This window comes from Sebastes fasciatus, chromosome 1 (genome assembly GCF_043250625.1).
Source record: "Sebastes fasciatus isolate fSebFas1 chromosome 1, fSebFas1.pri, whole genome shotgun sequence".
Taxonomy (NCBI): Eukaryota; Metazoa; Chordata; class Actinopteri; order Perciformes; family Sebastidae; genus Sebastes; species Sebastes fasciatus.
In genome coordinates, this window is record NC_133795.1 from 38,322,110 (window position 1) to 38,393,843 (window position 71,734).

At 39.1% G+C, this 71,734-nt stretch overlaps 5 protein-coding genes across 12 annotated transcripts in view; 3 read left to right on the forward strand and 2 right to left on the reverse strand.

Annotated features, from left to right (window-relative positions):
- The first annotated feature begins 4,729 nt into the window (after window positions 1–4,729).
- On the forward strand, window positions 4,730–21,993 carry ccndbp1 (cyclin D-type binding-protein 1). Its single transcript, XM_074647707.1, has 11 exons — window positions 4,730–4,899; window positions 7,367–7,426; window positions 8,681–8,760; window positions 9,812–9,893; window positions 10,333–10,429; window positions 11,239–11,312; window positions 13,419–13,495; window positions 13,766–14,016; window positions 16,007–16,067; window positions 19,670–19,716; window positions 21,715–21,993. The coding sequence occupies exons 1-11, from the start codon at window positions 4,812–4,814 to the stop codon at window positions 21,821–21,823; spliced, it is 1,026 nt and encodes a 341-aa protein (XP_074503808.1). The 5' UTR covers window positions 4,730–4,811; the 3' UTR covers window positions 21,824–21,993.
- LOC141774903 (general transcription factor II-I repeat domain-containing protein 2-like) lies at window positions 17,103–28,444 on the reverse strand. 4 transcript variants are annotated; one of them, XR_012595511.1, is made up of 3 exons: window positions 27,765–28,444; window positions 26,012–27,587; window positions 17,103–17,941 (listed from the first exon to the last, which is right to left on the reverse strand). XR_012595511.1 is itself a non-coding variant. In XM_074647735.1 (3 exons), the coding sequence occupies exons 1-2, from the start codon at window positions 28,414–28,416 to the stop codon at window positions 26,051–26,053; spliced, it is 660 nt and encodes a 219-aa protein (XP_074503836.1). In that variant the 5' UTR covers window positions 28,417–28,444; the 3' UTR covers window positions 17,103–17,941; window positions 26,012–26,050. The 4 variants fall into 4 exon arrangements, 3 of the variants coding, with proteins under 3 accessions (XP_074503836.1, XP_074503829.1, XP_074503817.1); XM_074647735.1 differs by having other exon boundaries at window positions 26,012–26,058; XM_074647728.1 differs by lacking the exon at window positions 17,103–17,941 and having other exon boundaries at window positions 21,991–26,058.
- Window positions 28,445–29,191: 747 nt separating this feature from the next.
- On the forward strand, window positions 29,192–52,127 carry tgm8 (transglutaminase 8). The gene is made up of 15 exons (XM_074647745.1): window positions 29,192–29,317; window positions 34,461–34,628; window positions 35,108–35,362; window positions 36,662–36,780; window positions 37,653–37,781; window positions 39,693–39,870; window positions 41,033–41,168; window positions 43,530–43,639; window positions 45,605–45,720; window positions 45,892–46,018; window positions 46,105–46,370; window positions 47,477–47,651; window positions 49,046–49,209; window positions 50,204–50,337; window positions 51,694–52,127. Exons 1-15 carry the CDS (start codon window positions 29,293–29,295, stop codon window positions 51,842–51,844), a joined length of 2,253 nt encoding a protein of 750 aa, XP_074503846.1. The 5' UTR covers window positions 29,192–29,292; the 3' UTR covers window positions 51,845–52,127.
- A 2,329-nt stretch (window positions 52,128–54,456) lies between these two features.
- tomm34 (translocase of outer mitochondrial membrane 34) overlaps window positions 54,457–71,734 on the forward strand; it is a 28,014-nt gene continuing 10,736 nt past the window's right edge. The window contains exons 1-10 of one of the 4 annotated variants that reach the window (XM_074647790.1): window positions 54,457–54,742; window positions 54,799–54,809; window positions 56,312–56,461; window positions 57,927–58,026; window positions 58,567–58,719; window positions 59,355–59,527; window positions 59,962–60,109; window positions 61,586–61,712; window positions 64,403–64,535; window positions 67,269–67,628. In XM_074647790.1, coding sequence (XP_074503891.1) covers window positions 56,332–56,461; window positions 57,927–58,026; window positions 58,567–58,719; window positions 59,355–59,527; window positions 59,962–60,109; window positions 61,586–61,712; window positions 64,403–64,504 — 933 coding nt within the window. In that variant the 5' untranslated portion in view covers window positions 54,457–54,742; window positions 54,799–54,809; window positions 56,312–56,331 and the 3' untranslated portion in view covers window positions 64,505–64,535; window positions 67,269–67,628. Of the gene's footprint in view, window positions 54,743–54,798; window positions 54,810–56,311; window positions 56,462–57,926; window positions 58,027–58,566; window positions 58,720–59,354; window positions 59,528–59,961; window positions 60,110–61,585; window positions 61,713–64,402; window positions 67,629–71,734 lie in introns of those variants that run through there. The other 3 variants (XM_074647800.1, XM_074647812.1, XM_074647783.1) reach the window with 3 other exon arrangements.
- mtss1 (MTSS I-BAR domain containing 1) overlaps window positions 71,502–71,734 on the reverse strand; it is a 71,708-nt gene continuing 71,475 nt past the window's right edge. For both annotated transcript variants that reach the window (XM_074647761.1, XM_074647770.1), the window contains one exon: window positions 71,502–71,734. This exon is cut by the window's right edge and continues 7,439 nt beyond it. The gene's annotated coding sequence lies outside the window, so the exon portion shown is untranslated.

Here is a 71,734-nt window from a genome sequence, read left to right on the forward strand (position 1 = left end):
GTCTGTCTGTCTGTCTCTCTGTCTGTCTGTCTCTCTGTCTGTCTGTTTGTCTGTCTGTCTGTCTGTCTCAGTCCGACCACATCAGAGGTGTTTATTGCTGTTTCCAGCCTGCTATGACCGAGAGGAGGGAGATGATTATAATGGTAAACATTTACAGTCAGTCCCTCCTGGAAGACATTCATAGAGCTGCACTCGTTTGTACACATTAAAAAAACGACAGAAATACTGCAGTTGTTGAAAAGAATGAAAACAGAGAGCTCGAGAGAGAAGTTTAACCCCCTGCGATCCTAACCGACTTTACTGTCTTTCAGAGGCTGTAGCAGGTTCAGAGTGATGACACTGATATCATATGAAACTACAATCCAATCACATTTATGATCATCACATGCAGTTTTTTTCATGCAGTATAAATGTGTTATTTTCTCCTAGAAGGAAGTTACCGCTCTTATCGTTGTAGTCTGAGTAACGTGACGTCATATCCGTTCCGTATCCGTCAACCAAAACAAACCGCAGCGAGCCGAAACGAGAAAGTATAAAACGTTGGAGGGTCTGCGTGGATACGACCTGCACCCTCACATGTTAAATCCAGCGTGGTTAACACTACACATCCAGTAAAGGATGGAAACACTTTGGCTTTCACACATTGCAGGAAAAGCAGAGCTAGACATCACGGCTAAAGCTGCATGCTAACTCTGTCACGGACAGGAAACGTTATCGTATTGCGGTAACGTGCGGTCGAAGGGGCCGTCGCTCTCATCTCCGTGGTCAAATGGGCCGACGCTGACCATGGATGTATAAAGAGAAAGGAGCTGACGGGAGAGCTGGAGACCACCTTGGAGAAGTTAGAGGAAGTAGACACGTGGGACTATGTCAGGTTTTCAAAATAAGGTGTTAACAAAGGGAACTGTATATACAAAACACATTTATGGAAATAAGATTGATTGGATTATATTCACCAGAAGTATAAAACATTACATGTCCCTTATAAATTAAAAAGAAAATACCACTAATTTGTGAGGGAAATGTATTAATAAATAATTCCTGACAATGACATGGGAAATGTTGCTATTCATGGAGCTTCAGTAGAAGCTGAAAAAGGAAGCGGAGGCGGAGGACGGACGGTCATGATGAACTATACTCAACTCAGAGTGTCCCAGAAGTTGGAGAGGTTGGACACTCCGTCTGACTCATTGGACTCTCCATCTGTGGTGGAAAAATGAGCCTTCAGTTATGCAAATCTTCCTTCTTCAAGGAAAAATACCAGACTCAAATTGAAAGTGAAAAACTGTAAGTAACCCTTGTTTATTTAATGACTGATTTTGTAATTAACTTTTAATGTCTAAAATGTATGAAAAATAAGAATAAAATTAACTTTTACAATTTTTAAGGCAACGTCTCAGAATTTCTATTTTTTATTTCATCAATAAAAAATGGCTTTTATCAATAAATTAGTTTGGGATTTTTGGCATGTTGGAAAAAAATAATATTATATTATTTAAAAATAATAAATAATGCCTGACAATGACTAATATATTTGACTTCAGGAAATCTCTGACTACAAACATGCTGAAAATCAAACATTATTACTATATTAATTTAGAGATTTTCCAAAGTAAAAGTCCCTAGAAGTGTATTATTCAACTTTTTCCCCATGGTCTAGTGTTAAAAAAGTTAACAAAAATCACAATAAATTGTAATATCGAATCGCAATACTTAAAAATCACTATACATATCGATCGGCAACCAAGTATCGTGATAGTAAGGAGATAGGTGTATCTTCCCAGCCCTAGTGTATAAGAAGGTTTCTTTAGAAGTCAATATTGTTTTAGCATATAGAGAATATTCTGTCATCGAAACAGCAAAGAATAAAAAGCCCCAGTTTAAAGGCTGAAACTGCAGCGCTGGATAAGCCTATTATAGTGTGTGTGTGTGTGTGTGTGTGTTTGTGTTTGTGTTTGTGTCTGGGAGGTTTCTGGGCTCGTTGATTACTCATCAACACACAGTAAGTAAAGCCTGTGTGACTGATAGGGTTTCTCTGTTCTGGCTCAGTGGTGTTTAGTGTGTGTGTGTGTGTGTGTGTATAGTGTATGTAGTATATAGTATATATAGTATTATCACATTTCTTCCTCTTATATTTGTTCAATCTCACTTTTTTCTGTCTGTCTTCCCTCATTTGTTCTTTCTCGTCCTTCTTCTCTCTCGTCCACAAGCATTTCTGTTGGAGGTTGATTTAATTTCTAGTTTAATTTACAGTGTTTTATTTTATTCATTTCATTTCCTTTTTGGCCCCAAAGTCTCCAATGTAAAAATCCTAAACAAAACACTATAACACCATGACACTATTTGTACAACAACAACTAACAGGAAACACATGCAGTCTTCATGATTAGACTCTTAATAATAAATCCTGACTAATAATCCTCAACTAGTGCAGTGATATGGAGGACGGAACCTGCCAAAAAACTAAATGACTAAATAATTAAATAAATAAGTCATAAATGTAGCAAAAATAATATTAGAAATAAATGTAGCCATTTATTCATTTATAAAATGTGACATAATTTTTTCTGTTAATTTTCTTCTTTATTTATTTGTCTTTGTATGAATTCCCTTACTTGTTTATTTACTGTTCTGTTTAATTTTCCCTCTTATTTATGAATTTAATTTTATTATTTTTTCAATTTGTTTAATTTTGCATTTCTGTTATATTTATTCATTTATTTTTGCATTTTGCACTTAGGTTTTATTTAATTTTTTATTTTTAAATGTATGTATTTATTTATGTGTTCATGCATTTATTTATTTATGCACAATTTTCCCTTTGTATTTCACCCATTATTTATTTCCCCAAACTTCATATTTCTGTATTCTTTTATTTTTACATTTCTCTAATGCAGTTCTGCCTCATTATGCAAATCTTGTCCTTATTTCCTTTCTTTCCATCACCTTCTTCTCTCATCTTATTTTTTCTCTTCTTCTCCTCCGTCATGTTTTCTTCCATCCTTTTCCTCCTGTTTTATCTTCCTCTCCTTCCTTCCTCCCATTTACACCCCTCTCTCTCTCTCTCTCTGTCTGACACTACACTTCTCTTTCCCTCACATCACATCCTCCTCCTCTCTCTCCTTTTTCATGCTCCGTCTATCCCCCTCCCTACCTCCCTCCCTCCCTTCCTCCATCCCTCCCTCATTATTTGGTATAATCGGTTGTCTAGACAGAAACTCCCCACACAGATCACACCTGAGAGGGAGAGAGAGAGAGAGAGATGGAGGGAGACAAAGAAGGAAATGAGACGGAAGAGAGGGAGGAAAGAGCTGATAAAATGATTTGCCTCCAAGTGTTTGAGAGGAGAAGATGTCTGAGACATAAAACAGAGAGAGAAGAAAGAGAGGAGGATAGAAAAGAGGAATAAGAACCACTAAAAGGGTTTGACAAACACATACAGATGCCCTCAGAGAAACTGCAGCTTGACAATATGAAATACATTCATTAGTTTTCAGTCTAGACGTGTGTTTGTGCTGTTGTACTTCTATCTTTGTGAGGACATTTTTGGAGAATAAGGACATTTTGACGACACTTGCAGCTGATATTACCGAAACACACTTTCTGTGTCTGGATATAGATAAAGAAAAATGCATGATAAAGGAATAGTTCGACATTTTAGAAAATATTCTTCGAGACTCTCAACGCACTACATCCTTCAGGTTTCCACAGCATGTACACTGTTGTGGTGGTCTTTGGTGGAGGTGTCAGAGTATGGAGAACGGAGCCTGCCAAAATAAAAAATAAATGAATAAATAAATGACTCGATAAATAAATACACATGTCATTAAATGTGGTAAAAAATATATAAAAAATTAATATAGCCATTAATTAATTGAATATACAGTATGACATAAATTGATATTTGTTTTAATTGATTTATCCCTGTATTACTGTAATTGCCTTATTTATTTATTTATTTACTTACTCTTGTTTAATTTTCCCTTTTATTTACTTATATATATATATTTTTATTAATTTTTAGATTTATTTATTTATGCACCTATTTTTTATTATTCATTTGTTTTTGCATTTATTTTTTATTTATTTATTGAGTGTTGAGTGGCAGCCCCTCATTTGCATAATGAGGCAGAACTGCATAAAGAAATGTAAAAAGAAAAGAATATAGAAATATAAAAGTTTGGGGAAATAAACAAGGGGTGAAATACAAAGGGAAAATCGTACAGAAATAAATAAATAAATGCATGAACACATAAATAAATAAATCCATACATTTATTAATAAATATAAAATAAATTAAAAAAATAAGTGCCAAAATAAATATATAACAAATGAATGCAAAAATAAATTAATACATTTAAAAAAATAATAAAGATAAATGCATAAATAAATAAAAGGGAAAAATAAACAGAAGTGTACATAAATAGATTAATAAATAAATAAGGGAATTAATACAAAGATAAATAAACAAAGAAGAATTTAAGGTGCTTTTTTTTTTACAGTATTATTACAAAATAAAATAAAATACAGGTCACCCAGTTTGTTCCAAATTTATTTTTAAGTTGTTATTAAGAAAAAAAAAATCAACAAAGATAAGCTCTCAGTGCTCATCTAGCCTCGTAAAAACAGATTGTTTTAAGTACCTGAGTTGGTCTCTGCTTGCAACACTCCGGTTTCACCACAAGGTGTCACTAACGCGTCACTACAGTGCCGGTGCTGCCTTTATAATCGTCCCCGGTTCAACTTCCTGCTCTTCTGTAGTTCCACAACACGCATGTTTTCAGCTGTTAAAGAAAACACACTTTGGTGACATGAGTGCTGATAATTGTGTTGGAAATGTGTCTGTGCCTTTACGAAATCTACTGAACTCCATCCAGTGTATCAGAGACCGAGTCAGAGGTAAATATGACACGTTAGATATGACGCAGTAGGAATAGTGAGTCTTTAACCGAGCTAATAGAGCTAGGTGTGCTAACGTGTGTCCAGATAAACCGTATAGTAGCTTTAACTATATATAAACGGGTCATTGTTTATGTAGGCTGGGCTCGGTTTCTCCTCTATGACTTGTTTGTTTCCCTCGTTATCGTTTCTATGCAGATAGTGTTAACGGTGACCTCCCTGCTTGTTTGCTAAACTGTTAGCAGCTTGACACAACACTCAAGTTGTCACTTTATTAAGTTAGCCTGGTAACCTGCTGAGGCAACAGTTAACTACCTTTTATGAAGGTTTTAATGTTCAGTTTTTGTAGATATTGTTTCACAAACGTGTTGATTTAAACTCATGATTATTGTATGTTTTATATGCAGTCATTTGTTTGTTTATTTGTTTATTTGTTTTGCACAATTTAAGACTATACAACATAACACAAAAGTAAATGAATAATATAAAGTGCAGGAAGAGACAAAAAACCCGCTGGGCTTATCTGACGCCTCCACCTAGAGACAAGATTAATATAAAGAAATAATATGACAGTGATAACAAACAATTAGGACAAGATATATATATATATATATATATAATAACAACAATAATAACAAAACAGTAAACATATCAAAAAAGACAAGTGTGTGTGTGTGTGTGTGTGTGTGTGGGGGGGGGGGGGGGGGGGGGGGGGGGGGAAGTGTATGGTTAGTGTTTGTGAGGAGGATATTGATTTAAATATCTATAAAGACTTCTGGGCAATAGTAACCAAACAACATTGTGAGTGGGAAAAAATAAAAAACATAAAAACAGATACATGGACAACATGGGGGAAATTAATTACAAGACAGCAATTAAATGACCCTTTAAGCGACTTTTGAAACAGTTTATTGATAGATGTGAAAAGCTACTCCATAATTTGGTTCCCCTAAATCTTATAGAAACTTGACCTCTACTAGTGAGGAATTTAGGAGGATGAAGATCTAGAGATTGACGGATTAAGTAAGAATGGACCTGAGAATTTGTTTTAAAATATGTCTTGAACTGCTCATGAATATTCCCTTCACCAGAAAGTATCTTATAAATAAAAATACATATTTGAGAAATATTGATATCATTGTCATCCCTCAGTAATTTAAATGGGTTGGATAAATCATCACCATCATACCTCCTTATAATGAACTCCAGTAGTAGTGTTAACCTCTCTGTGCATAGATATAAATATAACTCCACCTATAAATGTAATTTAATCTTTATAATACTCTTATACAACATTATTTATACAATATTTAGTCAGTATGCAACTTATACTTAACTCTTATTCATCAGAATATAACATATGTCTATCCTTTGCTCCTTAACTACAACCTGTATATGTATATATACACCACATACAGTATATCCTCATTGTATATATTGTCTTGATCAGCACTTTACTAGTTTGCACTCTGGTTAGATGCAAAACTGCATTTTGTTGTACTTGTACTTAAAGTTGAATCTAATCTAATCTAATCTAAACAACACAGATTGCAGTCTCCAAAAGGACCATAAAGTTGAATCAACACCTCTAAAACAGTTTTTGCATCAATTGTTTTTTAGACTGGCAGCTTGTTTTGTTGTTTGTTATTGTTTTTGTTTTATCTTGTTTTTGTATAACCTAACCTAAGTAGTGGATGAGTTGCCTATTAGAATATGCTAAGTAAAAAGGGTATGTTTAATAAGCCTAAACTTCAGCCTGCACCTTTTCGGTCAAACTTCGTTTTTTCCTATTTTTATTTAATGCCTTATTGTTACCTTTTCTTTATTATGTGCATTCCTTACAGCAAATTGTTAATAAGGACTGAAATAAATGACAAGTAGTAGTAGTACTACTACTACTACTAGTGTTAGGGCTGGGACGATTCAATGCTATCACGATACTTTGGTGCCGGTTCAATATGTATTGAGATTTTTAAGTATTGTGATTCTTCAATATTATGATTTATTGCATTTTTTATTAACTTTTTTAATACTAGACCATGGGAAAAAGTTGAATCATACACTTCTAGGGACTTTTCATTTTAAAAATATCTAAATGAATACATTAACATGTTTGATTTTCAGCATGTACGTATGTAGTCAGAGATGCCCTGGAGTCAAATATATCAGTCATTGTCAGGCATTATTTTTTTTTTTTTCCAGCAAGCCAAAAATCAAACACTAATTTATTGATAAAAGCCATTTTTTTAGTGATGAAATAAAATAAAAATTCTGAGACGTTGCCTTAAAAATTGTAGAAGTAAATTTGTTCTTATTTTTCATACATTTTAGACATTAAAAGTAAATTACAAAATCAGTCATTAAATAAACAAGGGGCTTGGTACAAGTAGTTTGTTTTTTTTCACTTTCAATTTGAGTCTGGTAGAAGGAAGATTTGCGTAACTGAAAGCTCCTTTTTCCACCACAGATGGAGAGTCCAATGAGTCAGACGGAGCGTTCAACCTCTCCAACTTCTGGGACACTCTGAGTTGAGTATAGTTCATCATGACCGTCCGTCCTCTGCCTCCGCTTCCTTTTTCAGCTTCTACTGAAGCCCCATGAATAGCAACATTTCCTATCTTGTTGTCCCGGATGTCTTCTTCTGCTACCGGCCGTTACATGTCGTCATAAATGTGTTTTCATTATTTTTGTATCAAACAACACGCTGATTTCTGTGTCTATTATTTATTAATTTAGAAAGGGTGCTGTTTCCAAAATCAGGCCTCCCTCATATTAAGAACCAGCTATGGAGGACGGATGTACCAAAATCCCAAATAAATGAATAAATAAATAAATTACTTGATAAACAAATAAATATGTCATTAAATGTAGCAAAAATAATATTAGAAATAAATGTAGCCATTAATTAATTGATAAAACGTGACATAAATTATTTCTTTTTTAATTTGCTTCTTTATGTATTTATCTTTGTCTCAATTCCCTTATTTATTTACAGTACTCTTCTGTTTAATTTTCCCTTTTATTTATTTATTTGTATTCATTTTTAAATGTATTTATTTTGCATTTATTTTTTATTTACTCATTTATCTTTGCATTTATTTTTTAATTATTTATTTGTTTTTCACTTATTTTTTATTTATTTTAAATTTACTTTTAAATTATGTATTTATTTATGTATTCATGCATTTATCTATTTATTTCTGCACAGTTTAAATCCCCTTTTATTTATTTATGAATTTATTTTTATGAATTTTTTGATTTTTGCATTTATTTTTTGATTTTTTAATACATTTATTTATTTATGCATGATTTTCCCTTTGCATTTCACCCCATATTTATTTCCCCAAAATTATTTATTTCTGTATTCTTTTCTTTATACATTTCATCACACATTTCTTTTTACATTTCTTAATGCATTTCTGCCTCATTATGCAATTGAGGGGGCTGTCACTCAACATTCAATAAATGAATGCAAAAATAAATAAATACATTTACAAATTAATGAAAATAAATACATTAATAAATAAAGGGGAAAATTAAACATAAGAGTAAATAAATAAGGGAATTAATTCAAAGATAAATAAATAAAGAAGTAAATCAAGACATTTTATCAATTAATTTTAATATTATTTTTGCTACATTTAATGACATTTATTTATTTATCAAGTCATTTTTTTTATTTATTCATTTATTTTTTATTTTGGCAGGTTGTGTCCTCCATCATCATCATCATCATCATCATCATCGTGTTGATGTATTTAACTGTCTCTTGTGTCCTCAGACCAGGCAGTGAAGTCCGTGTCCCAGGAAGCCACTAAACTCAGCCTGGCCTTCTCCAAATCCCCGCTGCCATCTCAACAGGTCAGATTAGTATATATTATAATAATGTTTGCCTTGCTGAGTTCATATTGTACCAGTTATGATCCACAACAAGACACCTTGATAAAATAAATAAATATCTTGCTCAAGTGCTCCACTTTTTGACAAGTAAACTGTGTAGGAAACGGATCAGTCTCAATATTCACAAATGCACACAGAAGGATTCACAAATGTATTTTGTGATTTACAGTATATATAAATGACTTTCCACAAAAAGGTTTTTCAATGCTCAAAAAAATAGTTATCGTTGTATATAAATGTAAAAAAAAAAATAAGGTTCACAAATATTTGCACACACAAATATGTCTTGTTTTAAATCAATGTAATAGAAATCCACAAATCTATGTATTTAAAAGTATTTGCAAATTTCATCAAAAACACATTTGGATGTTGTTACATTTATACACAAACTGTTGAACCTCCATTTACAAACTGCTGTCATGTGTGAACTTCACTGCATCTGTGTGTGGGTTTTTTGAGACTCCCCTGACGTGTACCGATCTGCAAATGCATTTTTTTTCCAAAGGGAATCATCTGATGTGTCCCTCCTTATCAGTCAATCGCATGAGCGTGTCTCTACAAGGGTGGCAGACAGAAATATAAATGTATGTCCCATTTTATCAATTAATTAATGGCTACATTTATTTTTGATATTATTTTTGCTATATTTAATGACATATTTATTTATTTATCGATTCATTAATTAATTTATTTATTCATTTATTTGGGATTTTGGCAGGTTCCGTCCTCCATAAATGTCTGGTTTGCCTATTCAAGATAATATAAGGTGATGCAGTAAAAATGGTCATTCGTTTATACACAAATTTGCTCTTTTCAGCATTCATAGATGAGGCCTATTGTGAGTTAGGTAGTGACGGTTTTGGAAACACTGATTTAGACGCACTGGTCACATTAGGGCTAGAAAGAAAAGATAGAACTTTATTCATCCCATCTCAGCAGTTGCATTACAAAGTGGGAAACATTACTGTTGTAATTTCCTACATATTATGTGTTTCCTCCTTCCTCTCTGCAGGACGGAGAGACGTTATCAGAGTCCACCCTGAAGAGTGTCCTCACTCTGTCCACAGTGTATTACTGGCTACCCAAGAGCCAAGGTAAAGCCCCCAGTCACCACCACAACAGGCTAGGGATGCTGTGCTTTAGTCAAGTAGTCAGTTCAGGAAAACAATGTGTTTTATCTCTTCTCATTTATTTGTTATTTTTTTAATTTTTTTTTTAGATTCTGCTGCAGTTACCTTTCTTATCTACCTCCAGTCTGATTTTATTCAATGAAATGTGGTTTGATAGATTGTTCAGTATTAATAACAATAATAAAAGATAATTAATACCGATAAAACTTTCCTGTAGCCCTTCAAAGTTTTATATATATATATATACACACACACACACACACACACACTATAACAGGAAATTGTTACTGTATAATCAAGAGCATGCTGCCCAAAAGCTTAATGTGTCTGCTCTTTGAGATTTAGTAAAATACATATCAAATGTATGTAAGTCTTTGTCCCCTCTGTCCTCTCTGTGTCTCAGGTGTCAGTCTGCGGCGACAGGTCAGAAACGCCACCGTCGAGGTTCTGGAGGGAGTCGCCCAGCTGGTGGAGGTCATACTGAGCTCACCGCTACAGAGGTACACGCAAACACAAAGTTAATGTGACATATCATAGTAACTTTTAATTGATAGCCACAGTAGAATAAAATGGAATAAAATATTCAAAACACTTAAACTGATATAGATTTTTGGGGATTTTAGCCACCTAAATTAATCAATATCAGAATATGTGAATACTTTCACCGCTTTACCTCGCCGTCAGACCGCCCTATACAACCGGGAACCGAAGCCGTTAAATCGCCGTCTTCAAAGCCAACAGACTCCATTCATAAAAACATTAATTTGACCTCTCAGAACACGGGAGTATACATACAACCCCACTTCAAAACATCCAAACTAACCCTTTCAGTTATTTCCAAACTCAGCACAGCTAACCTTGACTGACTTAACGCTAGCGTTCACATTACTCATAACCTTATTAATTAGCTTACTTTGGTAACCTACGTCACTGCTTTTCGCTAACAACTGAGTGGGCGTTTACATTTGATAAAGATGGACCAGCCCTTTAGCCAGTATTTTATAAACTTTAATTTTTTTGAACTGCTCTTGCACACTTTATACATTTTTAGATTTATAATTATAATATTGCCTTGTATTTTTTTAGGAATAGGTCATAATTCTTTAATTACTACATTATAAAAAATCCAATAGATTATCCGACTATCATCTTGTCTTAAAAACTATATTTTTTAAGACTGAGCACCTCTAGCTCCTCTAAACATGCTATACAAGTAAACTTAACTTTCTGTTTCTCTTCCGTCTTCCTCTCTCTTTTTCTTTCTTTTAATCTGACTTCCTCATCCTCCTCTTCCTCTGCTCACCTCTAGTCTGTCCCAGGAACAGTTGTTGTCAACAGGAGGTGTTTGGTCAGCCTGCGACCATTTTGCTCAGTTGCCACAAGGTCAGTAGACTTGACAGGATTTTTAAAAAAAAAGGAAAACCGTGTAAAGCTTCAGATTTGATGAGTGGATTTGCTACTGGAGTCAGATACAGTAAAGTGCTTTAAAACACTGCCCCTACATTGTATTTTAAAGTAAAGAAAGTGGTGTTACTGGCAGCCTGCAGGTGGTAATGTTGTACTAAAGCGTCCTCGATTTGATTTGATTTGATTTGATTTGATTTAAACCAGCAGAAGCCAGATTATCCACATTTAATAAGGAGTCTGGGTGTGGATGGGAAAGATTTACACTCTGTGCTCGTCTGTACATTTCTGTGTGTGTTTTGTGTCTGTAGCCAGTGTGTTTTTATTTGAAATTTAAATTTCATGATGACAATATCTTTAAGAAATTACATTTAAAACAACAACAATAAAATGGATACAAAAAAATATGATATAAAAAATAGCAAAGAATAAAGGCGGAGAAGGTAAGATGACCTGAAATTAACAGATCACAGAAACCAGTGTGACCAGAGATCTGTGTGTTTTTAGCTGGAACATGAAACAGAACTTAATCACTGATATAGGAAGGTGCTGAGTTATGTAAGGCTTTATAAACAAGTACAATGACTTTAAATCATTTGGGTTCATTTGGTCCGGACCAAGGAGGAAGAAAATGATGCATGGTTGATTTTAGTTCTGGTCCAGTTCCTGTTCACACTGAACCAGAGGAGTAAACATGAAGTTATACAGACTGACCGTAGACTGCAGATAAAGATGGATGTCATGACAGCTCCACAAAAGTAAAGCCAAGACATCTGGGTCGCCCCCTGGTGGCTGGCTGCAGTATAGCTCATAAAGCCCGCCTCCTCCATGTTATGAGGGGTGAAAGTAATAAAAAGTAATTGATAAAAATGGAGTGATAAATTATCAAGTGATTTGATTAATTTAAATTTGACTAAAACAGTCGTGATGTGATGAAAACAGAGTCGTGTTTCATCAGTTTCACCGTCTTATGTTCATCATTCACAACACAAAATCGCCATTTATCATTTAAGGAGTGATGAATTGTCGATTTGATTTGATAAACTAGATTGACATTTTATTTGAAACAGTGTTACTCTGATAATACTTTTTGTTACTTCCGCCCCAAAATGTCAAGTAATAAAGTATCCGCGAAGTAACAAAAATGACGTGCTGTAAACGATAAATGTCAGTTGGGTGTTATGAATGATGAATGGTCAGTTAATTTTTAGTTACTTCCGCCCGTCGTACCATGTTAGTGGATGGGACAAACTAAAAAGTCAAATGAACTTTTCCCAAAGATGGTTTCTGTCATTTAACGTAGTTCTTATCACGCTGATGTTTGTTCAAGTGTTAATTTTTATGATGGTCTCTCTTTGGTTGTTTGGTCCGCAGCAGGGTTTGGTTAACCGCTTCCACACCGGCCCAAACGAACCGCACTAATCTGACCTAAGATCTGAGTTTGTTTTAACCGAACCAAACCTGTTAGGTGTGAAAGCAGCCTAAAAGACGGAGGGAGAAAGAGCGTCAGTCGTTGGTAGAGCAGTAATTAAAGGTTGCCGCAGGACAAATGGAGACAAATTGTGCTGTTGCAGTTTGAGGACTGGTTATGCAGGTTAGAGAAGGTTTGAACTCAAACCTGAGGTAAACATGTTCCAACTAGTGCCACTTTAAAATTTGATTTAAAAAGTGAACCAATGCTTTTTCTTCACCACCAAACTTGAGCCGCCAGCTCAGCCGTCGCCATGTTGAGAGCCGTGCGGAGGCAATAGAAATACTCACATTTAGCTCCGTCAATGAAAATAAGTTTTAGTTGCTGCTATTCTGCAAAAAAAATCCTTTCTTTCCTTATTATAGTTAGTCACTACACACATGTATGAGGTTATACGAATATCAACACTGCAGCTGGATTTGATTTATCAATGTGTGATCAATATTCTGCTGATTTAGATTCTGTATGATCATTACATCAGAAGCTCTGTACTTAAAAAGTTTTATGTTTTGATGAAAAACATGTTTTTAAGTATATTTTGATGTTATTTCTTGGAGTTTTGCAAGATTTCAATTACAAGTTTATTAATGGCAAAACGTGTGTGTGTTCCACAGATAATAAGGCAGCCGTGTTGGTGGTTCTGTCCAATCAGATTGGAGTTGTGAAAGACGCCATAGAGGAAATTGAACAGGTACACACACACACTCACACACACACACACACACACACACACAGTTTTATTCCTCCATGTTGTCGTGATAGATAGTAACAGAAATACAGGTGAAAGGATAAAGCTGGTCATATTCAATATTTTTATTATTGCCAATAAATCCCATCTCCTACCCAGTCTGTGGCTCATTGTTTCTTATTGAAAATATAGGATATCACCAGTGTTAATCAATATTGGAATTGATTTTTAGCTATCATTAATTTTCTTACTTAAATTGACTCCCTCTCTCAGGCGTTATCAGAGGCCCAGGACCCGTTCAGTGACGTCCTCGACGATGACCTGGAGCCCCGAGGCAACCAGGACACTTACTGGTCAGAGAAGGACCGGCGCGTGATCGGTCCGTGCCAGGGGCTGATGAAAGCGTCAGCGGCGGGCCTGAGGAAGCTGATGTCGGCCGTCAAAGCCAACGGCGACGTCACCACGTCTCAGAACCTGGCTCAGCTCGACGACCTGGCTGACATCAGCAAGGAAATCAGTCCTGGGTAGGAACACACACACGGTCAGACAGTATTATTACGTGAAATTAGTCACGAAAGTCTCTGATGTTGAATTATATTTTTGTTTAGCCCTCTACTGCCCTCTACTCTCCTAATAGAAATTGGACTGAAAAGAAGTAAATTGCACTAAATCTCAATATTAAATTAACGTAATTAGAATAAAAGTGTTTGGTTTTATCGGCGTCTGCTCACCAAACAGAAGATGTAAACTTCAACTTGTAAATGTGTAACACCTCTTCCTAACGGGACGTGATGCGAACGAGCGAGCATCAGTTTCAGTTTTTCCCAATGAAGATAACCCGCTCCGTGTGTCAGCGAACAGGCGACGCAACGCTCGCCCTGACTCTATTTATGAAAAGTTTCACTCGCCTCCAACCGGTTTTCACTGGTCAAAACCGCTGCTGACAGTAACTGACAGCTAATCAATATCTCTATGTAATAGAGAATGACATCACTCGTAGTATATCTGGACAATTTTTTGCGCTCCATTCGCCAGAGTTTCCTCGCTCGCTGCATGTTAGGAAGAGGTGTTATAACGAAGTCATCGTGTTCTAAAACTCTACGCAGCTTTATTTTATGCACGGAAAAATTTGTCCTTCTTCTGAAAAAATTAATATTCGATTGTGAAAAAAAAGCAGCAATACTGCGTCTGTCTGTCTCGCGTGCACTGAATGCACCGCATGACGGGATTCACACAACATCACTTTCATTAACTGAAAATGAAATGTAACGTTGCGTCAAGCTGAACGAGGAATAATTCAACAACAACCGTAATGATGGAGAGAAGCGCTACGTTACTTTACATCATGTAAACAAACCCGGAACCATCAACAGTCAGCTGTGAGCTCCAGATCAGACTGGAGACGGAACCACTTAAAAGATGGCTGAGTAGTACGTGATGTCATCCAACTTAAAAACACACGTTTTATATTGTGATAACGACATGTTCTGCTTAGTATCAGGACAAGTTCAAACACCTTTCTTGAAGACTCGATCCACTCCGAGTCGGAGGTGTTTGAAGCCACCGAGGACTAATTGATCCTGACTCATCGTTGTTATTTTAACCACGAGGACGTTAAGAAACTCATCCTACATGACAATTATGCCATCAACAGTCTCATAAATCACAGGCTAAAACTGGCCCGACCCCATCGCCTACTGTTGTCTATATTTTAAGGAACCTCTTGCCTGCTTTCCTGCTTTATCACATATGACCGTACAGTTCAGAGGATGAGATCGGCGCATGCTGCTAATACGTTTATAACAGTCCACTTCCGTGTTTTGGTACAGTTGGCTTTCACACCTGATGCAAACCGTACCCGAGTACTCGTGAACCGTACTCCAGACCACCTTTTCAAGTGGACTCGAATACGGATCGACGAACCGAGGACGGTACGGAGCTTTCACACTAATCAAACGAAATGGACTTTGGGGACAAGTGTACTCGGATCCGGGCCCGGGGTCCCTGATGTGAAAGCACCCTGAATGACTTCACCGGCTGTGTGTCTCAAATACTCGCTACCTTGATAACTAGCTGCACACGGACCACAGAGAGATGTGCCGAGGCTTTTCAGGTCGGGTAGAAGCTAACATTAACGTTATCTCTGTTGGTCCAGTTCGTTAGCTTGCTTCCACCTCTGCAGAAGGCCGCATTGGCGTACCAATTGGTTTCATGTGTGACAAACGGGGTGTTGAAATGGGCAGTAGTCGGATCACAGCGACCAAAACAAAAACAGACGTTCTGGACCAGAATGGAAATGTCAAAGGAGAACATACTGGCTGTAGCATTGTTGTTGGAGAAGCCAGTATTTCAATTCAGCATGTTTCCTTAATTTCTGATGACATATTGTGGTCATTTTATGATTTATCACAGTAAATCTATTACATATCGGTCCTTTAATCTTCCTTTTTGCCCAACTTTTGCTCAATAAACCTGTTTGTTTTTTCTCTGTCTCTTGCCGTCGTTTATCCTCAGTGTTGATGACCTGGCTCTCTGCCTCTACCCGCCCATGGACTACAGCGGAGTGGAAAACAATGTAAGACACATACCTTAAACTGGCGGTTAGAAATGGTTCCTCATGAACCGCCCTTATTGGAGCGAGTCACTATAAATCACCCGAACATGTTGGCTGTAATCCGTAAAACGTTTTCTCATAGTTTTAGTTGTTTGATCTTGTTGCTGTTTATCCGTGATAGTGATCATTTAAATGTCATGCTGTACAGGCTTGAATCTGCCCTTGCAGTTATATAACAACGTGATGGCGTGTGGCCTACGGCGACAGGTCTGCAGAGGAGTTACACTTCCATGGAAACATTTCTAGCATGACGGAGATTTGTTGTTCCACATGAGGAAACAGTTTTAGTACTGTAAAACACTAAAGGACAATACAAAGTAGCCTTGTTGCTGTCGTAGGTTTTACCGGTGTTACACGGTGGTCAAGCACACAACGATAACATTACTGGTCCACCGCCCCCACCGTCGTTTTGCTTTAAATTTTTGTTAATTTTGGCGTATCGGCGCCATGTTATCAATACATAGTCAGACGACGGACGCTACAAACTGACAGTGAAAGTGTCCGTACAGAGCCTCAGCTCAGAGCAGCAGGAGCCAGATTTCACACACAGGACAGAGTCGACAGACCAGACGATGGCGGAGGATTTGGTGTCGAAGCGAAAAGCAAAAGCGCCTATTTGGCAATATTTCAGAATTAAACCCAATGCTATAAGGGAACCATGACGTTAACGAGGTAATCGGCGTGTGGACAACAGAGTTGTCACAGTCGGTGTGCGCGCCGGGTGGAAACCTGCGGCTCCGCACGGAAAGCTGGACCGGAGAGGCCAGACACACCGCCACCCGACGGTAAAGATCAAGACCAGCGCGCTACACATGTTGACCGTCATCTTTTCTTGTAAAATGGCCGGTGTAATCTGTAACACCGGTGTTGTCACGAGTTTATTAACCGGTTGGAAAATGTCCTCACCGTCACATCAATAATACAAAGTGTGAACGTTATACTCACAATACAAAATACAATGGAAAGTCCTTTTTATTAATCAAAAATAAACATCAGCTCACACTATACACCATGTGTCTTTACTAGCGAATTTAGAACCGTAAATAATCAATTTATTAATCATCAAAATACCTCTACTTTAGATGGAAGGACCAAGGAGGTGACACTGTGGTGACCGATATTTGGAGGAGACTTTTTCCTCCTCCAAGAGCTGCGGGGGAAATACAATATGAATACTTATTTCAGATATCTTCAGGTTAGGGACTATGTGAAAAGATGCATACAAGACCACAACCCTGCAGGCAGGCAGATACAGAGGAGTTGATATCCTGCATTTACAATGTTCTACAAAACATTAACGCCTCTTCATCTGAAGGTTACAAGCATGCATGGGAGGATGAGCTGGGACGAAAACTTACAATCAGGGCTTTCAATCGATTAAAGTAGTTAATCACACATTTTTTTATCTGTTCAAAATGTCCCTTAAAGTGAGATTTGTCAAGTATTTAATACTCTTATCAACATGGGAGTGGGCACATACAGCTCTGGAAAAAATTAAGAGACCGCTACAAAGAAACAAGTTCATATTAATTTATAAACAACACAATACTAATGTTTTAACTTAGGAAGAGTTCAGAAATCAATATTTGGTGGAATAACCTTGATTTACAATCACAGCTTTCATGCGTCTTGGCATGCTCTCCACCAGTCTTTCACATTGCTGTTGGGTGACTTTATGCCACTCCTCAGCTGGGCTTTGTTTGAGGGCTTGTGACCATCCATCTTCCTCTTGATCACATTCCAGAGGTTTTCAATGGGATTCAGGTCTGGAGATTGTGCTGGCCATGACAGGGTCCTGATCTGGAGGTCCTTCATCCACACCTTCACTGACCTGGCTGTGTGGCATGGAGCATTGTTAAGGACTTCCTGAAAGTTTAAACTCTGCAGCTGCAAAACTTGTCACAGATGTCTGTTCACTGTGCTGCCACTACATTTTATCATATTACATTACATTCATTTGCTTTTGTCCCAAATGACGAGTATCTCCCCAGTATTATGATCACATTTTAGACTGTGTACATCACACAGTGCAGGAGCTTCCTCAGCTCAAAGTACGTCATCAGTTAGCAGCGTACTGTAAATGTTTGTGATGATTAACCCTCTGAGACCCACTATAGAGCCGTTTTTGTATTTTTTAGGGAGGTGCAGGGGGTCTTTAGTGGGAGAGAGCAGGTCAACAGTAGATGTCACATAGAAGTGGTGTACTTCATCTGAGAGCTGGGAACCTGAACATTAATTTGAGATGCTGTTCAGCACTGTGTGTCAAATCGTTCTAGTCATAAATCAGAGATAAACATCAATTAAATAATGAATCAATTATTTATTAAATTAATTGTGAAAGTGTGTCAGGGTTTAGAACATTATAATGGAAGTATATTATGGCCATTCCCACGCTCTATTATGTCTTTTTTTGCAGCAGCAGTTTTTGGGTTGAGTTTAACCATTTCTTACCGCTGGAGTATTGATAAAAATGATCAATAATCCCTCCAAAATACCACATTAAGACACCAAGACCTCGAGGAACACCATAGAAAAAGCCATGCTGTGATTTGGGATCAAAAACTTTTGACATTTGGAGATTTCTGCAAGAATTGCATTTTTCGGCGATTGGATGTCGAGCACTTGTGTTATGTAAACTGCTCAGAAACCCCCTTATTGTCAATCTACCTAGGAAAGCCATCCATCCTCTGAATGCTCTAGGTCTCTAGTTTGTGGATGGTGCAACTGCATGGTTTTTGCCCCAAACTGCATGTGATTATCATAAAGTGGGCATGTCTGTAAAGGGGAGACTCGTGGGTACCCATAGAACACATTTTCATTCACATATCTGGAGGTCAGAGGTCAAGGGACCCCTTTGGAAATGGCCATGGCGGTTTTTCCTCGCCAAAATTTGGCGTACGTTTTAAGTAAGTTTGAGTTGAAATATTTCAACTCCCGCGAATACGCCGCCGGCGTGAATGTTTGTCTTTTCACCTCTTTGTACCGACTTTGTGTGTAATCGCGCCGCGCTTGCGCTCGCTCTTGAGGTGAACAGACAATTACAGTTGAATCTAGACATGCTGATTTTGGTTTATTTGATGTGAATGGAGTTTCATTTGTAGTGCTTGAAAAATGACTTAAATATTCAACAGTAGCAGTTTCACTTTCCAGGAACAACGACCACATTGTTCAGGATAACTCTGTCAACGGTAACTTTGTCAACGGTTCTTATTGGGAGGTCACGGTGTGATGAATCCTGTTTTCAGTTTGATTAGGATCAACAGCAGCTCTCTGTGATCTTATCAAGGTGATACAGAAGCCAAACTGGTCCAATGTCTGTTTAGACATGTTTTTGCAGTTAGATCAGGTGAGATTGCAGCTGGTTTGTTGTTTGAGTTGGAAACAACATGAAGTGTTTGTGCCAGCCGCTCCTGAGAGTAATTTAGTCACACGCCCCAGCCTGTTTCGTAAAAATATGCAGATATGTAGTATGTTTAGATCAGCTCAAGGTAGTCATTATTATTTCTAAACAGAACATGTGATCATAAAGAAACATATAAATGACATGTTTCTTCTCTTCACAGGTATCTAAATTGGCAGCACTGTTAAAGAAAGTTCTGGAGATCATCAGGTAAGATGGATTGATTGATAATGATTGATCTTGCACACCACAACAACTTCAGGCTAGAGTTGCAAAATACTGGGAATATTCAAGGTGGAAACTTTCCATGGGAATTAAGAAGAATTTATGGGAATAAAATGGAAATATAAGGTGTCGTGCCGATTTATCGGCAAAACATCGGTATCAGCCGATATTCACCGACTGCTATCGGCAAATAACACAACATTTGCCAATGTTTATCTGTTGTGTTGCATCTATTTTGGTGGGCGCCGTGAGCATGTGTGGGAGTATTACAAAAACCAAGTAGGCGACGGCCAAAAATCAAGATGGTGACGGCTAGGGGTGGAACGGTTCACAAAATTCACAGTTCGGTTCAATTAGAAAGAAAAGGTCTTCTACAGTAGTTAGTGCGAACAAAAAACGCAGCTTTGTTATTTTCATATAAATATGATGTAATTATAGACTCAGGCCATCAACATAAATTGAAGCATAAACTCAACCAGAACTATACTAAAAAAAAAAGAACAGTATAACATACAGTATGTCTCAATACCCTGATTATCAGCTCTTAATTGAAAGATTAGTTTTTCCACTCATAAAGTGCAGTATTTGGAAAGGAACACGGTTGGATTTCTGTACCACTGTGTTATTTAAAAATAATGAATAACTACAAAACACCTTACAGGGACTGTGCTGCTGGAATTACTGTGTTGCTTAAGTGTATTGCTCAAGTAACGTTACGTTAATCATATGCTGAAATCCAGCGACTGCATAAGGCTGCATAACTTTCACTATAAACCTCCCCGATGCTTTAGTTGTGTTGTTTGCCCTGTCTGAGTCTGAGTCTGCATGTAGAGGCTGGTTAAATGCTGCGGTGAGACGGAGTTCCTCTTTCCAACCGGAAGTGTTGACGCTAGCATAATCCACACACGTTGCACAGTGCTCACACAGTCAACGTTTTATCCACCACTTTTTGAATCCGTAATGCTCCCATACAGCAGAGCAAAACGATGCTGGTGGATCCTCCAACTGGACTTTATCGTGTCTACTCGCCATTTCCTAAACTGACTGACAGCCGCACTCGCCACTTCATCCGTGAAGGGGGCTGGGTCACGCTTCATCAACGCGTCATATCTTTGGGGTACAACACATGCGCAGTAAAATCTGGTCTGCACTCGCCAAAATTGAGCCAAAAGCAGCGCACGACCGCAACTTCAGTTACACTGCGCATGTGTTAGACCTCGTACCTCAAGACCCAGGTCCGCCCGTGTCCCAGCCTCCTTCCATAGTCCTTGATTTCTAGTGTGACAATAAACGGGAGCCAAACTCTACATGAAAAAAATCCACAATCGGCCTCATAACTTATTTCAAATGAACCGAACAATTCATACACGTCCCGAACCGTGACTAGTGAACCGAACGGCTCAGACTTTTTATCCGAACCGTTCCATCCCTAGTGACAGCCAGAAACCAAGATGGCGACGGCAAAATACCAAGATGACTACGGCCAAAATGCCAATCTTGAGGCTTCAAAACCGCAGTTTGCAAACTAATGGGTGACATCACGGTGACTACGTCCACTTCTTATATACGGTCTATGATTTTGGGACAAGGGATGAAGAAAAAGTTTTTTCATTTTTAGGTGCAGTCTGAACAGATGAGTTTTCAGTCTGTGAAGGAAGTTGAGTAGAGTTTCTGCTACGCTGATGTCAATGGGGAGCTCATGGGGGCAATCGTACTCGGGCACGGTACAGATCAATCGTACCTAATATGAAAACGTCCTAAGAGGAAAATTCTCTGGAATCAGTAGTGAAGGTGTGAAAATCCAGATGTGTGGGTGGCGTGTCAGATGTGTTTCTTCATGCAGCCATCTACAAATAGTCTCTTTCTGTTATCATGCTCAGTTTTTATCTAATATAATATCATCTTTTCTGATCAGAGCTTTGTTTATTATTTTTTTATTGTCTTATCTTTTTCACCAACCTCCTCTCCTTCCCTCCCGTACAGGTCCAGTCATGTGTGTGGAGAATCACAGCTGACCTGGGTTCAGTTCTTAGACGGAGCCGTCGATCACAACCTGCAGAAAGCCAAAGACCTTATTCAACAGGACAGCTAGTGTGTGTGCGTGCGTGTGCGTGTGGGTGTGGGTGGGTGTGGTTTTATGGAGTGAATGGCTACAGTAGCGTGCGTGCATGTGTGAAGTACATATAAGAGATGTGGATTTCTAAAAGAGTGTGTTGTACAACATCTAATAATAAAAAGGAAGGCCTGGTGTCCTCACATCAACTCTCTGTGTGCTGTCTTCACAGTTAATCTATAGTTGACTTGCTGAATACACACACACACAACATGTTATAGTTTACTAACGGGGCCAAAAACCAAGATGATGATGGCAAAAAAAACAAGATGACAACGGCCAAAAACCATTGGGCCTAACTTTCATTGGAGAAGAAACGTCTGCAACTCAGCGGATTATTTATTTTTTTAGGTGAATCAACATCCCAGTATGAACACTTGAATAGCCCTTATTTAAATCAGGTCGAGCCATTTTGTCATCATGTGCCACTGAGCAACTTTCATAGGAATGAACGTGGCCCCGCCTCCAACGCTGTATCCAGTTCTCTTAATACAGCCATGGTCTATAGCTTGGAGCCATAAAGCCATTCTGGTCTGGTCTATATCTTGGAAACATAAAACCACGCTGGTCTAGTCTATAGCTTGGAGCCATTAAGACCCTCTATTAGATATTTTTTAGGACACGGCAGGGGAACAAATCGGAGATCAACGTTTTTATAGCGTAATTACTATTAGCGGTTTGTTTAAAGTAGATGTTTGGAGACATGTTTAAACTTCTGCTTACTCTGTTACCGTCTATGAGGGACACGGTATTCGGTCATGAGAGCCTACTGTGGATGACATGTTGCCGGTCTGATGGATGGGTACTTGGGTACAAGCCAAACAAGGTAATGTCAGTGTTTCATTTGACCTCAGTCACTCCTTTTTCATTTCTCTGTGAGTTTCCACTGCAGTTCAGGATGAACCAGTTTACTGTAGTCAATTGCCAACTTTATAAATTAGCTTCCTTCATCTTCATCAGCACTTATGGAAAATAGGAGCAACAATATAATTCATCCTATGGATGGGGTTAGAGTGAAGCTACAGATGTCATATGAGACCATAAAACTTAAGGGATCCATTGGTGCCAACCATGTCATGCAACCATGTCGGGAATGAAGCTAAATAATGCTCCAAAATTGGGCTAAATTTTAGTGAGGAATTTTCCTCTGACCTCAAGATATGTGAATGAAAATGGGTTCTATGGGTACCCACGAGTCTCCCCTTTACAGACATGCCCACTTTATGATAATCACATGCAGTTTGGGGCAAAAACCATGCAGTTGCACCATGCACAAACTGTGTTAACAAAAGTATGGATTACATAAAGAACATAAACTCTTCTTCATTGTCAAATCTTAATTGAAAGAAAAAAGGTCTTCTACAGTAGTAAGTGCAAACAAAAAACGCAGCTTTGTTATTTTCATATAAATATGATGTAATTATAGACTCAGGCCATCAACATAAATTGAAGCATAAACTCAACCAGAACTATACTAAAAAAAAAGAACAGTACAACATACAGTATGTCTCAATACCCTGATTATCAGCTCTTAATTGAAAGATTAGTTTTTCCACTCATAAAGTGCAGTATTTGGAAAGGAAAACGGTTGGATTTTTGTGACACTGTGTTATTTAAAAATAATGAATAACTACAAAACACCTTACAGGGACTGTGCTGCTGGAATTACTGTGTTGCTTAAGTGTATAGCGCGGCTCAAGTAACGTTACGTTAATCATATGCTGAAATCCAACTTCCTCCACGACTGCATAAGGGTGCAAATCTTTCACTATAAACCTCCCCTATGCTTTAGTTATGTTTTTTGCCCTGTCTGAGTCTGCATGTAGAGGCTGTTTACATGCTGCGGTGAGAAGGAGTTCCTGTTTCCTACCGGGAGTGTTGCCGCTAGCATAAACCACACATGTTGCACAGTGCTCACACAGTCAACGTTTTATCCACCACTCTTTGAATCCGTAATGCTCCCATACAGCAGAGCAAAACGATGCTGGTGGATCCTCTAACTGGACTACTCGCCATTTCCTAAACTGACTGACAGTCGCACTCGACACTTCATCTGTGAAGGGGGCTGGGTTACGCTTCATCACCGCGTCATGTCTTTGGTGTACAACACATGCGCAGTAAAATCTGGTCTGCACTCGCCAAAATTGAGCCAATAGCAACGCTCGACCGCAACTTCAGTTAGTTGACTTGCTGAATACACACACACACACACAACATGTTATAGTTTACCAACGGGGCCAAAAACCAAGATGACGATGGCAAAAAATCAAGATGGTCAAAAACCAAGATGGCAACGGCCAAAAACCATTGGGCCTAAAAAGACTTTTTCCTATAGACTTACATTGGGAAATAAACGTCTGTAACTCAGCGGATTATTTATTTTTTTAGGTGAATCAACATCCCAGTATGAACACTTGAATAGCCCTTATTTAAATCAGGTCGAGCCATTTTGTCATCATGTGCCACTGAGCAACTTTCATAGGAATGAACGTGGCCCCGCCTCCAACGCTGTATCCAGTTCTCTTAATACAGCCATGGTCTATAGCTTGGAGCCATAAAGCCATGCTGGTCTGGTCTATATCTAGGAGCCATAAAGCCATGCTGGTCTGGTCTATAGCTTGGAGCCATAAAGCCATGCTGGTCTGGTCTATAGCTTGGAGCCATAAAGCCATGCTGGTCTGGTCTATAGCTTGGAGCCATAAAGCCATGCTGTTCTGGTCTATAGCTTGGAGCCATAAAGCCATGCTGGTCTGGTCTATAGCTTGGAGCCATAAAGCCATGCTGGTCTGGTCTATAGCTTGGAGCCATAAAGCCATGCTGGTCTGGTCTATAGCTTGGAGCCATAAAGCCATGCTGGTCTGGTCTATAGCTTGGAGCCATAGAACCATGCTGGTCTGGTCTGGTCTATAGCTTGGAGCCATAAAGCCATGCTGGTCTGGTCTATAGCTTGGAGCCATAAAGCCATGCTGGTCTGGTCTATAGCTTGGAGCCATAAAGCCGTGCTGGTCTGGTCTATATCTTGGAGCCATAAAGCCGTGCTGGTCTGGTCTATAGCTTGGAGCCATAAAGCCGTGCTGGTCTGGTCTATAGCTTGGTACCATAAAGCCATGCTGGTCTGGTCTATAGCTTGGAGCCATTAAGACCCTCTATTAGATATTTTTTAGGACACGGCAGGGGAACAAATCGGAGATCAGTGTTTTTATAGCGTAATTACTATTAGCGGTTTGTTTAAAGTAGATGTTTGGAGACATGTTTAAACTTCTGCTTACTCTGTTACCGTCTATGAGGGACACGGTATTCGGTCATGAGAGCCTACTGTGGATGACATGTTGCCGGTCTGATGGATGGGTACTTGGGTACAAGGCAAACAAGGTAATGTCAGTGTTTCATTTGACCTCAGTCACTCCTTTTTCATTTCTCTGTGAGTTTCCACTGCAGTTCAGGATGAACCAGTTTACTGTAGTCAATTGCCAACTTTATAAATTAGCTTCCTTCATCTTCATCAGCACTTATGGAAAATAGGAGCAACAATATAATTCATCCTATGGATGGATTACCATGTCTGATTGACTGATCCCGACTGACTTTACTGTCATTCAGAGGCTCTAGCAGGTTAGAGTGAAGCTACAGATGTCATATGAAACTACAAAACTTAAGGAATCCATTGTTGCCAACCATATCATGCTACCATGTCGGGAATGAAGCTAAATAATGCTCCAAAATTGACCTCCAGATATGTGAATGAAAATGTGTTCTATGGGTACCCACGAGTCTCCCCTTTACAGACATGCCCACTTTATGATAATCACATGCAGTTTGGGGCAAAAACCATGCAGTTGCACCATGCACAAACTAGAGACCTAGAGCATTCAGAGGATGGACTTTTTTTTCCGACACATGCTCACGGCGCCCACCAAAATAGATGCAACACAACAGATAAACATTGGCAAATGTTGTGTTATTTGCCGATAGCAGTCGGTGAATATCGGCTGATACCGATGTTTTGCCGATAAATCGGCACGACACCTTATATTTCCATTTTATTCCCATAAATTCTTCTTAATTCCCATGGAAAGTTTCCACCTTGAATATTCCCAGTATTTTGCAACTCTAGCCTGAAGTTGTTGTGGTGTGCAAGATCAATCATTATCAATCAATCCATCTTACCTGATGATCTCCAGAACTTTCTTTAACAGTGCTGCCAATTTAGATACCTGTGAAGAGAAGAAACATGTCATTTATATGTTTCTTTATGATCACATGTTCTGTTTAGAAATAATAATGACTACCTTGAGCTGATCTAAACATACTACATATCTGCATATTTTTACGAAACAGGCTGGGGCGTGTGACTAAATTACTCTCAGGAGCGGCTGGCACAAACACTTCATGTTGTTTCCAACTCAAACAACAAACCAGCTGCAATCTCACATGATCTAACTGCAAAAACATGTCTAAACAGACATTGGACCAGTTTGGCTTCTGTATCACCTTGATAAGATCACAGAGAGCTGCTGTTGATCCTAATCAAACTGAAAACAGGATTCATCACACCGTGACCTCCCAATAAGAACCGTTGACAAAGTTACCGTTGACAGAGTTACCCTTGACAGAGTTATCCTGAACAATGTGGTCGTTGTTCCTGGAAAGTGAAACTGCTACTGTTGAATATTTAAGTCATTTTTCAAGCACTACAAATGAAACTCCATTCACATCAAATAAACCAAAATCAGCATGTCTAGATTCAACTGTAATTGTCTGTTCACCTCAAGAGCGAGCGCAAGCGCGGCGCGATTACACACAAAGTCGGTACAAAGAGGTGAAAAGACAAACATTCACACCGGCGGCGTATTCGCGGGAGTTGAAATATTTCAACTCAAACTTACTTAAAACGTACGCCAAATTTTGGCGAGGAAAAACCGTCATGGCCATTTCCAAAGGGGTCCCTTGACCTCTGACCTCCAGATATGTGAATGAAAATGGGTTCTATGGGTACCCACGAGTCTCCCCTTTACAGACATGCCCACTTTATGATAATCACATGCAGTTTGGGGCAAAAACCATGCAGTTGCACCATCCACAAACTAGAGACCTAGAGCATTCAGAGGATGGATGGCTTTCCTAGGTAGATTGACAATAAGGGGGTATCTGAGCAGTTTACATAACACAAGTGCTCGACATCCAATCGCCGAAAAATGCAATTCTTGCAGAAATCTCCAAATGTCAAAAGTTTTTGATCCCAAATCACAGCATGGCTTTTTCTATGGTGTTCCTCGAGGTCTTGGTGTCTTAATGTGGCATTTTGGAGGGATTATTGATCATTTTTATCAATACTCCAGCGGTAAGAAATGGTTAAACTCAACCCAAAAACTGCTGCTGCAAAAAAAATACATAATAGAGCGTGGGAATGGCCATAATATACTTCCATTATAATGTTCTAAACCAGGGATGTCCAAACTTTTTTCACTGAGGGCCACATACAGAAAAATATACGAAAGGCTGGGCCACTCACTAGAGGTGAGGTATATCGCCTCACCTCTAGGGTTTTAAAATTAACAAAATTAATCAAATGAGGTAAATTATGCTTGATATTTAAATATGCTTAAAGAAAAAAAAATCCTACATCAGAACTTTCCATTAATGTGTTTTCATTTATTTTGTTACAAAAAGGGTTGGCAGCTCATTCTCAAAACAGCAGCCTGAGATTGCTTCTTAGTCAGGATGGTGATCCCCTTTCACAGCTCTGTATACAGGGAGACAATAAGGGGAAAAGGGGATGGGTATATTCATAATAAGTTATTGGGGTTGTTAACAAATCAACTAACGTTTTTGATAAAATGTTATCAACTTTAATTGACTGAATTTATGAAGTAATTGGGCTTTTGAACACATGAATACTGTGTAATATATTTTAACTCACCTATAATGGGAACAGCGCTGCACTTAGTGGGAGCAGTGATGCTGCGCTTTGGAAACTTGGCCTCTTCCAAGCTCCGGTAGAAGTCGGGTAGGGGGAGAAGCTGATGCTGATTCTTCAGAGAATCATCACACTGCATTTCGATGAGCTCTAATTGCAGACTCTCTTCGACTTCTTCTGCATCCATCAGGAAGGGAGTCGAGAACAGCTGGATTTCTTTCTCAATGGCAGAAAAATCTTGGAAGCGCAGACTGAATTCTGTCATGAGAGATGTGATGACAGACACATATTTTCCCTTTTTAGCAGAAAGGTTGACCTCTGGAAAAGCAACTTTGACTTCGGACAGCGTGGGGAAGTGCGCAACATTGAAGTTACGTAGCTGTGTCTCAAAGAGACGAAGCTTCACACAGAATGCTTTCATGTGTGCGTAAAGTTGTGGCACAAGAGGCACGGAGCCGCGACTGAGCCAGCGCACTTCAGAATGATAAAGTAGGTCCCCGTATTCAGCATCAACATCAGATAGGAAAGCTTGAAATTCTCTGTGGTGGAGCCCTCGTGCTCGAATTATGTTGACAGTTTTCACAACTGTGTTCATCACATCGCCAAGCTGGACTGTCTTGGCACAGAGGGCTTCTTGGTGGATGATACAGTGCATCTTAACAGCCTCACCTCCACTCTCTCGCACCTCGGCGCACACCATAGAGACCATTCCTTTCTAGTGGTGAAATTAAGAACTACAATACACTCAAGCGCAAGTTTCATGTGTGGGCCACATTCCATTATAGTTTTAGAATTTGCTGCGGGCCAATTAAAAATGAACCACGGGCCGCAGTTGGCCCGCGGGCCGTAGTTTGCACACCCCTGTTCTAAACCCTGACACACTTTCACAATTAATTTAATAAATAATTGATTCATTATTTAATTGATGTTTATCTCTGATTTATGACTAGAACGATTTGACACACAGTGCTGAACAGCATCTCAAATTAATGTTCAGGTTCCCAGCTCTCAGATGAAGTACACCACTTCTATGTGACACCTACTGTTGACCTGCTCTCTCCCACTAAAGACCCCCTGCACCTCCCTAAAAAATACAAAAATGCCTCTATTGTGGGTCTCAGAGGGTTAATCATCACAAACATTTACAGTACGCTGCTAACTGATGACGTACTTTGAGCTGAGGAAGCTCCTGCACTGTGTGATGTACACAGTCTAAAATGTGATCATAATACTGGGGAGATACTCGTCATTTGGGACAAAAGCAAATGAATGTAATGTAATATGATAAAATGTAGTGGCAGCACAGTGAACAGACATCTGTGACAAGTTTTGCAGCTGCAGAGTTTAAACTTTCAAGAAGTCCTTAACAAAGCCGGTCGCATGTTAATCTGAGAAGGGGTTGGGCTTGTGAGATCTTTTAAATCCAGGGAACACCCAGCTTTGAGTGTGGTGTTGCCAGACTGTCTGCCAGGTGCATCTCACTGTCTCTACGTCTCTACATCTGTGTCTCTAAGAAGGAAACTTTGGAAAGATGGCAGCGGTACCGAAAGAGTCTCGTAAGTATACCAGAGTTTTAACTTTAGTTTGCTTGCATGCATTGTATGTACAGTATATGAATGAAGTCCTTTAATGTGTTTGGTTGTATAATATGTTTTGACAACAGCATACACTGTTGCAAAGCTGCAATTGTGTTGGATGATGCCTGAATCCTCACAGATGATGTGTTGCTGTTGATCACATGGCCTCTGTCACCTTTCTGGGTTTTTCTAGAAAGCTGTGTGACAGCCGCAGGGAATGATGAGAATAACGGGGTTCCTACACATTTTCCAGACTTCTCTTAAGGTCATATTTGACTTCATGACTCTGGGTGCAGAGGATGCTGTGGCAGCACAGTGCTTGTGTCCTTGCATAAGACTGACAGTCGCCGCCTCCCCTATGTTGAAGATGTGGAAAGATTTTACACAAAGTTTGCATCTATCTTTCTTTCCACATGTTGAATCCTGAGCCAACCAGGCTTTATATTTGGGTTTGTCAGGCCAGTCTTCTTGCAAAACTTGCATTTACATACATATTGTGGCCGTTCAGTCCACAGCCCGATGCAGACAGTTGGACGACAATCCACTGACAAACATTTTGCACAGAGCTTTTTTTTGCAGGATGTGGCGTACAGTAGAGTCTGTTCAGTCGCATGCCATACTTCTTTTCCTTGCTTTCATTGACATAAAGATCGCTGTGCTCTCTCACACAGCGGTAACTACTTTGGCTGAGCTGAATGGAGGACGGAACCTGCCAAAATCTAAAATAAATGAATGAATAAATAACTTGATAAATATGTCATTAAATGTTGAAAAAAAAAGATAAAATGTGACATACATTGATAGTTCTGTTTTAATTTGCTTCTTTATTTATTTATATTTGTATTAATTCCCTTATTTATTTACTCTTCTGTTTAATTTTCCTTTTTATTTATATATGTATTTATTTTTATTAATTTTTAAATGTGTTGATTTATTTTTGCATTTATTTTTTATTTATTTAATGAGTGTTGAGTGACAGCCCCCTCACTCGTGCATGCATAAATAGATAAAAAAAAAAAATGCATAAATAATTACATGCATTTGAAAATATATGCAAAATAAATTAAAAGGGAAAACAGAAGAGTTAAAAAACAAGGGAATTGATACAACGATAAATAAAAAAAAAAAATTTGTCACAATTTATCAATTAATTAATGGCAAAAAAAAATTATATTGTTTTTACTACATTTTATAAAATGTATTTATTTATCAAGTAATTTATTTATTCATTTATTTTGGATTTTGGCAGATTACGTTCTGAATTACGAGCAGTTGTCCTGAAACACAAATCCTGTCCTGTTTGTTCCAGAAAAAAATGTAAATAATAATAATGATAAATAAATAATCTAAGTAATAATAATTTTATTATTATTATAAGAATAAATAATAATAATAATAATCTATAATCTAAAAGAAATTACACTAAACCAGAGCTTTGATTAGTTATAGCCTAATAAAACATGAAATACTGATCGTAGTGAATCATTATTTTGGTCATCTTTTGGTTTTTTTTAGCCGTGTATAGTAGCGCCACAAATTGATAAAGAACTACAGTACGCATAGCGGAAACACACAGCTGTGACGTTGTTCAATTAACACATTTTTCACAGAGGGAAATTAAACCATCAACCGCTGACATTGACCTGGTGAACATCCCGCCAAAAAGCAATGATTTTACTGCTGGTACTGGGAGAGTGGGTAAGGAAACACCCATGGATCAATGCTGCCATACAAGATCCAAACAAAGAACAAAGAATAGTACTATTATTACTCCTGTTGGTTGACACTGAATGTAATATACATGTAACATACTGGAGGCAACGCCCAACGCTCACATCCTCAATTGCACCCGTTCACCCAAAAAGTCAGGTGATAATCATCAGTGGGTTCATCTGTCATGTTATAGGCTGCATCCTCATTCCATCCGTTGTTTATATAAAATGACTGACGTGCAAGTGCAACTGAACTGAAGCATTTCCCCAGGCGCTCGTTCAGAGGCCTTCAAGGGGAAACGAGCATTTTCTTCTTCTCTCGTCCCGTCCTGTTGCGTCTTGCCCCCACTCCCTATAAATGCACATCAGTGACATTTTACACTTTGCCAAGCATATTTACCTTATCTACTGTAACCACATGTTCACACACGCCCTGCCCTACTTTAAACATGCCAGGCCAGTTTGTTGAGGTTAATCTATGTCTCGACACACCCTCACCTGAGTTTACGGAGGATGAACCACAGCTGGCTCAGCGCCAGGTCCCTGTACTACGAAGCAGGATTTAGGGTTAGCGAGGTAACTTCAGGTTAAACCCTTCAGGGTTTTCAGTCCTACGACGGTGGCTCACTTCTTACCGGGGTAGATCTCCATGGTTACTGATGCTGAACACATAACCTGCTACGGAGCAAGTTTAGGTTTCTCAGCCACATTCTTCTGGATTCCTCAAAAGCATATAAAAGCTTTTGAAGTACCAGAGCTCCCGAAAGGACATTTTAGAAAACCCAGGTGGCAGTTAGCCACTATGGTTAGCCTATGGGACTAACTAGCTTATTGCTACTTCCGCTACCTCACCAGAAGTTACGCACATATTAATTTCTACACTAACGCCCCCGAGAATAAGGTGGATATATCAATCAAAATCAACCACGTAATTGTGAACCAGGAAGTAAGAGTGATAAACGTCGCGTAGGGAGGCGGTCGGGGTGGATGTTTGGGTTTGAAAAGCACCAGACTTTCACCAGGACACCACTGTTCATGTCCCGTGTGAAACCACAAGTCAACATTGATTTATCTGTCACCTAACTTCCGTACTTGAGTAATGCCACCTACGGAGTTATTTTAACCCAAACTGCGTTTTTTTCCCTAAACCTAACTAAAAAGTTTCCTGTGAAGACGGAAGTCTTTTTTGAAAAGACTGTATGCATTTAATAAGCAGAAATTGACACGTCGTGCAGCTGGACATTCGTTGGAAAATGCACGAAAAATCAGGATGTACGATACCATACTGACTTGTTGTATGAGGATACGTTGACCCAGTGAACGTGGTTTTGTTCACTTGCAGGTCACAAAAGATCTCTGCATGCAGGTTAAAACTGGGCGAAAAGTGAACTTTTCTTTTTTTATAGATAAATTTAGATAGAATACAACTTTATCGTCCACCAGAGTGGAAAATGTCTTTGGCTCACCTAAACATAAAAGAAGCATGAGAACAGGTAACATATAAAACAAGTCATATACTTATACTTACGCTCCTCCGGGCATAAATGTTTAATAAATAAATAAGTTAGTAAATAGTTATAATAGTATGCATATTTATAATATTTTATTGTTCAACACAGGACATTTCAGTAGAGACATTAAATATGACAATAGAATAGAAATTATTTTATTTTATTTTTGTACGGCTCTTTGTAGGCGGACGTTTTACTGGCAGTACTGGTAGTCGCTTTCAGTCCAAAATGGCGGAAGCGTAGGTCTGCTGCTGGGCGCTGATGTTGCAATGGAACGAACACATGACTTTCGCTTCTTATCAATAGACGTTCTTTGATATTGACTTTACACCTACCAGCACTGGCCTTTTACTAATTACCAGTGAGTTCATCAGTTTTTAGTGTCTCCTGGACACTAACATTGTAACTTAGTTCCCCTGTTGTGTACGACTTGCAGCGTTTCTTTATTTGCTTGTGTTTTCTGTATTTGTGTGTTTATGTTATGTATGTGTTGTCGAATTGTTTCTTAAAGAAAAAATTCTTAAAGAGTATCTTAACACCAGCCTGAGCAGCAGTGTTTAACTGCCCTCTCTGGTTGATGTTGTCACCCAGCAGGTTGGGTGTGGTCGGAGGTGTGACTCTGTCGTAAATAAAATTAATATAAACTCATTATGTAACAACTTGTGTAAGTGCCTATAATGTAGCCTATAATAATAGGTTTGAACGTATCACATTAAATCATCCTGAATAACAAAAACGTTGTAATAAAACTGTAAAGGGCATTAAGGGCATTGTATAAGTGTGAATGACAGTATGACTAACATCATTTTTTGTTTCTTTGTGTTCAAATTGTTTATTAGCACAAAAGGCATAGTCTGGGTATAGTAGTACAAAGGGACTATATATATACTGTATAATAACAATAATAATAATAATAATAAAAGGACGTTGTGTTGGACTATCTAGCATAATTTTTCACAGTTCTTTATGACCACTATGAGCAACCATTAAAAATGTACTAGTTTGACGTGACATGAAAGAGATGGTCATGTGAACGTTTAAAATTATATTTGATTGGTGCAAATAATTTAAATGATGGCGGCAACTATTTTTATATTTGTCCGAAATTAACAAAACCTTTGCTTTATAGTTGAAAGTTAAATATAACAACATTAAATATATCTTTCTTTCTTTTTTAAACCTACAGTAGGCAGAATATTTTTGGCATCATTGGTCAAAAATCCCATAATAACCTTTCAGCATATTGTAATTGAAGTGTTCTGAGAGATAACTAGACTTCTGCTCCTCCTCATGGCTCTGTTTTCAGGCTTTAGAAAATCTAGTCCGTGATGGAAGACTTTGACCAATCACAGGTCATTTCAGAGAGAGAGAGAGCGTTCCTATTGGCTGTGCTGCGGCTGGTGGGCGGTGCTTGGTGTTTCCTCAACTGTTCTCAACCTGGCTGCCGGGTCACAAACTCATTTTACAGCTAAACAGTACACTACAAGATGTTTCTGAAAACATTGGAGGAGAGAAATAGGCATTAACGTAACATAATATTGATTCATATGTGATCAGCGCTGCCTAGTTTGACCGTTTGATCGGAGTTTGCCAGTGATTGACAGCTGCTCAGAGACGCCAGACTCCAGATCAGCTCTGATTGGTTGTTTTCGTCCAGTCAGTGAAATCCTACAGATACCATTAGGAGCACCGGAGGACACAGAGGAACATGATTGTTTTCAGATTACCTGTCTCATGCACTACTGTCAGGATATAGTGACCGTTTTATAAGAATAACTTTTTTTAATCCTATTTGTTCCATTTCTACCCACTGCTGCTTTAAAGAGTTGCTCTCTATCTCTTTTAGTAACCTGACGAACAGACACTCTATTAACTTGTTCATGTTTGTTTTTCTTTCAGTCTTTAATGGAGTGGACCTCCACATAAAGTCCAACAACTCTGATCACAACACCAGTGAAATCTCAAAGGACAAGCTGATTGTGAGGCGAGGCAAGCCCTTCAAAGTGACCCTTAATATGAATAAAGTTTACAGCCAGGGAACTCAACTCTCCATGACTGTAAAGACAGGTCAGTCTTTCATTCAATTATTTGTTTTTAATAGTTGTTGAAGGTCTACGTTTCCCTACCAGTGTTGCCAGTTTGGGCTGGTTTCCGCCTGAGTTTTAGTTTTGTTGCCTAAACCTAAAGAAGTTTTAGTTTTGTTACCTAAACCTAAAGAAGTTGTAGTTTTGTTGTCTTAACCTAGAGAAGTTGTTTCGTTGCAATTGAGCTACTTTTGATAGCTAGCTAGTTGGGCATGGAAAAATAGCATTGGGCTAATAGATGAAATTTGTGCTGCTTTTGTCAACATTTGGGTTTTGAAAACATTTTGAAAACAATATTTACCAAACCGTTATTTTATGGTCAAAAACACAGACACAAGATGGAAATAAGTGAACTATCACATCACTGCTTTAACTGGATGGTTCAGTCAGTGAAAACCAAGGGATGAATGTAGTGTTGTAACAGTAAATGACATCTGATCCCTCAGTGGCTTCTCTCTACAGCAATATATCCATCCGTGGAACTGGAGACGCTAGAAACGTTCGATTACCCAGATCCCATACGACGTCCAGCATCAATAAAGTTTTGGTGGATGATTTCAATTGAAAAGGACGATACCACAAAGACAGGCAAACTGACGATCTCCATCACCCCCCCGGCTGACTCCCCGATAGGGGAACTCACCATAATGATGAAAGACGGCAAAGATGAAGTGTTGGTAGCAGAGCTGGTGTTGCTCTACAACCCCTGGTGTCCCGGTAGGTTGATCATCTCTCTGTCTGTCTCTCTAATACTAATACCACACTGTCCAAATACTCTGTTACAGGTCCTGCACTAAAATGTTACTTAAGTAAAAGTATATACAGTAAGTATTATCAGGCAAATGTGCTTTAAATATTTAAAGTAAAAGTAATCAATGCAGAAAAATGTCCCCTGTGACTATTATAGATTATATCATTAGATTATTATACTCTACTGTGTTAATGTAAAAGCAGGATTCTCCTGTTGGTTGAGGTGGAGCTCATCATTGGAGGATGGAGCCTGCCAAAATCGAAAATTAAACGAATGAATAAATAAATAAATAAATAAAGCAAAAATATTATTAAAAATAAATGTAGACATTAATGAATTGATAAAATGTGACATAAATTGATATTTCTGTTTTGCATACAGAAAGAAATGTAAAAAGAAACGTATAAAGAAAAGAATACAGAAATAAATAAGTGGGGAATAAATAAGGGGTGAAATGCAAAGGGAAAGTCATGCAGAAATAAATAAATAAATGCATGAATACATAAAAAATAGATATAAAATATATACAATTAAATGCAAAATAAATAAAAAACAAATTAAAAAAATAAAAATAGACAAATACAATTAATTAAAAAATATTAAAAAATAAATACAAAAGTAAATAAAAGGGAAAATTAAACAGAAGTGTAAACAAATAAGATAATTAATACAAAGAAATAATAAATAAAGACAAAAAAAATGGCTCATTCAGTTTTACAACGTGATAGCACTTTCGACCGATAACGCCTATTTAAAGGCCTGATGAGAGCCTAATCGAGTGGTCAATGAGCCGCGGTCGGCCCGCTGCAGACGACATACTGGACTGAGTCTGCTGAGCCCTGAAGCCCCTCCCCCGCTGCTGCACAGAGCCCTGTCACTTGTTAATTCAAAGTTTATTAATATTGAATTGTGTCCAAATTGCACCAAATTCAACAAATCACTTCCTTGGGACCCCAGCAATACACCCACCAAGTGTGAAGTAGATGAGCAGTTCTCGAGATATGAAAGGACACACAGAAAGACAGACATTCCTCACTTTAGAGTTAGAAGTACAGTACTTAGTAGTTGCATTCCACCACTGCTTTCTATTTATTTCTTTTGATATGTTAAGTACATTTTGCTGATAATGCTTACGTATGCTTTTTTTTTTTGCTTATGTAAGATTTTGAATGCAGTACTTTTACTTTTACTTGAGTAAAGTATTTGAATACTTCTAAAGTGAATACTATCAACTCTCTGTCTGCCTGAATTCACTCTCTCTGTAGATGACATGGTGTATATGAAAAATGACAAGAAGATAAATGAGTACGTGATGAATGAACATGGAGTCATCTTCAGAGGAAGTGCTGACTACATCTTCCCTCTTGACTGGGACTTTGGACAGGTACACACACACGCACACACACACACACACACGGTCGAGGCTTATGTGGATGCTTGGTTGTGACAGTCAATCAATCACATCCAATCATCGCTATGAAGGACAGAACCTGCCAAAATCAAAAATAATTGAATGAATAAATAAATGACTCAAAAAGAATATTATTATATCAATATTATATATTATATTATAATATAAATGTAGCCATTAATTAATTGATAAAATGTGAAATAAATTCATATTTGTGTTTAAATTTGCTTCTTTATTTATTTATCTTTGTATCAATTCCCTTTTTTATTTAATTTTTCTTTTTATTATTCATGCATTTATTTTTAGTGATTTTTAAATGTATCAATTTATTTTTACATTTATTTTTTATTTATTCATGCATTTTTGCACTTATTTTATATAAATCTTTAAATGTATGTATTCATTTATGTATTTCTGCATGTATTTATTTATTTATTTATGATTTTCCCTTTGCATTTCACCCCTTATTTATGTCCCCGAACTTATTTATTTATGTATTTTTTCTTTATACATTTCTTTATGCATTTCTGTCACTCACTGTTGAAACTCAAATACCACTGGATTTATGGCACTAAATCATTTTACTTTGAAAACCAATCCAACTGAATTTATGTGGTCTGAATTCCCTTTCTGACATTTTCCAGTTGTGCAATTTCTAAAACTTACAGTTTTTATATACTTTTTTAGAATTCACAAATTCAGATAGAAAATTCAGATACCCAATATTTGAATTCTGAATCTCAGCTTTTTGTGTCTGAATTTTGAGAAAACCGTACTTAAAGTTTAAATAATATTCCCATCTGTATTGACCTAAATTAAATGATATGCTGTCTCCTTCTGTCCAGTTTGAGGACAACATGGTGAACATTTGTCTGAAGATGTTGGATCTCAACCTCATACATTTGGATAACCCAACTGAAGACTTCCGTGCTCGTGCTGACCCCGGATACGTCGGCCGTGTGGTCAGCGCTATGGTAGGACATGCTCTCTATGTTTATTAAAGATAACTCCACATACCTTTTATTGCAGCAAAGCATTTATGGGCTGACATTTTTGACTGTTGTGTACCAAAAATCCAGCAATGATGCGATGCAGAGTGATACCGTGTTCAGTGCAATTTAGCAAGTGTTAGCATGCTAACACCATAAACTAAGACGGTGAGAGTGGTGGGAGAAGTACTCGGATATTTGACCTAAGTAAAAGTAGCAATACCACAGTGTAGAAATACTCTGTTACAAGTAAAAGTCCTGCATTCAGAATTTAACTTAAGTAAAAGGTTCCCAAGTATTAGCATAACAATATACTTAAAGTACTAAAAGTAAAATTACTCCTTATACAGAATGGCCAATTTCAGAATAATTATTATACAATGGGATTATAATTATTGATGATTTAATGTGTAAGCATCACTAATGTTGCCGCATGTAAAGGAAGGGCTAATTGTGACTACTTTATGTACTGCTGGGTGACCTCAAAATTGTACTTAAGTTTTGGTACTTGAGTAAATGTACTTAGTCCCATTCCTTCACTGGATGGTAAACATGGTAAACACCTGTGTTTACATCTAGAATGGTAGCGTTGTAAGCATGTTAGCATGCTGACATTAGCATTTAGCTCAAGTATCCTACAGCCTCACAGAGCTGTTAGCATGGCTGTAGACTCTCAGCTTTCTCTTAAACAGGAATAAGTCCTAAAATCCAGAAACAGAGTGCTGCAGGGATGACGTATTTTTGTAGACCAACCAGGAAGCTAGCATCGTCCTGGTCCCCTCGTCAAATAGCCAATGGTATTGTTCCATTGGGTCCAACCATTATTTTCCATATGGACTGCCGTTTTAACAACATTAATTTCTTTAACTCATTACGATTTTTAGGTTCTTGTGGGTTCAGTTTTAAAACTAGAGTGAAGATACTGGTATCATATGAAGACCAAAGGAATCCATTGGTACCAACCATGTCATACTAGCTTGTCAGGAAGGAGGTTAAATGACGCTACAAACTTGCGCTAAATTTTGGCGAGGAAAAACTGTCCCGGCCATTTTCAAAGGGGTCCCTTGACCTCTGACCTCAAGATATGTGAACTATAATGGGTTTGGGACGCTATAGATCTGCCGCTACAACCAAGAACATTTACAAAAAGTCTTTCATACCAAATGCAATAACTTTACTAAATTCATAAACACCATTCACACTGGGACCATGTCCGTTACTGTTATCTGGACTGTGTATGTCTTGCTATTTATTGTATTTTCTGTGATTTGCTGCATGTTGTGTTATTTATTATACGTATTGTGATTTACTAAAATGTGTTTTAACCAACCTGTGAGGCCGAAGGCAAATTTCCACATTTGTGGACAATAAAGATTATTATTATTATTCTATGGGTACCCACGAGTCTCCCCTTTACAGACATGCCCACTTTATGATAATCACATGCAGTTTGGGGCAAGTCATAGTCAAGTCAGCACACTAAGCACCACATATTGACAGTTGGTGGCAGTAATACTTTTGTTAATGTTAGTGCCAATAAAGAGCTGAAGAAAAGAAGAAGACAGCAGATGTAGGTCAAGGCCTATGGAAAGGAGGCTGGGTCACGCGTCATATCTCCGGGGGTAAAATCTCGTCTTCACTCGCCGAAATTGAGCCAATCGCAACGCACGACCGCAGCTTCAGTTACACTGCACATGTGTTATACCCCAAGACCCATGTCCGCCCGTGACCCACCCTCCTTTCCATAGGCCTTGATGTAGGTGATATAGTTTTAAAAAAAACAAAACAAGACTTGGCAATTAATGGGTCATTCTTGAGAGTCCAAATCTGACCGAATAAGGTTTTTGAGAAAAAAGGTTACATTAGAAGTATGAGAATTTCCTTGTTTTATTCCAGGTCAACGCTAATGATGACCCTGGTGTTGTGGTGGGACGCTGGGACGGCTCATACGAAGGCGGAAAAAGACCCGGACACTGGACTGGCAGTCACGAGATTCTTAAGAGATGGTTCAACAATAGCTTCCAGCGTGTCCAGTACGGACAGTGCTGGGTGTTCGCCGGTGTGATGTGTTCAGGTAACGTCTGACTGACTCTGTAGGTCCTCACACCTGGACCAACATCTGGAAAGATGAATGTTAGCTCTGAAAGAATGAATTGATTTGTCAGTCATCACAAACTTAACTGACTGCATATTTGATACTCGGTCAATTGTTTATTAAGGAAACAAACATTGGTTGGTGCCAGCAACTCAAATGTGAGGATTTGCTCGTTCCTCTGTTGTACATCATTGTAAATTGAATATATTGGGTTTGGGACTGTTTGGAGCAATACAAGTAATTTGAAGAAGTCACCTTAGGCAGTATTTTCTAACGTTTTATAAACTAAACAAATGAAATAATAAAACAAACTCCACAATTTCATTGATAATGATAATCATCTTTAGTTTCAGCCCTTATAAAGAGTTTCTTCTCAAATGTCTCCGCCTGCTGTCTTAAAACTGTAATCTGCAACCAAAATGAGTCTAATCAATAAGAATGCTAATATGCTATTTACATTCCCTTTAGTTAGACTGCATATGTTATGTTATTTTAAGTGGAACAAAAATAAGTGCCAGTACTCTCTTATTCCGGCCCAGTCCCACAGCAGTTTGTGAAATAGTCACGATATTTAATGTATTGGTTCGTGTACATAGACAGGAATTTCAATTTTTTTTTACCTGATGGTCAGCATGAAATCGATTCGTATGTAATCCACGTAATTGTGAACCGGGAAGTATAGAGAGCAGCGAACGCCGTGTACGGAGGAGGTCGGGGTGGATGGGTGGGTCAAAAAACACCAGACTTTCAGCAGGAGACCGCTGTTCATGTCCCCTGTGAAACCAGAAGTCAACGTTGATTTATTAGTCACGTAACTTCCGTACTTAAGTTACGGCACTTCTGCTGTTATTTAAACCCAAACAGCGATCTTTTCCTAAACCTAACTAAGTAGTTTTTTTCTGAACTGGCACCTCTACCAGTCCACAGTCCGTACTTGCTCTGTGCGGGGACTTGAACCAGACCCTATGGACGCAGCTACTGCCGCCCCCATTCAACACCATGGCAGCTTAGCAAAGAGGAAAACAAGGACAACAACAAACCAAACTGATTTACATTTAGACAAATGTCTCATTCGATTAAAAAAAAAGCAGGGTAACATTCAGCAACAAACTCTGACTCAAATATTTGTGTTTGGTTCCAGTGATGCGCCTGCTGGGCATCCCCACCCGCGTGATCACCAACTTCTCGTCGGCCCACGACACCAACGAGAATCTGACCATCGACGAATACCACGCCGCAGAAGGAGTCAGACATACACCAAAATATGACAGTATTTGGTAAGACACAGAGGCTGCAACATATTACACACAATGCAAATCCTTCAAAATTACAACATGTTACACAACTCTTATCCAGTATACCAAATGTTTTTCGGCTGTTTCCTTATACACAATACATTGATCTCTCATGTGACCAATATACAGTATATCACCATAGATACCATACATACGAAACATTACAATCATCCTTTAGTTCAAAAATAATATTTACAAAATATCATATCTGCCCTTAGTCCTTTTGCCCTCATCTATGACCATACATACAGAGTAAAACATCACAATCGACATACACCCATCAACAGCTAAAAAGGTTAAATATCCATATTTCAATAAAAGTCAACAAATTCTGTATTCTTAAGATGCCTTCAAATGTGGTTGTGTTTACTGTGTTCACGAGTCCATATGAACACCCCCATCTTGTGGTATTCACGACCTCGTAAAGTTTCCGAAAGCTCAGAGTTCACAAGTTGTGACGTGTTTGTTGACGTTGTCAGAGATGGCGGAGGCCATGGAAGTTCATTTTTAGGTGCATAATAAGTGAATATATTTTAATTTTAGTCTTTTATTGTTTTTCTTCGTAATTTTATAACATGTCTGAGGAAAATGTTGATATTCCCAACAGCCTAATTTTTTTTCTCTGTCATCATGCCTTTGCATTTACTGCATTATGTTACCTGCTTTCTAGCTTGCCAAAGTGTTAGCCTCTGTGGCTTCTAGACGCAGTAACATTAATATTGACGTTGCTCAGCAGCGGTGTTCTCACTTGAACGCCAAACATATTGTGAACACGACTTGCCATGTTGTGAACACGAGCTCACGAGTTTCATTTGAAGGCAGCATTATTCTCGTTATTCCAACTACAACTATAGAAAAAATGGCAGCAGAACGGACATTTAAAGGGAGTGTATGTACGTTTATACACAAATAAACAAATAAACTCTTTTCCGTTGTCATTTGGCGTGTAGAAAAGAAAATGACGATTGTTGTTAGTTGTTATGGTGACAACGCAATGGACCATTTACCCAATTGAAAAATACCATTGGCTTTTTGTCGAGGGAACCAGGGCAATGCTAACTTCCTGGTTGGCCTACAGAAATACGTCATCCCTGCAGCACTCTATTGTTGAGTCCTGATACCTCCCTCCAGATTTACCGTCCCTGCCACTCCCATCGCCTTTCTCTTTATACATCCATGGCCTTTCCCCGGTCCTGTGCATGGGCACGCCCCCTGTTGCTGGTTGCTGATTGGCTGGAATAGTCTTGTATGTAATAGTGTTGTTTGTTCCCCATTTACAGAGCCAGCGCTGTGTTTTTTTTCATTGCACACTGAGAAAGGACAGCTAGTTGGCCGTGAGATATTTGTAGAATTTGACAAGAAGTGTATTGTGTGGGCGTGTAACGTACCATCCCAGATCAACGCCACTCCCTAGAATTCTGAAAATAACTTGCAACTGTATTATTACAAAAAAAAAACTGAGCGATTCCCAGGCCTATAATGTCATGTCAACATGACCGCAGCCACAAATAGTGTGTTTATCCAGTGTGGTTTGCCAACGTAAATGATTTACATATTAACGTATGGTGTTGTTTGGGTGTGGCGACTCGCCCTAAGGGCTTTTGATCCGCCAATAAAGAATCTTACACTGTGGTGGAGACTTCAAGTGTCCCATGACTCTTTAACTACTAATTCTGAGCCTTTTCCAACACGTGTATGTGTGAGAACATAATACTCAAGAGGGGAGAATTCAGAAAAGGATTACGCAGCATTTGCTGCTGCTAAACATGCACAAATAAGACAAAAAGAAACAAAGCACCTGATAGGGTAAAATCTCCTGTGATATTTGCACGTATTTAAATTAGGTAATGTGCAGACATTTGGCGAAAAATGGCCCCTTTCTATGCAAATGAGCCTCATTGCAAAAACAGTCCAATTCACAAAGATCAGCGCTGATAGCCACACTTTTTTCTTTTGTCCTCCACTTCAGATCATGCCATCTTCTTTTACTTTCTGAAGGTGTACATTTGAAAACACCAACAGCACTGATAGACTGGGTTATTAAATCACAAATAGGGTTTCTCTCTGTCACGTTTAAATACCTTCCTGAAGTTTTGAGGAATGCCTCTGCACCTCGTCGGTCAACAATTCACGATGCTATCAGCTGCCGCAATCCATTTTCAATGAGGGAGGAGGAGGAGATTTGTATTGTTTATAGTTTAGTCATATTTTTATGTCTTAAAACATGTTCGAAGCGGATCTTTAAAGAATATTTTAGAATATAATTGTTGAATATAACTCTCCGGTGTTGTATTTCAGATCTACTACACTGTTGCAGAATCTGAATGTTGTTTTGTGTTTTAGGAACTACCACGTGTGGGTGGAGTCGTGGATGAAGCGGCCGGACCTGTCAACGGACGGCAAATATGACGGCTGGCAAGTTCTGGATGCAACCCCACAGGAGAAAAGTGAAGGTACACGCTCTCTTTGTTTATCTCCATAGACTTTAACAGAGACACATTCTCCTCCCTGCTCTGATGACCTTGTTTCTTGTCCTAATTGTACAGCACATGCTGACCCATTTCTACTATGAGATTTTATTATTCCAAATAACAAAACGTTCATCCTCTGGGGTTCATAAATCGTTGACAAACATTTGGACCTGAAGGTTCCAGCAAGACCAGGAATCATGAAAAACATGTCTGTATAATTTCTATGTGATTGTGGCAAATTGCAGCATCCATTTTTGTTTGTATGAAAATGAAACAAACATTCAACACGCAACGGGGTGGTTTGCAGCCGAGTGTGAAGCGGTAGGGATGAGTACCTCCAAGTCTGAGGCCATGGTTCTCTGCCGGAAAACGGTGGATTGTGCCCTCCTGTGCCCTCCTGCCAGGGAGTTTAAAGGGACTGTTATAAGAAACAGAAATTGGTTGTAACAGCGACACCTGTGGCCATTAAGTCAACGAAAGTCAGCGTCCTTTTGCTCGTGCTCGCCCGTGTGCACGCGCTACCTGAATGTGAGCCAGCATCCGTCAAAACAGTGAGGCGACACACGTCAGCTAAAACCACAATATCACTCTATATTTCAGCTGCTTGGCAGTAATGTTAGCTGACCAGACGAAGGTCTCTCCATGAATCACTGCTGATCCTAGTGTTGGCCGTTCCTGCCTCAGCCTCCCGACCGCGGCCAGAGGGAACAGGGGAGACACCGGAGTTTTGGTCGGAGACGATAACGTTTCTCGCTGCGGAGCCCCGTCACTTCACAAGACACGGGAAACCTCTGTTGGTCTGGAGGAGCTGCAGCATTTATTTCTGCACAAACCTCCACTAGATATTCTCAGAGCTAAACTAACTCTTCTGCAGTGTGTAGTGAGCGCGCATACACGTGAGGTGGAGCGAGACAGCTAAATGCGCGCGGTGTGTGAGTGAAGGCAGGCAGAGGAGCAGAGTACAGCAGAGACTCCGGCCCAGGAGACCAAAGCTACAGTCTCCCCCGCGTCCTCCGACCGCGGCCAACACTGTTTAGCAAGACGGGCTTCACTAGATATAACTTTGCGGTTTTGGTTCTTCCTTGTAGTTTGTGTTGGAGTCTTGTCTGAACAGCGTAGCCTCACGCGAGCGCGCATGGGACACCGACCTGGATTGATTTATACGTGTAAGAAGTTACAGTCTCTTTAAGTATCTCGGGGTTTTGTTCACCAGTGAGGGTAAAATGGACAGGCAGTTCGGTGCTGCGTCAGCAGTTTAGGAGCTGAGCCCGAAGGCAAAGATCTCAATTTACCGGTCCGTCTACGTTCCAACCCTCACCCATGGTCATGAGCTTGGGTAGTGACCGAAAGAATGAGATTGCGGATACAAGCGGCCGAAAAGAGTTTCCTTCGTAGGGTGGCTGGGCTCAGCCTTAGAGATAGGGGGAGGAGCTCAGACAATCCAGAGTGGAGCTGCTACTCCTTCACATCGAAAGGGTCCAGCTGAGGTGGTTCGGTCATCTGATCAGGATCCTCCTGGACGCCTCTGGATAACTCCCTTTCTGGGCACGTCCAACTGCTAAGAGGCCCCGGGGTAGACCCAGACCATCATGGAGAGATTATATATCTCATTTGGCCTGGGAACGCCTCGGGTTCTCCGTCTTCCATGGCCTCTGCCGTTCCGAGCCAACCAACCATGTGACGTCACAGACTAGAATACTGCAACATGGCGTCGCTCTTGCCACAAAAAGATGAAACTAAGCTTCCTTTTTCTTTTAAATGCTGACATTTGTCATGTTATTTAGGTAATTGTTCATTAGAGTGGAAACCCCTTTAGTAAACCAGCTCAACTTGGTTGAACGTTTCATTTACACTTTAAATCGATTTACACCACAATCGCAAAACTCCATTGTTAGTTAAGAAGTTTGTTACTTCATTTCATGATTTTAACGGTCTCTCTTCCTGCAGGTCTTCACCGCTGTGGTCCAGCTTCAGTCCGAGCCATCCGGAAAGGAGAGATAGCCTTCAAATATGACATGCCATTTGTCTTCGCTGAGGTCAATGCTGACGTTGTTGACTGGCTGGTCAGTGAGCAGAGTTTGAGCCTAATCTCAACATCACATTTAGTAAATTTAGTGTAAGAAAAAAGAAGGGGGCTAGTCTCAGCCAGATGTGATACATGATATATTCGCGGGCTGCAGCAAATTTAATTTATTTTTGTTGTTTCCATTGTGTGTGTTTGTGTGTCCTATCAGGTGAAAGCTGACAAGACGTTGGTGAAACTCAAATCTGACCCTAATAGAGTCGGTAAGAATATCTCCACCAAGTCTATCTGGAACGATAGGAGGAAGGACGTCACCCACAAATACAAACCCAGAGAGGGTGGGTTCACCTCACAAACAGGTCAAACAGCTGTTTATGCTTTACTGTAGTAGCTCTGGACATTGACTGAATCAATACATTTACAGGATCAAAGAAGGAGAGGGATGTCTTTAAACACGCCGTCACCAGAGACTACTCCAGTGCTGAAGGGGATGAAGAGATGGATGATGAGGAGGAGGAGGAAGAGGGGGAGGAAAGCGAGGAGATTGAAGAAAACGTCGATGTTGAAGAAGTGGGGGGCGACGAGGTAGAAGAGGTGGATGAAGTAGATGAGGTGGAAGAGACGGATGTGGATGAAGAGGAGGACGCCACCCAACCAGAACCACTGCCAATACACGTGCGCTTTACCGAGGTGCGTCACAGAAAGCCCCTTAAGAGCTATTGAACAGGATGTTTTGTACATTATTTTTGTCTTTTTGGGTATTATAAATGTCATTTAAAAGAAGAAACCTACGCAGCGTCCTGGTGGGATTTAAGTTTGAGCCCGATCACAACGTTTCCAGTCTCTCTCCTCTCATTTCTGGCCAAGTGTCTCGTTTCTAACGACAGAAAAATGACCCCAAAAAATATCAACTTTTTCTAGACTCTTGCTGCCTTCAAATGCAACTCTAACCAGGATGTAGTATGAATAATGAGAAGTACAAAAATATATGGTAACACTTCATTTTACTGGTCTGCAAATTTCATGGTAATTAGGTGATAATTAACAAGTGACCTATTTGTAATTTCTTTGGAATTACTCCCAAATTACCCCAATATTTACCGCAAAATATCTGCTGATAAATAGATAATAATTAGCCAATCATTATTTAACATTATTTAATAATTATATACTAAAATAACATATATGCTAAAATAGCATATAACAATAACAATAATATTTACCTCAAAATTTATCGAAAATTACTTTATTATAAACATTATTTAATAATTATTTTCCGTTATTTCCCAATAGCTGATAATTTATCTAATACATTTCCAGAAAAAGAATACAAAGTTAATGCTTTATTTCTATGTCTGCTGATAAATAGATACTAATTAATTATTTATTTAGTTATTAAATATTGTTAGAATTATTAAATAATGTTTATAATAAAGTAATTTTCGATACATTTTGAGGTAAATGTTAAGGTAATTTGGCAGTAATTCCAAAGAAATTTAAAATAAGTTACTTGCTAATTATCACCAAATTACCATGAAAAAAGTGTTACCACATAAATTAATATAAAATAGTAATGTAAATTTGTAATTTAGTTGATGACAGTATTTCAGATGGGAAAACTGAATGTAAACAGGATGTAGTATGTAATAATGAGAAGTACTAAAAATGTAAATACAGAGGTGTAGACAGCGATATAGTATGTATAGAGAAGTAACTTCAAAAAATTTGATTTGTTTCAATAAGTGTGTTTTGGCCCCTCTTCAATGTCTCGGTCCTCTCACTGTGCGACCCTGCAGGTGACCCCACCGACCAACGGTAAAAATGTGAGATTGAAGTTGGTGCTGACGAGTAAGAGCACCACTGCCAGGCTGCTGTCCATCACCATCAGCGTCCAAGCCATGATGTACAACGGCACGCCAGCTGCCAGCATCTGGAGTGAGGACAAGGAGGAGAAACTGAAGCCTGGGAAAGGTGAGTCTTCCTCTGTGGATATTTTTCTGGACAGAGATGTAGCTGTTGAATTTTGGAGGCAGATATCTCTGGACAAATAAAACCCAAACTATCTGCATGTCTAGATCATAAACATATATAATATACATAGATGCCGCTTTGACTCCTGGATCGTGCGTCAACGTGGGCGCCATATTGGACCGGGCAAGCCTGGCCTGTAACCCTGTACAAGTGAACGGGGGAGCTGCTGTTTTTCTGGATAAAAAGCCCTATAACGTCTATATTTCTCAACCGATTTCAACGAGTCGTTATTATATTCAAATGTTTATGATCTACGAGGAGTAACGTTAAGTTAACATTACGATTTATTTTTTATTTTCCCAAAGAAAGAATAAACGTTAAATACTGCTTCCGGTTTATGGATCAGCGGTCTGTCCTTCGATAAGGTGGGCTTTAATCAATTATTAGGTAATTATTAAAAACTAGTGCTATCATATCATATTTTCCTTTAAGCATTTTTCACAAGTTACATCTTTACAAAACGTTTGCTTCTGTAACATCAGATAAGAGCTATCTAACGTTCCTTATTGTTAGCTATCGATATACGTTAATGTTGGCTTATTGATGTTTTATATCTAACATGATATCATGTTTAAAACATGAAATGTACGATATGTATTAAAAACCATGTGTGTCTAATATTGCAAACAATAAAACTGATGGCATGTCTTGATTAACAATTACACTATTAGATTTTTCTCTTTTTTTTAATAATTGCTGTATTAGCTTATCGGTAGCCTCTAGATTGAAAGCATGATCGCTAAAACGGAGGAAGACATTTCAGTTTACATTATATTATATTATATTATATTATACAGGGACCTATTAACCTTAAACAAGGAAAATAAACCAAAGTCATACTTGACAAACGTGAGTTTTAACAATTCCTTATGATAAATGAGTTATTTTCTATCACGTCAGTAAATCAGTTCATGTCAGCCTACGGTACACACTCGTCTCCTGAACGTCTAGCAGCGATTATAGCTTAAATATCCAGAGTCTAAGTAACTGGAGACAAAACTTTATTTCTCTACTCCACGTGGATCATAAACCCTTTAATATAATAACGACTCGTTGAAATCTGTTGAAATCTGTTGAGAAATGTAGACGTTATAGTGCTTTTTATCCAGAAAAACGGCAGCTCCCCTGTTCACTTGTATAGGGTTAAAGGCCAGTCTTGCCCTGTCCAATATGGCGCCCACGTTGACGTATCGCTTCAAAGGGCTGAAGCTTCCCATGTGGCGTCTATGTATATATGTCTATGGTCTAGATACCACGAGTGTTAGGTGAGTGCTTTCGTTGAATTTGTTGTGAATTGACTTTAAATCTCCCTTCTCTTCCTCTGTCCCTTGAAGCTCTGTCCATCCCAATCCGGATCAATTGGTCAGATTACCGTAAACCCATGTTGGAGAGTGACAGCTTGAAGGTCTCAGTCATGGTCACAGACAAAGAGCAGCCAGAAAACATATACCTGGCTGAGGATGATGTCGTGCTGATGGACCCTCCCATTTCCGTCACGGTCAGTAGAAAACCTCCGTCTCTAAAATCACTGCTGCTCGCTCGTTTTCTCACACACTCGCCGCCACTCTCTCTCTCTCTTGCTTCACCACTCACTTCCCACGTGCACACACCAAGCCCCCAGGAAGAGCGTCGGTCGTTTATGCCAACTTCCGTAGTGGCCAAATGGTGATACTACAACTGCCGTGGCCGTCGCGTGATGCCATTGGGCCCAAAAAGACTTTTTCCCATAGACTTACATCGGGAAAGAGACATCTGTAACTCAGAGGATAATTTATTTTGAGGTGAATCAACGGTCCAGGTATGAACACGTGAACAGCCTTATTTAAATCATTAGGTCCTAAAAGTTGTCAAATGCACTAATAGCCGAATCCAGAGTTATTTCCCTTCCTCTGTTCATGTGAATGAGACCCAGACCGAGGCTGGAGCGAGGGCTGGGAGGCGGGGTTAAAGGAAATGCGACTGCGCCTGCTCTAAGGGCCCAATGGATGAGGAAGATCGCCGAATGATCCGGGTACTTTTCCAGTCGGAAGTCGAGGCATTTTGTCTTCATGCGCCACTGAGCAACTTTCATAGGAATGAACGGGGCCCCGCCTCCAACGCTGTATCCAGTTCTCTTTATACATCCATGGCACGCACACTCCCACAACACTAGTTTTTCCCCGACGTCGGTCACATTCCTGTTTCACAGACGGACTACACAAGATATAGCTTTGTATGTAAAAAGTAACGTACAGTCCCTTTAAACGGTTAGAGTTTGGGAGACAGTAATATTATTATTATATTAATACAATTTTATTTCTGTTGACAGTAATGATATATAAAAAGATATAACCTCACATTGTAAACTCCTTGACATAAAAACATACCAACCTTTTATTTGGGATGTTTTCCTCTCTTGTCTTGATGCATGATGGGTAGTGTTGTTTCAACAAGTTGCAGTTTTATTGCCGGACTGATTGTATTTGAATAATCTGTTAAAATGTGTGTTCCAGGTAAGCGGTCCTGTCAGAGTGTACCAAAGGGCAAAAGGGGAGGTGCTTTTCATGAACCCGGTCAAAGAGACGCTGAAAAACTGCACTCTGACTCTCTCTGGAAGCGGCCTGTGGAAAGACGAGCTCGTATACGGGTGAGTGTTGAATGCTATACAAGGTGCAAATAACAACACAATAACTTATTATTTTTTTACCATTGATCAGTCTGTCGGTTAGCTCTAGCAGGTAACATGTTAATGCTGCGGTCTATGAAATGTCAACAAGAATTATAATTGTGTGTTGACTTTTATATTTTTTTAAATATCTTAGTCTGATATAAGCAACCACACACTCCCAAAGTATTCTTAGTGATAGTGACTTTGCTTCGTAATGTTAGCTGATGAAGTAATTTGCAAATGGCAAGCTAGTTAGTGTCATGGAGATTGGACATCACAGATAGTATGGGTGATATATGATTATAATGCCACTTCACTGTTTTGGCCGATGCCTAGGATGATCGCTCACGCCTACAGTCTATTTGTAACGTTACCATTTTTAACTTTTTATCTTTCCAAATCAACCTGCAAAAAGATCCATCTGTCGCCTGTTCCATCTGTTGTAAAGTAACAAACAAAGTCCAAGTTCATTACATTATTGCGCAAGTAGCAAACTTCAAAAAATCTAATCTCATTATATTACATTTGGACAAGCTCTCACATTATCCAACAGTTGCCACATGTCCAGCTGATAAACTTTAATAGGTCGACTATATGAAGCAAATCTTTGCTGGGATGGTGGAGTGAGTGAATTATACATTTCAGTCTTCAGAAGTGTCTAATCCGTTTGTAAATGTAGCCTATATTATCATATTAGATAACACAAAGTAGTCTAATATATGGTAAATGGGTACTGTAGATAGACAGAGGAACAAAGGTTCATGTTGATGAATAGATACTGTAAATCTGTATGTTGTCTGTATGTTTTTGCATACATTACAGCTCCATTCATACAACATAGTTAAACATTTTATAAAGCTAAAAATGCTGCGTGTACTATATTTACACTGTATCCCAAAAACATGCATCCTTCTGTGACATTTTATGTTTTTGCACAAATTGATGATGCACTATCATCTCCTCTCTCTGTAATCCTCCAGAGGTGTAACCTCCCCCGCCCATTTCTAACACCTGAGCTAATTGGTATGAATTAACAAAAGGAGAGCTGGACCAGGCTCAGATAACCCTGATCCAACCCTGGTCATTGGTGTCAAAGGGAAAAATCAGCCTAAAAATGTTTTTCCTCCACAAGGAACTAAGAAAGATTATCCTGGCAAAAATGTTTTTCACCTGTTCTTAAGTCATAAACACAGGAGAGAAAATAATGTAGATCAGACTTAGAACATGAATCACCAGAAAAATTAAATGTTCTCGCCTGTCTTTCAGGGCTTCCATAAAAAACTGAGCCATTCTGATTTGTTTTTTTATTATTGTTACTCTTTGTGTTACCCACAGGGTTCCAGATCTTAAACCAGGTCACAGAGTACGTATCCAGTTCAACTTTATTGCCTACAAGGCCGGTAAGAAGACTCTCGTGGCCGACTTCGACTGCTCCACCTTCAGAGACATCAAGGGCCACTGCACTGTCAACATCAAGCCCTATTAGTACTCGGAAACAAAATGTCAGATTTATAACTATGTGAAGCATAAATGTCATAATTTCCATTTTTAGGCCTTTGCACACTAAGTCCTTATTTTTTGTCCGAAATTGTTGCACGTTTAAAAATAATTACAAACTCACGTTGCGTCAATCACGTTCACACACGACTCCGAGACTTTCGTTCCTCATTAAAGTTTTCGGGAACATGTTTGATTTTCTGTGTTTTTTTGCACTCCGTCAAAAAAGCTAAAAGAGAGTTGTTTGACGAGTCAGAGCCACCGTCCGTGCAAACGTCATCATCAAAAATGGCAAACACTTCGTCCCCCAGCACAAGGCGCTTTATCATAAAGATATAATAGAATACAGAGATGTGGATATTAAAGATAGATTATGGCAGGTGAATCTGGGATGATGGCAAAACAAAGGATGCAGGAAAGATTAGACAGTAGTGATTGTGCTCCAGGCAGCTAGATAGATAGATAGATAGATAGATAGATAGATAGATAGATAGATAGATAGATAGATAGATAGATAGATAGATAGATAGATAGATAGATTTATTGATCCCAAATTGGGAAATTATTGATGCATTGTGCATAACGGTAAAAAAGGGCATATGAAAAAGAGGAACTTGGTGTGCAATGGCCTTTACTTTGACTTCACTGATTTTTAAAAGAAAGAGCATAAGCATGTTGTTTTCAATCAGATGTGGGTGCCGGGTGCATAAAAGCAGCCGGCTATACAACTAACATCTGTGAATTTGAATCAAAACAAAACATGTTTTCTTGCCGCATTGCATTATGGTCTATTTTCTGCTACTGCAACTACTGTGTGGTGTTAAATATGTGGGTAAAATGGGAGCTGTAGAAAGGAGCCATTGTTACTTTAAAGTCACGAGTTGGACCATATCATTAAAATATCTGGCAGAGATGAAAAAAAGAAACTCATCAGCGTTGCCTCGGTGAAGAGGACAAAGAAAGACGCCTCACTTCTACTGTTTCTGGGTTCCTATGAATAGTGGAGATATGAGAGCCATCCTCCAGTACGTCTTCAATAACCTCAACGCCTGACGGTCGAGCGATTAGCAAGCAAATCAAATGGAGTACATTTAAAGGGACACTCCGCCATAAATCAATCACTGCCTGTTGAAAAGTTTGTATCTTGCTCCTTCGCAGAGGAGGGCAGCTGCAATCAGTTTAGATCCACAACAATTATGATACGCGTCCACAGGATCCATCATTTCCACGCTTCCCATTTATTGTCTATATGTAAGCAGCCGTGCAATGCATTCTGGTACCGCCGCGAGAGACGGGGCTGAGATTGAGATTGACACTGAACGGTGGAGGTTGATAGTGTTAACTTTCTTAAGATACGCAGTGGGAGCAGGGAATTTTACACTTGAAGAAAATACGCATTCGTAACAGACTCGTCGCCAATATCTACCTCGTTGTGACGCTGCACCGCGGGCTCGTTTGTTGCAGTGAATTTCGAGATGACAGTAGTGCTGGAGAAACAGTGTAGTGCTGATGCTGTCTATAAATCACTTTATACACACGTTGGCCTCACTGATATAGAAATATGTGATGAACCAGCACTACCCTACTGTACAAACTATTATCATGATGAGTTGAAAGTTTACATAACAGAAGAATGCAGCTAAACCTGAAACAGAGGAATATACTCACTCAGCTGTTTAGGGTCCAATTTAACCTGCAGTCTTCTAAACTCTTGGCTTTAACTGCACAAAATAGTCAATCCATTCATTCTCTATACATCCTTCTTGGTTCTGGGAGGAAGTGACTTGATGTTTAAGTGTCTCCTTGGCTAAGAAAATAAGAGACCAACTGATTTGTGAGATGGACTGTCTATCTTTATTTGCACGGTTTTATGGTTTTATGGTTTTATGGTTTTATGGTCAGCAAAATAAAATGTTATTGAAAGCCATGTGCCCCTTTGTGTTTTTAATATTGACACTACAGATCTTTGTGTCAGAGGTTCTCAATCTATATTTTATATATATCAAAAAAAAATGCAGCTGCAGTACAATCAGAAGTTGCCCCAAATTTATAAAAAAGGACATAAAAGTGCTGAAGAGAGATGAATCAGTCAAAGGTAGATGAATCAGCAGTTTTTGCTTTAGATTTGAATCTGTAACAACACGACACACGCACACACAAACACACACACACACACACACACACACACACTTCTCTAAAATAGAAACCGAATAACTGCTGCTCTCTGTCTAATGGTGCGTTCACAGCTGTGGGAGAGATGATGCAGAAACAAGCTTTCACCTCGAAAAAATAAAACTGACAAACCCATATTTTGTGATTATTTCTTGTGAAATGTAATTATTCATTAATATGTAATTTAGCTCTGACAATAATGTAACCTGAACATTCATGCCAATTAAGCTTATTGGAATATATTCTAATCCTTTACTTGAGTTAAAATATATTTTTTTATTATTATTATTATTTATTATTATATTCTTTTTATTTCTGCATTGAATAGCTCCTTTACCACAGACTCTCTCAACAGATGTTACATCCAATGTGACCACCAGAGGGCGCTATACAAACCTCATAGGTCCTACAGTTTCCAAAGGACGTGAACGCAGCGTGCTTAAGGAAGTGAAACTGATACAGTGAAGTGAGGAGTTACAGCAGGTAGCCAGTCTCCAGTACAGTCCGACCCTCCAGTACTACTCGAACCCGCAGCCTACCTCAGCATACCTCAGCCTCCGCCCGGGTCAGACCACCACAACGTCAGCACACAGAGGAATGTCAGTATTAACGACGGGCTCCAGGTTCCGGTAGTCGTTTCCACCGAGTCGTTTGTGTCGTGAAGAGAAGGACCTCCTCGGTGTGTTGCTCTCAGTGTGAGACCAGAGCCCAGAGCCCAGAGACCAGAGCCCAGAGACCAGAGACCAGAGACCAGAGCCCAGAGACCCGAGTCCCGGCAGCCGGTAAGAAGAGTTAGTGAGACATTAGCATAGCTAGCGTTAGCTGTGGCTAGCTTGCTAAGCTAGCTCTCCTGAATGCCACTGCAGTTAGCATAACTTCACTAGCCAGCTAAGCTAACATGGAAATTAAGCAACAGACGAGTTGAAGTAGCGCGAGCTAGTTAAAACACAAGACAACCCGGAGACATCACGTCCACAGGGTGTCTTCTCTTTACTGTCAACTTTTAGTGCTAGTTTGGACACACTGGCATCCTGCTGCAGCAGCTAGCAGCAACTAGCAGCGGCTAGCAGCAACTAGCAGCAGCTAGCAGCAACTAGCAGCAGCTAGCAGCAACTAGCAACAACTAGCAGCAACTAGCAGCGGCTAGCAACAACTAGCAGCAACTAGCAGCAGCTAGCAGCAACTAGCAGCAGCTAGCAGCAGCTAGTAGCAACTAGCAGCAGCTAGCAGCGGCTAGCAGCAACTAGCAGCAACTAGCAACAACTAGCAGCAACTAGCAGCGGCTAGCAGCAACTAGCAGCAACTAGCAGCAACTAGCAGCAACTAGCAGCGGCTAGCAGCAACTAGCAGCAACTAGCAGCAGCTAGCAACAACTAGCAGCAACTAGCAGCGGCTAGCAACAACTAGCAGCAACTAGCAGCAACTAGCAGCGGCTAGCAACAACTAGCAGCAACTAGCAGCAGCTAGCAGCAACTAGCAGCAACTAGCAGCAACTAGTAGCGACTAGCAGCGGCTAGCAGCAACTAGCAGCAGCTAGTAGCAACTAGCAGCAGCTAGTAGCAACTAGCAGCAACTAGCAGCGGCTAGCAGCAACTAGCAGCGGCTAGCAGCAACTAGCAGCGGCTAGCAGCAACTAGCAGCAGCTAGCAGCAGCTAGTAGCAACTAGCAGCAGCTATCAGCAGCTAGTAGCAGCTAGTAGCAACTAGTAGCAGCTAGCTCGGTAACCTCACCAGGTTACAACACAACTACGTTAAGCTAACGTGTGGTGGATTAGCATGTCGGTGCAGTATTTAGGTAAACTGGGTTGAGTTGACTGAAGACACGTGCTGGTAGGTTGTGTGTTTGGACGTCATTAGCAAACATGAGTCTCTGTTTTATACTGAGTTTATGGGTCAGCTAGCTGAAGCTAACGCAGTCTAACAGCCCTGCTATACATGCTACCTGCATGAACTCAGTTCGTGTGGAAGCTGCCTTAGAGAGGTGTTGGTTCACTTATATTAAGAAGCGTGGACTAAATATCTAAATATTAGAAACACCTCTCATTAATGCAACTCAATTGAATAGTAGCTGTAACTACAGGCTTAAATGCAGTCCCTATGCTAGGGTACTGTATGTACTGTATGTACTGTATACTGCTTTACTGGGAGGCAGCGTGGTATACATCATGTCATTAGTTTAGAGGAGATATGAGGTTTCCTCTGGTAAAAGTCTGGCTTCATTGTGATCAGTTGACAAAGAGTGTTTTCATGCTTTCAGATGGTAACCAGTTTTTCATCTTTTCAGGTAACAGTTAAAAAGCAGAGATGCCTCAGAAACACAGGCCCAAGTCCTGGACGGAGTTGAAACAAACCGGGAATGAGTGTTTCAAGACGGGCCAGTATGGAGAGGCCACCAATCTCTACAGCCAGGCCATCAAAGAGCTGGAGAAGTCCAGTAAGTGTAGCTCAAATACTAACCTGTGGATACCATAGGCACAGTTTGGACTTAAAGGTTAGGGGTTCACAAAAAAACTCTAGAGGGAATGTGATGTGTACAACGCAGAGAGGTGTAATGTATGTACATATTACACCCTCCAAACAGAAGGCAAGGTGAGCCAGCGTCAGTGACAAAATCAGTTTTATTGCATTGTTTTCTATTGGAATGTCCTAACTGGCGACGAAGAGATGGGCAGAGCAACATTTTGAGCTGAACTTTTGTCAGACGACCTGTTTCCATTTATTCCTTATTCCAACGGACGAGGAACGACTGATTGGTGAAGTTAAAATGAGGAGTTATCTGATATGATACCTCCTCATTTCACTACAATCACCTAAATAAGGAGACAGCTGGTTGGAGGGAGATCACTTGAAAGTTTACTGAGGCTACTATTGGCTGTATTGTATGGCATGGCATTTTCAGTAAATATCACAGTATAAAACCTGTTTTTTCTGTTTAAAAAAACATAAACGTTGGAAGAGAGCAAGTATTACCATCTTTTAAGTCGTTACATCTCTATTCTGATCTTGACGGCACAGCTGATAGGTACGTGGTTTGTTTAGGACATAACAGAATATTTAACGGTGTCTGGACAGAGAGTGTCCGATGTTATTTGGCTATAATTAAATACAAATACTACAAATCTATCTTATCTTGTTGGTTTCTTATTCTGTCAATATGAAGACACAACAAGGTCGATATTATTCATCATTACAATAAATTATTATTTCTACGTTATTATAAAAAAATATAGGTGCATTTCTACGGGGTTCAGTGAGCCCCCTCAGCCAACGCAAACTGCGCCTGTGGTAGATACATGCAAATAATGAGTATAAACACAATCTCTGTCAGGTCAAAATGTTTCTTTAAAAAGGTTACCACACCATTAGTGTTAGTCGACTAACACTCATACAATTCTGTCGACTAATCAAAATAAATAATATAAAAATAATAAATAAAAATAAATTAGATTAAAATAAATAAGATCAACTATGTTGTAACGTTAGTGCATTTTCACTCAACATACTAAAAACTACTAAACATATATTTCAAAATTTTGGTAAACTATATTTGACATTTTCCAGTCAGTGACTCAGCAAAAACTGGCGAAAGCGAAAGCTATAAAGGAACAGGCGAGGTGTGCTGGATTTATACCACAAGACAAAAGGAGAGAATTTGCAAATGAAATGGATGTTGGATAAACGAGCTACATGGATTTAACTATCCTGACTCTTTTACTCCATGTTTTGTCCACTTCTGTATCTCTCTTTTATTCTAATGGCTGTCCATCTTGTCAGTCGGCCTTCACTCTTCTTTCTCTTTGTGTCGTTCTAAATGGACTTTGCTCCATGATTGTTGACTGAGACTATATGAGCAGTTTGTTGAAATGCTCCTCTTAAACACTCTTATTTCTCTCTTTTAGATAAAAAGAACCCAGAGGATTTGGGCATTTTGCACTCGAATCGTGCGGCCAGCTACCTGAAAGAGGGCAACTGTGGGGAATGTGTGAAAGACTGCAATATGTAAGTGTTTTTATTTGTGATTTATTACTCTTTTTATTTATTTTTTTAACCATTTTACACCACGTTGTCTGTGATTCTGTGGACTCTTCATTTTTGTTTTTTCAAATATCACTTTGTTTTAGTTGTGCCACGTTATTATACATTTTCACCTTTCAGTGTTTTTGTTCTTTACACTTGGCTTTTATGCTCTACTGTAGCTCAGATAAACTAAACATATGAAACTTTAACTTTGGAGCATTATGTAGCCTCCTTCCCGACGAGCTATCATGACACGGTTGCCTCTAATGGATTCCTTGGGTTTAAGGTTTAGTTTCATATGATATCTGTACCTTCACTCCAGCTCTAAAACTGGACCTGGAAACAGCCTCTGAAAGACAGTAAAGTCTGTCGAGATCATGGGTCTCAGGGAGTTAATGAAGGGATTATCAATCATGAACATGTTTACCTTCATGCTAGCAGTCATTTTGTGTTGTAGTACGGATGTTTTTAGGCATTTTAAGATGAGTGTCTAACTTGTAAACTGTACATATTGTCTCTCAGGTCTCTGGAGTTGTTGCCGTACAATGTGAAGTCCCTCCTTCGTCGTGCTGCTGCCTACGAAGCTGTGGAGCGTTACAGGCAGGCTTACGTAGACTACAAGACGGCTCTGCAGATCGACTGCAACATAGCAGCTGCTCACGACGGCACCAACAGGTACCTGGGCTGTAGACTGGCCGAGTGGTGATGGCATGTTCGTGTCAAATATCAGGAGATTTATCCACTCTGAGAAGGATTTCAAGAAAGAGATGTTGTGTTGGTCATGTTATAAGAATAATCTCTAGAATCTGTGCCCTACTATGCATTTAGAGATGTTTCTGGTGGAGCAGCATGTCCGCCAGCATTAGTCAATAAACCAGTGGTTCTCAAATCTAGGGGCAGTACGGTCACTAGTGGGACTTTAATTTATACCTCACCTTTCTGGTGTGGTGTTGTTAGTTGCCTTGTGAGCCCGACGGCTGAGCAGAAGCAGCATCGCACGGCGTGCGGGATGTCAGGAGAAGATTTTACCCAGCGCCGCCCACTCCCTCAGTCTGTCTACATCCACACAGGCAGCAGCAAGGGTTGGGCTGGTCAGAAATTAAATTATTTACATTTCATGATTATAGATGTTTTCCTCTGTCAGAAAGATCCGGGGATAGACAAAACACAAGCCCCAGAAGCCCGATGCTGACGACACGGATGGATGGATTTATCTTTCCAGGCATCTTGCACTGCATTTAAAGGACTAAACAAGCTGCATTGGATCCTTTTTTTTCCTTTTTAACATTCAGTTTTTTATTGTTTCTCAGGATGACAAAGGCGCTCACAGAGGCAGACGGTCCGTCATGGAGAGAAAAGCTTCCTCCAATCCCCACCGTCCCTCTGTCTGTTAGAGAGAAACTAGCCCAGAAAGCTACCGTGAGCGCTGCACAGCCAAACCCTACACCCAAACAGAACGGCACCAGACAAACAAACAAACCTGGTAAGAAGACTTATGTTTTCTATTCTATTTAGATGATAACCAGTTTGAGAGTGACGTCTCGTTATATATTAGATAAGGCTGTCAATCGATTCAAATAACTTGATTTCTTAAAAAAAAGGGAAAAAGTCCAGAGTGCTCGGAAGTTCAAATCAGTGTGATGAAGGTGCTCTTTGGTGGGGTACACAACGGTTCAAAAAAAAGGGGGGAGTCCAGCAAAAAATATAAAAAGCCTTTATTCAATTGGCTATTTCATGATGAAATGCTAAAAACAATGCTGGTACATGTAAGATTGGGTAACAACGCACGCGTAGCGGCACGACCAGCCTCTGATTTGTTTTGTATGTAGTCATGGACTGCAGCAACTTTAGGAGAATTTTACAGTTTTTTTCAGATGTAAATCCATGTTTTCTGTCTCTTTCTTCTCGTCTCGTCAGCTCCTAATGATAAAGACATGAAGAAAGGCCTCGTCCTGAAAGAAGAAGGTAACGCCCTGGTGAAGAAAGGAGAGCACAAGAAGGCCATAGAGAAGTACAGCCAGAGCCTCAAACACGACCCCACTGAGATCACAACCTACACCAACCGGTGGGTCACATCTTCATTATTTGTATCCCTCTTATGACTGATATAACAGTGGTTAACCTGCTGACTGGAACTATGTTTGAGGTGTCCCTTTTTTAATATATATTTAATATATATTAACATCTGCCAGCCAATCAACATTTCCTGTGGGCTTAAATTTATCCGATTTAGGAATTTGCAATAATTATTTAGTAAAGTGCAAAAATGTTATGCAACACATTCATTTTTGGAACTGAGGAAAATAAATATTCAGTGTTTGTTTTCAGGCTGTGGCAGGCTCAGTTTTAAAGCTAGAGCTGCTGGTATCTTGTGAAACTAAAAAACACTAAGGAATCCATTGATACCATCATGTCACGTTTGCTTGTCGGGACGAAAGTTAAATTACGCTCCAAAGTTTTACATTTTGGTGAGGAAAAACTGTCATGGTCATTTTCAAAGGGGTCCTTTGACCTCTGACCTCCAGATATGTGAATGAAAATGGGTTCTGTGGGTACCCACGAGTCTCCCCTTTACAGACATGCCCACTTTATGATCATCACATGCAGTTTTTTTTCATGCAGTATAAATGTGTTATTTTCTCCCATTCTAAAATGGTGTATTTGAATATTTCTGCATACTGGGGTCCCTAAACAGTCTTGAATTACATAAATTGGGTATCACTGTAAAGCTGAGACTCTTGTGGATCCAATGAGTCCAACTGTATTCATGTGTGATGATGTTAGTCCCCATAGGAGACATTTCATTGTAGTGAGACCATTTTTTGAAACTTGACCTCACTGTATAAAATGACCTGTGGTGACCTCTAGGATAATCACAGCCTCATGAAACTGTACAGCCACAAACTAGAGACCTAGAGCATTCAGAGGATGGCTTTCCTAGCTAGATTGACAATAAGGGGGTTTCTGAGCAGTTTACAGAACAGAAGTGCTCGCCATCCAATCGCCGAACAATGCAATTCTTGCAGAAATCTCCAAATGTCAAAAGTTTTTGATCCCAAATCACAGCATGGCTTTTTCTATGGTGTTCCTCAAGGTCTTGGTGTCATAATGTGGTATTTTGGAGGGATTATTGATCATTTTTATCAATTCTCCAGTGGTAAAAAATGGTTAAATTTAGCACCAAATCTGTGTAACAAATGGTATCAACCCAAAAATTGCTGCAACAACTTATGAGACATAATAGAGCATGGGGATGACCGTCATATACTTCTATAATAATGTTCTAAGCCCTTATACACTTTCACAATTTATTTTAATTGATTTATGTTTATTTTATATCTATTTATGACAACAACAACTTGACACACAGTGCTATACAGCATCTCCAATTAATGTTCCGTTTCCCAGCTTTCAGATGATGTACACCACTTCTATGTGACATCTACTGTTGACCTGCTATCTCCCCCTAAAAAAGACTAAAGCGGGTCTTCTTTATATAAGCCATCTAATGTTTGATTTGTATTATTATTTGTGTGATCAGGGCGCTGTGTTACCTGTCAGTGAAGCAGTACAGAGACGCCGTCAGAGACTGTGACGAGGCTCTGGTGATTGACAGCAGCAACATCAAGGCTCTCTACAGGAGGGCTCAGGCTCACTCACAGCTCAAGGTGAGAGTGTGAAGGTTTTGAGTTGTATGAAAAAATTTCCAGAAAATCAACATGTCTAGCTGAATAAACATAAACCATAAACTCTGCTATGTTTTTAGCCCATTTCCAACATGCATCTTTACCTGGATTTCTTATCTGGATCAAGAATATTCACATTATCATCTTGGGCAGGTGTACATTCAAATGTTGGCGTGTTTATGTGTAATACATCTTCATGAAAGTTATGTTGTTTAGGGATGCACCGATAACCGGATCGGATATCCAATACTCACTCAAATAGCTGGATCAGGTATCGGTGACAATGAGGCCAATCTATTCAGTTCAATTCTATGTTTATATTCTATATCTATTATAAACTGGGATTTTAATTCCTGTTTATATTTTGACCAATTTGTTGCTGCATTAAAAATGTTTACACTTTACACAATAATAACAATTTAGTATTTTTTTATCTACGTAGTTATTGGTTACATTTTGTTTTACACAGTTAAAGGGACTGTTTGTAACTTTTTAAGCGTATAAATGTAGCGGGTCGGCACACATGTGCGTTCGCATATGCGCGCTCACGTGTGGCCGGAGCCTCGTCTCTGCTGCCTACTCTCCTTCACTCGGACAGCGCGCGTGTCCTCCACCTCTAGACGTGAACGCGCGCTCACTCCACACTGCAGAAGAGTTAGTTTAGCTCTGAGAATATCTAGTGAATGTACAGGGGACGTTTGTGCAGAAATAAATGCTGCAGCTCCTCCAGACCAACAGAGGTTTGCCGTGTGTTGTGAAGTGATGGGGCTCTTCAGAGAGTTACGTTGTCTTCTCGTTACCGACCGGGTGCCGGTGTCTCCTCTGCTCTCCGGCTGCGGGCGGCGAGAGCAGGGAGACACGCTGCAGAGCCCCGCTGCCTCAGCCTGCACTTAGGCAGGAAAAGCCAACACTAGGATCAGATCTAAATCATGTTCATGGAGAGACCTCCGTCTGGTCAGCTAACATTACTGCCAAGCAGCTGAAACATAGAGTGATATTGTGGTTTTAGCTGACGTGTGTCGCCTCACTGTTTTGAGCGATGCTCGTTCAGGTATATTGAGATCGAGCAAGCGTGAGCCCGAAGCTGACTTTCGTTGATTTCACGGCCACAGGTGTCGCTGTTAAGAAGCATTTCTGAAAGTTACAAATAGTCCCTTTAAGAAAACAATGTTTAAGTCAAGCCTGATGTTTCCTTACACATCGGAATCGGATCGGTATTCGGTATCGGCAGATACCCAAAACCCAGGTATCCTATCGGGACTGAAAAGGTCGGATCGGTGCATCTCTAATATTGTTAGCTTTTGCCAAAAATATTTCCGGTGTAGACTCGACTTAATGTTGATTTTAGAGGCTGCAGTTTGGTGCTGTTGATTTGTATCACCTCATATTGATAGGTGTTTTGTCTACCCGCTTTATAAATTATGCTTCAGGGATATGGGGCTTCAAAGAATGTAGAATAGCAGACTCTATACAGAACAGAGCTGCACGCTGTTTTTTAGGTGTTCATAAGTTTTTCTCCTACTTTGGTTGTTCAGGGTGATTATGGGATGGATTCCTGGACCGTGGAATCGTTTGCTTAATATGTCAGAGTACAGGATCAATAACGTTTTTCTTTGGAGTAAATCACATAATGCTCCATGGGCTACACAACTTCATGCTATATTTGAAGAAGCTGAATTACAATATATGTATAATAATAACTAATCATGCAGCACGAACACAAATAGAAGAAAGTTACTTGCGAGATTTGAAGAAAAATTCCAAACATATATTCAAATCGAGCACAATTATGGCTCTGAATCTGATGTTCTAGCAAACTTATGAAGGAGTCAGAGGATGTTTAGTTACACAGTTAAGAACAGGAATCCTTCCTCTGGTGTTTGAAGTCGGTTCAGATTTAAAAGCATCCAGGAGGACAACAGGTTGTTGGAGCTAGAAGTTGAAAAAGGAATCACATTTTCTTCTGTATTGTCCAAACTATGATGAGTTATGAACTTCTATTTTATATGAAATATCTGTTCAAAACTCTGAAATGTTTTGGTGCTCGGATGATGAAAAAATGGAAAGGCTATTTAATTTTTGGTTCACGTGAACTCTTTGGTTTTTTTTCTACTTTTGTTTCTCAAGCTTGGAAAAAACGTCAGTAGTATTTGTAATTTTTACTGCTCCTCTGGTTCCTGCCTTTGTCTTTTCTTTGTTTTCTAAATAATGGTGTCTTGTAAGCCTGTTTGGGCTGGGCATATTAATTATGCATGACACAAATAATAATCAAATCAAATCATATATCAATGAGGGTAGACTAACGCTCTAAGAATTATTCAGATCTTTAATAGATAATTGATTTATAATTCAAGTAAAAGTACTAATACTCTGTGAAAATACTAAAGTACTACAAGTGAACGTCCTGCATCCAAAACCCTACGCAGGTAATAGTGTGTAATTATCATTAGTAAAATCTACTTAAAGTATGAAAAGTTAAATTACTCATTGTGCAGAGATGTGTCCGCTGTCAGTGTTTTAATATTATATATGATGTTTTTGGATTAACCCTTTGAGACCCGCGTGATCGCCGGCTATCCTGGCCGACATTACAGTCTCTAGCGGGCTGAGAGTGAAGACACTGGTATCACATGAGTTTTTCTAACTCTTAATCTTCGTTGTAATTCTTGCAGGACATCAAATCCTGTGAGGACGACCTGAACACCCTGCTCCAAGTGGAACCAAAGAACTCTGCCGCCCTGAAGATGCTGCAGGAGGTGCAGAGGAAGAAGTGACGACGCACATCGGGGGACTCTGGAGATGGCGGTAAGAATCTGTCACTGCACTGCGTAGAGAAAGGAGAGGAAGACAAAGCACTTACGTTTTGTTGAAGAGTCAGGCAACGGAAAAAACAGCCGAGCAGTGACACGATTCCGCCGCTTTAAGTCAAACCTGTGTTTCCCAAAAAGCTTCGTTCACGCCAAACGCGTGTTTGATCCGTTTACTCTCGGCGGAACAAACACGAGCTTGGTCATCGAGACGCTTCTGGAAAACGCAGCTCCGGTTGATGAGAACTGAGGGTGTTTCAGGAAGAAGCCTTGGCAATGTTTGTATTCTACCAGTTTTTAGTGGCACTGAGTATTTATGGTTATTTATATAGGAGCTGAAATTATCGACACGCATCATAATTCTAACTGAGAATAAGCCTTTACCGTCATCTGTAAATGTTCAGCAGGTAATCGGCATCATTTGGAGCTCCCTTTGGACGCCAAAACTTAAATGTTCAAAAGTCCACTTACTAGCTTTTTTTCTAAGCTCTCCCACATCTGGTCCTTTTTCTTCATCATCGGGTTGAACATTCACATCCAACACCAAAGATCATCTTTTCAAAAGAGGTATCGCATGACGTCAGGTCACATGATCCTGTTCTATTCGCTGATGAAGTTTGAGGCATCAAGATGTTCTGACATTAGAAAAGCTTCTAGTAACTGAAAGAAAATCAATCAATTGCAGCTGGTTAGGTTCCGGTAGGAGTGGGTGATGGAGATAAAAGGTATAATGTACAGCGAGCCGGTCGCCGTGAAATAAATCCTGACAGGGCGAAGCGAACGCGGAAGGGGTTTATTTCACAACAATGACCCGCTAGCTGTACGTTATCACGCTTATTACACGGCTACTTACTGAAGAAATCAATAATTTGACACAAAATTTTTCCTCCAGAGTCCGAGATCAGAACTGCGCCCATAGCAACGGTCTGCTGTACATAGCAACGGTCTGCTCTAAAGAAATAACAGACCGCAGAACGCCGTGATTGACCATCAAGAATCGAGTATTCAACAAAAAACGTGTAATAATGGCCTGATACAACCAGAGAAATCAAAAGCACAGCAACATTTCGAACAATTGACACATTGAAGCCTCGGTTATGCTTTCTGCATGTACGAGCCCACGGACATAAGCTGATGTGACGAGGAAGCGTTTGGATCTTTTATACTCCATCCGGGCTCCTCAAAGTTCTCCATTGATCTCCGCCCATCCTCGTCCGTGTAGTTAGAAAAATATTCGATGTGCACGGACAGGCGAAATGCTGCACGGAAACCCTTTGTGAAGGTCCGTGTCAAAATAACATTACCATCATAATATCCTGGAAACTCACGGTAATGCTTTCAAATTGCTAGTTTTGTCTGACATATGGTCCAAAACTCAGAGATATCAATTTTAGTATCGCATGAAACAAAGACAAGTTACATTTGAGAAGCTGTAATCGGAGAATCCTGCACATTTTTGCTTGAAAAATGACTTTAATAGACTTAATATCAAAATATTATTTTTTTGTCAATCGACTTGATCCTTGCAGCTCCACCCCTATTGTTTACAATTTAAAGTCCATGTTGAGGCCCACTTAAAAATCCGACCACCTTGTAAAGGTTTATTCTGTATTTGAATTACAAGTAAACAACCATCGTTAACATAATGTTCTACTCTCAGGTAGTTCTTATTTATCCTATATTGTTTTCTGAGGCTTTTCGATTACGTGTGAATGTTTGTTTCTCAGTGGATTCATATTCATGATGTTCATGCCGTGTTCACGGCACGTGTGATGGATTGTAGAGTTTACCATATTTCTAGTGTGTTTGCAACTCTGGATAAATACAGAGTTGGTTGTTTTAGGGTTCTCAATACTATGCCATGGCAATATAGCACGATATATATATTACATTTGTGTTTAAAGGGACAGTTCACCCCCATACATATTTATTTTACCTGTAGTGTCATTTGTCGGTCTAGATTGTTGGAGATATCGGCCATATAGCTACAGTATAGTACTGTATAAACTATTAAAACGAGCCTCTTGTCCATGAGTAGATGGCACGCTTCCTACTGCGTGGTGTAGTTTGGTAGAAATAAAATAATCCTACATGAAACCGCTCACAACAAGGTGTGTGGATTATCTTGAGTAACCGGGTCATGATTTCTGGAAACGGACATTGCTGGCGCTTTGAGTGCCATTTAGTTCCTTTATATTGTAGAGAAGGCCGACGTCTCTACAGCCGACATCTGCAACACTCACAGCTAAACAATCTAGATTGATAAAGAGCACTACAGGGAAGAGGGAAAATATGTATTCTTGATTTTGGGGTGAACACTCACTTTAAGCGTCCATACTTCCTTTCATTTCCATGCACAAAGTCAAACTGGTAGTTACGATAATTCCAATACGACGTGAACGTAGCATTGCGTATTTTGTACGTCTGTTTCGAAGCTTCGCCCTCCAAACATATTGGTGAGGTTTGGTCACGACGACCCCATCCTCAAATCCAGAGCCTGTTAGATACAAAATGAAACGTTCTTACCTTCTCTCCTGCCTCGTTCCATCTGTGTCACTCCACTGAGAGTTAAATTTATGTTTATTACTTTTAGGATCAGAGCGTCGCTTTGTTCCCCTCTCTATTTGAAAGACAAATATGTGAGCCAAGTAATACTATCCGCAAACTCCTCGTCATATACAAAGTACTGTCTCATTTTGTTTTCCATTTCATCGTATTATTGTGAAACAAGCAAAATGTCTCATCGGTGATCCCGCTGTAGCTTGGCAATCTCCATCCTGCCTGAAGTGCCTGTCTTCATCCTCCGTCTGCTGCTCTGCATTAGTTTTCTAGCTTAAATGGAAAGTGTCATCTCCAGTTCCGTGTCTCATGCAAGGAAAGTTTGTGAAACACATCTACGCTTATTCATGTCTGCACAGAGTTGAGCCAAGAAGCTGCGCAGTTCGATCACAGCCTGACATTCATTATTGGAAACGAAACTGTCTTATCTCACTTTTATCACATTTCTGCTGTTTTTTGTAATTTGCTACTTTTGTTTCTGTCGACCTGCTTCTGTTTTAACTGCAAATAAACTTAAGAACTGAACAGACCCTGAATAACCACGTCTTTTCATATGACTTTGAAGCAAAAGCTCCACATTTTGGGAAATATGCTTAGTCGCTTTCTGACAGCGAGATAGATGAGAAGATCAATACCACTCCTAGCCAGCAGACTCCAGGAAGTTACCTGGCCAAGAAAATTAAACAAAGACATACGATGTTACTCAGTGAGCTTTAGAGGTGCGATAGAAGGATGCTGTTACGTTTGGACAGAGCTGTGCTAGCAGTTCACAGTCTGTGCTAAGTTAAGCTAACCAGCTGCTGGCTGTAGCTTCATATTTACTGTACAGAAATCTGAGTTGTACCTATACCCAAACCAAAAATGCATTTTATATCAAATCTGCCCAGATCACATTTTTAAATTTTGACAAGGAAATGTTTGTTGTAGCAACCTCTACACCTGTAAATGTTTCAGGTGGAAAAGCAGAGTGATATAGATGCACTTTATTGTTTACGGACATTCCTGATCCCTCCCACATTTTGGGAATCTCTAGCTTTTTTGGAAAACTTGTCCTATTTTATAAGCAGACATCACACTAGAAAAACCTTTGCTCTTTGTTATTCTAACTAAACTTGTTTTCCCAAACCGTCCTGCAATGCAATTTAAACCATCCCAAAGTAAACACTGGCCCTCCCAATAAAATAGCTGTTTTTCTGCCATAGAATGACATTGAGTTGGTCCCCGCTTTTGTCTCTAGGTTTTGCCGGTGTGGCCGCCGGTGACACCAGAAAGTGTAAAATCCCACCACAGCTTAGGGACGCCATTGTAACTGCCTAATGGCTGCGACAGGTACACTGCTTTCAGATGTCACTGTCGTGGTTCATCTTGTTGCGCATGTCAACGTGTGTGAATTGAATTGTGTACTCGCAATTTTACATTGACAACTTTGTGAACTAATGTCATGGTTTATTCGCAGTTGTATTTTTATTAGGGTAAGTATCTTCTTTCCCCTTGACCATCCCAAGATGTATATTTAATGGTTCCAGATAAATTATTTTCGCCTTAAAATAAAGAATTAAATTATAGTGTATCATGCAAATGTTAAAAAGCCATATTATAGTATGTTTTAAAGTCAGTTAGTTATAAAAAATTATAATAGTATGCAATTAAACATTCATAGTCATAAAAAGTCTATGTATAGTCAGTATAATATGTCGAAAAAAGACACAGTATAGTATGTCGAAAATTTCACCAAAAAAAGTCAGTATAGTACGTAAAAAAAAGTCAGTGTATGTCGAAAAATGTGAAAAAAAATCGTATGTCGAAAGAAATTACTGTGTAGTTTGTCGAAAAAAGTATGAAAAGAAGTCATAGTATACAGTATATATGTCGAAAAATTTCACCCAAAAAGTTATAGTATAGCATATCAAAGTCAGTCTAGTATGTCGACAAAAATGACTGTAGAAAAAAGTTTATAAAAAAAGTATAGTATGTTGAAAAAAGTCATATTATGGTATGTCGAAAAAAGTAAAAAAAATAAGTCTTAGTATAGTATGTTGAAAAAAGTATTTAGTACAGTATGTCAAAAAAAGTCTTAGTGTAGTATGTTGAAAAAGTCATAGCATAGTTTGTCAAAAAAAGTCTTAGTGTAGTATGTTGAAAAAGTCATAGCATAGTTTGTCAAAAAATGTCATGAAAAAAGTCATAGTATAGTATGTCGAAAAAAGTATGAAAAATAGTCATAGTATATATAGTATGTTGAAAGATTTCACCAAAAAGGTCATAGTATAGTATGTCGAAAAACATCATGAAAAAAGCCATAGTATATTATGTCGAAAAATGTCATGAAAAAGTCATAGGATGTCGAAAAACGTTAAAAATATGTAAAAAAAAAAATCATAGTATAGCATGTCGAAATGTATCATAAAAAAAATTCTTTGTATAGTATGTCGAAACTTTTTTTAAAAGGTCATGGTATAGTTTGTTAAAAAAAGTAAAGAAAATAGTCATGTCAAAAAAAGTGAAAAAAAGTCTTCGTATTGTATGTTAAAAAAAGTCAGAAGATATAGTACTTCGAAAACTATAATATTAGTTTTAATGACATACTTTACCTTGTCTTTCTTGACATTATTTATGGCATACTATATATTTTCTATGACTACACGCTGGGGACACTCGTGACCGGATGCGTTATGTTTTCAGGTTGTCCGTATGTATGTACATCCCATCTTCGTGAACTCAGGAACGCCTGGAGCAAATTTCTTCAAATTTGGCACAAATGTCCACTTGGACTTAAGGATGAACTGGTGGTCAAAGTTCAAGGTCACTGTGACCTCACAAATCAAATTTTTGGCCATAACTTAAGAGCTGATTATGACAATTTCACACAAAGGTCTAACGGAATCAAATGAAATCATAAAAATGTTAACATTTTGGATAGATATCGATGTAAATGCAACTTGAGCGGTTGGCAGAGGCTTACAACAGTGAGGTAGTAATTCTAGTTTCAGCTTTATACAGACAAAACAATTAATCAAGAAAATAGTCTGTAGATTAATCTATTATGGAAATAATCATTAGTTGCAGCCCTGTTTGTTTTAATCCCGGGCTTTTCATCTTCATCTAAAATGTATTTTATTTAGAATTAAGCGCATCCAAATTACTCATCTTCTAAGGCCTTAAATAAGGGCTGTCAAAAGTTAACGTGATAATACGTTAACGCAAATTCGTAACAATTCCTAATAACGCAACTTGCGTTTTTTTAGGTGGTAGCGGGTTAGTGTGTTAATTGATTTCCAATAATAAATATATACATACATTTGCATAAAGAAGCGTATTTGTCCACTCCCATGATGATAAGAGGATTAAATACTTGACAAATCTCCCTTTAAGGTACATTTTGAACAGATAAAAAATGTGAGATTAATTTGCAGTTAATTGTGTTTAACTATGTACAATCAGGGGATTAATAACGATTAAATATTTTAACCGATGGACAGCCCTAGTTTAAATACAGCTGAACTGATTAGTCGATTCATTTATCAGTCAATCGACAGAAAGATAATTGTGTACATTTTGATAACTGAAACCTTCCCTCGTCCAAGCTTCTTTATCTTATGTGATAGTTAACTCAATCTTTTGGGGTTTTGAACTGTTGGTCAAAAATATAAATCGATCGTAGGACCGCTTAGCGGGATCGCTGTTGTTGGGGGGGGGTCATGGTACGTGTCCACAGCCTCCATCCTCTCCACGCTTCCTAATCAGCCGTGCAATGCATTCTGGTAGCGTGGCGGCGCGATTCGAGAGACGGGGCGTCACGCTGGCCGCTCCTCATTTACATAACGTTGAGGTCTAGGCTACTTTATGCGACTCGTTGCCGCTGGAAACTCCCGTTGTCAATCTAAAATAAAGACAGATTCATCAACATGGATTATTTCTCACATAAAATGTTTTCAGAAACACATTTCGGTGAACTTTTTTCGTGAAATAAGAAGAAAGTTTCCAAAAGAGCTGCCATGTTGGTTCTGGTTTGAAAGCTGGAATCAGCAGCCCACGAAGGAAAGTGTTCGTCCAATCAGATGCCTTGCGTCTAGTGGCAGCCCATCAAGCGTCCAATGCTGGGAAGCGAGGAGATCCCTTGTGATAAAAAACGCCCCTGTGGACACGTAACATGAGTTAAAATTATTAAATAAGTTTTAATTTGTAGCAGCGAGGTCTTCACTGTTATAATCCTACTAATGTAGGATGTAACTTCATGCTGCATCATCGTTTGATTCAAATTCAATATTCAAGACCAACTTTTCATATAAAATATTTCCCCCAAAGGAAAGAAAAGTTCATCCCAGTGAACTGAATGTTGACGGTTCCAGATGTGTAATGACAGTAAATACAGGACACAAAAAAAAAAAACTGTACCACCAGAATCGATGAATCAATCATTATTATTATTATTGATCCCACAGCGAACGTCAAAAGATGAAGAACGAAACATTTCTACATTCTGTTGGTTCTTGTCGTCCGTACATCTTCGTTCGCTTCTTGACAGTCAGACATCCAATCGGGTGTCAGATCCTCAAACATCAGGAAGTTCACCGCGTTTCCTCCGTTAAAGCTTTTCTACAAAAATATGACGAGTGACAACCGACGTGTCATATCTGA

What these genes read in the sequence shown, in the direction of transcription:
- ccndbp1 (XM_074647707.1), top strand. Translation starts at nt 4,812, where the DNA reads ATGAGTGCTGATAATTGTGTTGGAAATGTGTCTGTGCCTTTACGAAAT. An exon ending in ACAGCGGAGTGGAAAACAAT is followed by an intron (nt 16,068 to 19,669) that starts GTAAGACACATA and finishes TTCTCTTCACAG; the next exon opens with GTATCTAAATTGGCAGCACT. An exon ending in AAAGTTCTGGAGATCATCAG is followed by an intron (nt 19,717 to 21,714) that starts GTAAGATGGATT and finishes CCTCCCGTACAG; the next exon opens with GTCCAGTCATGTGTGTGGAG.
- LOC141774903 (XM_074647735.1), bottom strand. Translation starts at nt 28,416, where the DNA reads ATGCACTGTATCATCCACCAAGAAGCCCTCTGTGCCAAGACAGTCCAG.
- tgm8 (XM_074647745.1), top strand. Translation starts at nt 29,293, where the DNA reads ATGGCAGCGGTACCGAAAGAGTCTC. An exon ending in CTCCATGACTGTAAAGACAG is followed by an intron (nt 34,629 to 35,107) that starts GTCAGTCTTTCA and finishes TTCTCTCTACAG; the next exon opens with CAATATATCCATCCGTGGAA. An exon ending in AAAGACGAGCTCGTATACGG is followed by an intron (nt 50,338 to 51,693) that starts GTGAGTGTTGAA and finishes TGTTACCCACAG; the next exon opens with GGTTCCAGATCTTAAACCAG.